The 72089-nt window shown below is 47.3% G+C and overlaps 1 protein-coding gene across 1 annotated transcript; it reads right to left on the bottom strand.

The window, feature by feature from the left end:
• Window positions 1-22878: 22878 nt before the first annotated feature.
• LOC138257206 (uncharacterized) lies at window positions 22879-69223 on the bottom strand. The gene is made up of 6 exons (XM_069205892.1): window positions 69184-69223; window positions 64191-64462; window positions 53726-53875; window positions 50368-50455; window positions 44533-44595; window positions 22879-24093 (listed from the first exon to the last, which is right to left on the bottom strand). Exons 1-6 carry the CDS (start codon window positions 69221-69223, stop codon window positions 22901-22903), a joined length of 1806 nt encoding a protein of 601 aa, XP_069061993.1. The 3' UTR covers window positions 22879-22900.
• Window positions 69224-72089: the final 2866 nt, after the last annotated feature.

The following is a 72089-nucleotide window of genomic DNA, read 5'->3' as shown; positions in this document are numbered from 1 at the left end:
CCTGGGTCCCCGACACTCTAACCTGCAGTGCACAACCTCCTGAGTTGTCCTCCGGCGTTGTGGGTCTCCCTTTTGTGTCTTGGGGTGAGCTCCAGTTCACTCCTCTTTGTAGTGCCTGTTCCGGCACTTCTGCGGGTGCTGCCTGCTCCTGTGAGGGCTCCCTGACTTGCTGGGTGCCCCCTCTGTCTCCTCATCCAAGTGGCAACATCCTGGTCCCTCCTGGGCCACAGCAGCATCCAAAAACCCGAACCGCGAACTTTGCAGCTAGCAAGGCTTGTTTGCGGTCTTTCTGCGTGGGAACACCTCTGCAAGCTTCTTCACGACGTGGGACATCCATCCTCCAAAGGGGAAGTTCCTAGTCCTCTTCGTTTTTGCAGAATCCACAGCTTCTACCATCCGGTGGCAGCTTCTTTGCACCCTCAGCTGGCATTTCCTGGGCATCTGCCCAATCTCGACTTTGTCGCGACTCTTGGACTTGGTCCCCTTGTTCCACAGGTACTCTCGTCCGGAAATCCACTTTGGTTGCATTGCTGGTGTTGGTCTTCCTTGCAGAATTCCCCTATCACGACTTCTGTGCTCTCTGAGGAATATAGGTGCCCTTTACACCAACTTTTCAGGGTCTTGGGGTGGGCTATTTTTCTAACCCTCACTGTTTTCTTACAGCCCCAGTGACCCTCTACAAGCTCACATAGGTTTGGGGTCCATTCGTTTTTCGCATTCCACTTTTGGAGTATATGGTTTGTGTTGCCCCTATACCTATGTGCTCCTATTGCAATCTACTGTAATTCTACATTGCTTGCATTACTTCCTTTTGCTATTACTGCATAGTTTTGGTATTGTGTACATATATCTTGTGTATATTTGGCATCCTCATACTGAGGGTACTCACTGAGATACTTTTGGCATATTGTCATAAAAATAAAGTACCTTTATTTTTAGTATATCTGTGTATTGTGTTTTCTTATGATATTGTGCACATGACACCAGTGGTATAGTAGGAGCTTTGCATGTCTCCTAGTTCAGCCTAAGCTGCTCTGCTATAGCTACCTTCTATCAGCCTAAGCTGCTAGAAACACCTCTTCTACACTAATAAGGGATAACTGGACCTGGTACAGAGTGTAAGTACCCCTTGGTACCCACTACAAGCCAGGCCAGCTTCCTACAATGGGGCTGATAAAGAAGCCATCACTGTCTTCATATTGGTCTACTAGTCCCTTGAAGGCAACTGCTAAATTTCCTACCATCATGAGTCGTAACCGGTATGAGCTTCTTCTTCGGATGTTGCATTTTATAGATAATGCTTTAGCCTTGCCACGAGAGCACCCTGATTTTGACCGTCTTTTTAAGATTAGACCTGTCCTTGATCATTTGGTAGATCGGTTTTTAGAGATCTATGTTACAGGCAAAGAAATATCTGTAGATGAGTCTTTGGTCCTGTTCAAGGGTTGTTTGGTTTTTAGGCAGTACATTCCTAGCAAGAGGGTATGGTATGGAATTAAGATGTATATGCTGTCTGAAAGTAGTACAGGATATGTTTATAATTTCCGGGTCTATATTGACCCCCCTGGTTGTCCACTCACTTTTGGAGTTAGTGAGAAAATTGTGTGGGAACTTGGTAGGCGACTGTTTAACAAAGGTCACCATTTATATGCAGATAACTTCTACACTGGAGTTCAGTTGTTCAAGGAGTTGTTAAGAGTGGACACTGTTGCTTGTGGCACAATCCGCTCTAATCGGAAAGGCTATCCAAGAGAGCTTGACTGTCAAAAACTTGAGAAGGGACAGTGCAGTGCCTTGCGGAATGATGAGCTGCTAGCTCTGAAATTTGTAGACAGGAGGGATGTGTACATGCTAACTACCATCCGTGATGGGAGTACTTTACCTGTGGCTGTTTGGGGTCAAGTTGCTGAAGTGCGCAAACCTGTGTGCATTTTATTCTATAGTAAGCACATGGGTGGTGTTGATAGAGTAGATCAGAGGTTGGAACCTTACACTGCTGCTCGTAAGTCTTATGTTTGGTATAAGAAATTAGCGGTTCACCTGTTCCACTTGGCAACTTTTAATGCTTTTGTTGTGTTCAAGGATAGTTCACCAGAGTCAAGGATGACATTTGTGAAATTTCAGGAGTCTATCATAGCGAGCCTTGTTGTGCTGGAACAGGCAAGAGTTCCTAGAGAAGCAGTGGAGGAGGATGTGGCTAAATTGAAACTTTGCTGAGCACATTCCTCCCACGGCCAAAAAAAACTTTCCTGCTAAGAGATGTAGAGTCTGTGCTCGAAGAGGTATCAGGAAGGAGACTCGTATGTACTGCCCCGATTGTCCTTCAAAGCCTGGGGTGTGTGTGGGTGGCTATTTCAGGAGCTACCACACACAGAAGAATTATTGGGAAAGTCCGTCAGCGTAAACTGCTGTTTTATATTTTTATATGTTCAGTTTCACAGTTGGCATTACTGTCATGTTTTCAGTTAGAGCTTTTGTGTTTGTAGTTTTGTACTTATTTATAGTTAGTGGTTTCTTTGTTGTTTAAAAACAAAAGTGATGTCGGTGTGCGTGGGGTTGTGCTTGGCTGGCGGTGTGAGTGGGGTGGTGCTTGGCTGGCGGTGTGCGTGGGGTGGCGCTTGGCTGGCGGTGTGAGTGGGGTGGCGTTTGGCTGGCGGTGTGAGTGGGGTGGCACTTGGCTGGCAGTGTGCGTGGGGTGGCGCTTGGCTGGCGGTGTGAGTGGGGTGGCGCTTGGCTGGCGGTGTGCGTGGGGTGGCGCTTGGCTGGTGGTGCCAGCCAAATGCCAGTCCACACACTCATCAGCTGGTGTGATTGCTGTATCAGGCATGTGGGCGTATGAAAGTGATGAGCCTTTGAAGGGCGCTGTTGATGCAAGTGTTGTAATGTGCTGGGCCCGTGGCTGGCGGCGTGAATGGACTTGTGCATGTCATGTATGGAAGGTGTGTGAATGGACTGTAAAGCGGTTGGTGCCTTGTCGTGGCTTTACAGCTCACGAGCTGTGAGTCATTGGTTCAGTTTTTTGGCCTTTCAGTTATTAACAGTGCATTTCATTTTTGTGAAATCTCTTGTTAATAAAATTTGATCCAATGAACCATCACTCACCCTCATGCCAAATCCAACCAGTATGTGTGGTAAAAATGACAAAACCTGCTCTGCTGTAATCAGGCATCGCAGCACACCTGTGACACGCTAGGGGGGTCATTCTGAGTCTGGCGGGCAGCGGAGGCCGCCCGCCAGACTTCCCCCCTCCAAAATACCGCTCCGCGGTCGAAAGACCGCTGAGGGTATTTTGGGTTTTGCACTGGGCTGGCGGGCGACCGCCAAAAGGCCGCCCGCCAGCCCAGTGCAAAAAACCCTTCTCACGAGGACGCCGGCTCAGAATTGAGCCGGCGGAGTGGGAAGGTGAGACGGGTGCAGTTGCACCCGTCGCGAATTTCAGTGTCTGCAAAGCAGACACTGAAATTCTTTTTGGGGCCCTCTTATGGGGGCCCCTGCAGTGCCCATGCCATTGGCATGGGCACTGCAGGGGCCACCAGGGGCCCCGCAACACCCCATACCGCCATCCTGTTCCTGCCGGGAGACCCGCCATCCTGTTCCTGGCGGGAGAACCGCCAGGAACAGGATGGCGGTATGGGGTGTCAGAATCCCCATGGCGGCGCAGCAAGCTGCGCCGCCATGGAGGATTCAATAGGGCAGCGGAAAACCGGCGGGAGACCGCCGGTTTTCCCTTTCTGACCGCGGCCAAACCGCCGCGGTCAGAATGCCCTGCGGGGCACCGCCAGCCTGTTGGCGGTGCTCCCGCCGACCCTGGCCCCGGCGGTCCGTGACCGCCGGGGTCAGAATCACCCCCTAGGTGTCTTGGGTGGGACCCCGATGATGAAGCATGCCACCAACTTGGTTGGTGGGTGAAGGGTCCTTTTAACATAACCAAAGTGCGTTTCTTTTCACAATTTTAGTGTTTGGAACAACACATAAGTATGTGGACACATCAAATTGATCTATTGCAAAACTACCTGTGTTTGGGGGGGCACCTATGTTTTTGGTCCTGGATGCGGCCTTCATCTAGGGAAACCTACCAAACCCAGACATGTTATAAAAATAGACACCCCAAGGAGTCCAAGGAGGTGTGGCTTGCCTGGATCCCCCAACACTTTTTTACCCTGACTCATCTGCAAACCTCAACATTTGCTTAAAAAAGCATATTTTCCTCACTTTTCTTTGTAGGATCACCGCTGCGGCACAAATTTCCTACCACCCAGTTTTCTCTCAGTCTCCCAAGTAAAATGATAGCTCACTTGTATGGGTCCCCAAAGCAGAGTCAGCCTAAAAGATGTATAAAAGAAAAATATGTGCTTATTTACTTGCTGTGCTTGTTACGACTCTGTCGTCCCATTTCCAGGGGGCGCTGTAATGGGACTGTCAGAAGCCTGGGAATCACCTTGAACACCTATCTAGAGTCCCTTGCTGACTCCTGTTTGTTTCACTTTTCACCATGGTACACTTGTATAGTACTACATTTGCTTCTTGGGACTGCAAATCCCATAATGCACAGCTTGGTAGTCAGGAAAACCCGGATTCTGTTTCCCATTGTTTTCAATGGGAGAAGTCCAGTTGCTCCTTTTCACTGGATCCTCTCCTCCAGGACTTGCAAGTGTCTGAAATTACACACACCTGTGACCACTCCTGTGCAGCCCAGCTTGGAACTGCTTATAAGCAGCCATTTCCTCAAGCTCCCCGTCGTGCATTGGACGTCAATTCCTTTGTGTTACAGACCCCTTGTCGGATGGTGTTCCTGTTCTGTTCCAGCCTGATCCTGTTTCCTGGTTCTCTGCTCTGTTCCTGATTGTTCCAGCCAGAGTCTGCTCCCTACTTCTTAGCCTTGTACCTGTTTGTTTCTTCCAGAGCCTGCTCCCTGTTTCTCTGCCCTGCTCCTGCCTTGTTTCAGCCTGAACCTGCTCTCTGTTTCCCAGTCCTGTTTACTACTCATTCCAGTCCTGTCCTTGCCTGTTCCAGCCAGAGCCTGCTCTCAGTTTCCCAGTCATGTCTCTGTTTGTCCCAGCCAGAAGTTTGCGCCCTGTTTTCAAGTCCTAGACCCGCCTTTGCTTCAGCCCGAGCCTGTTCCTAGTTCTTGCCTCTGCCTCTTAGTTTGTTCCCTTCTGTTTCTGTTTCTTCTTGGTTCTTTGTGTCTGGTAAGTGTTCTATCAGTCTTCACCAGTGTATACGTGTCCTCCTTTGTACTGGGGTTGGCTCCTGGTTTCCAGGAGGCAATTCCAGCCCCCATCCTTGTCCAGTGTTATACGTTGTCTTTCGTGCCTAACAGTGACAGTGTGCTATTGCTGTTTTCTCAGGAATCGCCACTGTGTTTCGAGCTGGACCCACAAGAGCGTGTCCTGTGTATGTAAGTACTATCCTTGTTTGTGCTCTAGGGTCCAGAGACAGAATCACTTCTGCTGCCTCCTTTCTATGGGGCTGGCAGGGTGACTGTCTGTAAGAGCAAACTGCACAGAGGCATTGGGATTCCCTGTCACTGTGGGGGGTTCTGCGCCTTACTCTGTGTACAACCCCAGCGTGTTTGTCCACTAGTAATCAGTTTCCATTTGTTCACACAAGGGTTGCTCTGCTTTTACTTTCCTGTTTCCTGTGCCTGTTCATAGCTGTCCTTTCTGTGTATGCCTTTAGCTGCTCTTCTGCCCCAGTACACCACCTCTTTAGGATATTCGGTGACCTCAAGGGGTGTCCCAAGCAAAGTCCTGATCAGACCCGCCCGAAACCGTGACAGTGCTATCCCCTGAATCTCTAAAGGTTATTGTCATTTTTCTGTTGCAGGAACCTGGGCCACCCACACGAGTGAGGTACCATTTTTTTTGGGAGACTTGGGGGAACGCTGGGTGAAAGGAAATTTGTGGCTCCTTTCAGATTCCAGAACTTTCTGTTACCAAATTGAGAGGAACAGGTGTTTTTTGGCCCAATTTTGAGGTTTGCAAAGGATTCTGGGTAACAGAACCTGGTGAGAGCCCCACAAGTCACCCCATCTTGGATTCCCCTAGGTGTCTAGTTTTCAAAAATGTGCAGGTTTGTTAGGTTTCCCCGGGTGCTGGCTGCGCTAGAGGCAAAATCCACAGCTACGGACTTTCAAAAAAACATGTCAGATTTCAATGTAAAAATGTGATGCGCCCATTTTGTGTTTCCTGTCGTGAGCATTAGGCCTAACCACGCAAGTGAGGTACCATTTTTATTGGAAGACTTGGGGGAACACAGAATAGCAAAACAAGTGTTATTGCCCCTTGTCTTTCTCTACATTATTTCCTTCCAGATGTAAGGCAGTGTGTAAAAAAGACGTCTATTTGAGAAATGCCCTGTAATTCACATGCTAGCATGGGCACCCCGGAATTCAGAGATGTGCAAATAACCACTGCTTCTCAACACCTTATCTTGTGCCCATTTTGGAAATACAAAGGTTTTCTTGATACCTATTTTTCACTTTTTATATTTCAGCAAATTAATTGCTGTATACCTGGTATAGAATGAAAACCCATTGCAAGGTGCAGCTCATTTATTGGCTGTGAGTACCTAGGGTTCTTGATGAACCTACAAGCCCTATTTATCCCTGCAACCAAAAGAGTCCAGCAGACGTAACAGTAGATTGCTTTCAAAATTCTGACATCGCAGGAAAAAGTTATAGAGTAAAACGTGGAGAAAAATGGCTGTTTTTTTCACCTCAATTTCAATATTCTTTTATTTCAGCTGCTATTTCTGTAGGAAACACTTGTAGGATCTACACGAATGACCCCTTGCTGAATTCAGAATGTTGTCTACTTTTCAGAAATGTTTAGCTTTCTGGGACCCAGCATTGGTTTCTCACCCATTTCTGTCACTAACTGGAAGGAGGCTGAAAGCACAAAAAATAGTAAAAATGGGGTATGACCCAGTAAAATGACAAAATTGTGTTGAAAAATGGGTTTTTCTAATTAAACTCTGCCTGTTCCTGAAAGCTGGGAAGATGGTGATTCTATCACTGCAAACCCTTTGTTGATGCCACTTTCAGGGGAAAAAACACAAGCCTTCTTCTGCAGCCCTTTTCCCCCATTTAAAAAAAAAAAAAAAGAAATTCGCTGTATTTTGGCTAATTTCTTGGTCTCCTTCAGGGCAACCCACAAAGTCTGAGTACCTCAAGAATCCCTAGAATGTTGGAAAAAAAGGACGCAAATTTGGCATGGGTAGCTTATGTGGAGAAAAAGGTATGAGGGCCTAAGCGCGAACTGCCCCAAATAGTCAAAAAAAGGCCTGGCACAGGAGGGGGAAAAGGCCTGGCAGCGAAGGGGTTAAATGATTCCAATTTGTAACTTTGCTAATCTGTTTAGCAACTTTTATGGTTTGCAAATCTACAGATGTCTGTCATTCCTGTGGGGCTTAATGTGCTTGACCCATCATTAAGGGATTGTTGATTTGTTGATGTCTGGCCTCAGCCCAGGGTTAAGGGTCCATCGGCCCTAGCGCAGCTTGTACTTGACTTTACACCAACGACCTGCACTGCGCAACTCCCATCCAGCTGCAACATCAGCGAAATATGAGCAAACAGCCACAGGATTGGCAGGAGGCCTGGTCTCTGTAGAGGTAAGTAGAGGTTGTGTGTACTGCTGTACAGAAGCACACACTGAGGTGCACCGCTACATTGGTATTCACAGGCTTCCTTCCAGACATCCACAGGCTTCCTTCCAGACATCCACAGGCTTCCTTCCAGACATCCACAGGCTTCTTTCCAGACATCCACAGGCTTCTTTCCAGACATTCACAGGCTTCCTTCCAGACATTCAAAGGCTTCTTTCCAGACACAGGATTCCTTCCAGACATTCACAGGCTTCTTTCCAGACATTCACAGGCTTCTTTCCAGATATACACAGGTTTCTTTTCAGACATTCACAGGCTTCCTTCCAGACATTCACAGGCTTCCTTCCAGACATTCACAGGCTTCTTACCAGACATTCACAGGCTTCTTTTCAGACATTCAAAAGCTTCTTTCCAGACATACACAGGCTTCTTTACAGACATTCACGGGCTTCTTTCCAGACATTCACGGGCTTCTTTACAGACATTCACGGGCTTCTTTCCAGACATTCATAGGCTTCTTTCCAGACATTCACAGGCTTCCTTCCAAACATTCACAGGCTTCCTTCCAGACATTCACAGGCTTCCTTCCAGACATTCACAGGCTTCTTTGCAGACACAGTCTTCTTTCCAGACACAGGCTTCCTTCCAGACATTCACAGGCTTCTTTCCAGACATACACAAACTAGGTTCCAGACATTCACAGGCTTCTTTCCAAATACAGGCTTCTTTCCAGACACATGCTTCCTTCCACACATTTACAGGCTGCTTTCCAGACATTCACAAGCTAGGTTCCAGACATTCACAGGCTTCTTTCCAGACACAGGCTTCTTTCCAGACACAGGCTTCTTTCCAGACACAGGCTTCTTCCCAGACATTCACAGGCTTCCTTCCAGACATTCACAGGCTTCTTTCCAAACACAGGCTTCTTCCCAGACATCCACAGGCTTCCTTCCAGACATTCACAGGCTGCTTTCCAGACATTCACAAACTAGGTTCCAGACATTCACAGGCTTCTTTCCAAACACAGGCTTCTTTCCAAACACAGGCTTCTTTCCAGACATCCACAGGCTTCCTTCCAGACATCCACAGGCTTCCTTCCAGACATCCACAGGCTTCCTTCCAGACATTCACAGGCTTCTTTCCAAACACAGGCTTCTTCCCAGACATCCACAGGCTTCCTTCCAGACATTCACAGGCTGCTTTCCAGACATTCACAAACTAGGTTCCAGACATTCACAGGCTTCTTTCCAAACACAGGCTTCTTTCCAAACACAGGCTTCTTCCCAGACATCCACAGGCTTCCTTCCAGACATTCACAGGCTTCCTTCCAGACATTCACAGGCTTCCTTCCAGACATTCACAGGCTTCTTTCCAAACACAGGCTTCTTCCCAGACATCCACAGGCTTCCTTCCAGACATTCACAGGCTGCTTTCCAAACACAGGCTTCTTTCCAGACATTCACAGGCTTCTTTCCAGACATTCACAGGCTTCTTTCCAGACATTCACAGGCTTCCTTCCAGACATCCACAGGCTTCCTTCCAGACATCCACAGGCTTCCTTCCAGACATCCACAGGCTTCCTTCCAGACATCCACAGGCTTCCTTCCAGACATCCACAGGCTGCTTTCCAGACATTCACAGGCTGCTTTCCAGACATTCACAAGCTAGGTTCCAGACATTCACAGGCTTCTTTCCAAACACAGGCTTCTTTCCAGACACAGGCTTTCTCCCATACATTCACAGGCTTCTTTCCAGACATTCACAAGCTTCCTTCCAGACATTCACAGGCTTCCTTCCAGACATTCACAGGCTTCTTTACAGACATTCATAGGCTTCTTTTCAGACACAGGCTTCTTTTCAGACAGTAACAGGCTTCCTTACAGACATTCACAGAGTTTTTTTCAGACACAGGCTTCTTTCCAGACATTCACAGGCTTCTTTCCAGACTTTCACCCGCTTTCCTCCAGACATTCACAGGTTTCCCTCCAGACATTCACAGGCTTCCTTCCGGACATCCACAGGCTTCTTTTCAGACATGAACAGGCCTCCTTCCAGGTCATGAGCACCCTGTCAGTGCCCACAGGGAAGAACCCCCACACCTCCCCCTCGAAGAAGGACTGTGTCCTGCAATTCCAACAGTGGGCAGTGTTAGTAGGAGAAGGATCACTGACAATGATTGAGCAGGGGGGTGCAAGTGGTGGAAGTTGGTGGCAGCTTCTGAAGAGAAATCTTGGGCACCAGAACATATTTTTTTATAAATTAAGCACAGCGATGGTTGGTAAAATTGCAATCTCTGGTGACAGTGTTATGTGCAACAGTGTTAGGCGTCGCGTTGCGTTATGCTGAGTGCTATGTTAAGCACAACACAGTGTTATGTGCAGCACAGTATTATGCATGGTCCTGTGCAACACAGTGTTATACACAGTGATTTTTTCTGAGCAATATTTTTATATGCGGTGTTGTAGTACGCACAATACAGTGTTATGAGCTGCGTTGTTTTGTGTGTGGCACAGTGTTATGTGTATATGCATCATGCTATGGTATGTGCAGTGCTGTTATGCAGTCTTATGTACAGCACAGTGTTATGATGACACAGTGTTATAAACAGTAGAGTGGTATATGCAGTGCAGTGTTGTGCTTAGTCCTGTGATATGTGCAATGTTCTGTGCTATGCGTAGCTCAGTGTTATGTGTGACAGTGTTAAGTGTGACACAAGTAGTGTGCAGCACAGTGTTATATAAGGTTCTGTTATGCACAGCACTGTGTTATGCACTGTTCTGTATCATGCACAGCACAGTGTTATGAGCTGCGTTGTTTTATGTGTGGTGCAGTGTTATGTGCATATGCATCATGCAATGGTATTTGCACTGCTATTCTGCAGTCTTATGTACATCACATTCTTATGAAGACACAGGGGGTCATTCCTACCCTGGCGGTCTGAGACCGCCAGGGTAGGGGACGGAGGAAGCACCGCCAACAGGCTGGCGGTGCTTCTGGGCTATTCTGACCGCGGCGGTAAAGCCGCGGTCAGAAAAGGGAAGCCGGCGGTTTCCCGCCGGCTTCCCGCTGCCCCTGTAAATCCTCCACGGCGGCGCTGCAAGCAGCGCCACCATGGGGATTCCGACCCCCTTCCCGCCAGCCTGGTTCTGGCGGTTTTCACCGCCAGCCAACCGCCAGAACCTGGTTGGCGGGAACGGGTGTCGTGGGGCCCCTGGGGGCCATTGCAGTGCCCATGCCACTGGCATGGGCACTGCAGGGGCCCCCTAACAGGGCCCCACATTGATTTTCAGTGTCTGCTTGGCAGACACTGAAAATCGCGACGGGTGCAACTGCACCCGTCGCACACCAGCAACTCCGCCGGCTCCATTCGGAGCCGGCTTCCTCGTTGCTGGTGCTTTCCCGCTGGGCAGGCGGGCGGCCTTTTGGCGGTCGCCCGCCAGCCCAGCGGGAAAGACAGAATGACCGCCGCGCTCTTTTGACCGCGGTACGGTCTTCTGGCGGTTCCCGCCAGGCGGGCGGCGACTGCCGCCCGCCAAGGTAGGAATGACCGCCACAGTCTTATAAGCAGCACAGTGTCATATGCATTTCAAAGTTATGTATGGTCCTGTGTTATGTGCAGTGTGCTGTGGTATGTGTAGCTGAGTGTTATGTGTGACAGTGTTATGTGTGACTCACAGCTATGGGTAGCACACTGTTATATGTGGTGTTGTTATGCATTGCACTGTGCTATACCATGTATGACACAGTGCTAAGTGCGGCCAGCGTTATACATGGCGCTGTTTTATGAGCGGTAATTTGCTATGTGTGGTGCTGTAATATGCACAGCACAGTGTTATGCACTGCACTGTGTTATGTGTGGTGCAGTGTTATACGTATCACAGTGTTATACGGAGTGTTTTGTTATGCACAGCACTGTGTTTCTGTGTGGTGCATTAATAAGTGTAGTGCTGTAACATGCATGGCACAGTGTTCTGCATGCACTGTCTTATGTGTGGTGCAGTGTTATGTGTAGCACAGTGTTCTATGTAGTAGTTTGTTATGCACAGCAGTGTGTATGTTGTACAGTATTACGTGTGGTGCTGTAATATGCACAGCACAGTGTTATGCACAGCACACTGTTATGCCCCGCAGTGTGTTATGTGTGGTGCAGTCTTCTGTGTAGAAGTGTTATACGTAGTGCTTTGTTATGCACAGCACTGTTTTTGTGTGTGATGCTTTGTTGTGTGTGGTGCTGTAATATGCATGGCACACTGTTATGCACCACACAGTGTTATGCGCTGCACTGTGTTATGTGTGGTGCAGTGGTATGTGTAGCACAGTGTTATACTAAGTGCTTTGTTATGCAGCACTTTATGCACAGCACTGTGTTTGTGTGCAGTGCTGTGTTATGTGTGGTGGTGTAATATGCATGTCAGAGTGTTATGTACTGCACTGTGTTATGTGTGTGCAGTGTTATCTGTAGCACAGTGTTATACATAATGCTTTGTTATGCACAGCACTGTGTTTGTCTGCGGTGCAGTGGTATGTGTGGTGCTGTATTTTCCCTGGCACAGTGCTATGCACTGCACTGTGGTATGTGTGTGCAGTGTTATCTGTAGCACAGTGTTATATGTAGTGTGTGGTTATACACAGCACTGTCTTTGTGTGTGATGCAGTGTTATGTGTGGTGCTGTAATATGCAAGGCACATTGGTATGCATGGAACAGTGTTATGCGGTGCACTGTGTTATGTGTTGTGCAGTGTTATGTGTAACACAGAATTATACTTAGTGCTTTGTTATGCAGCACTTTATGCACAGCACTGTGATTGTGTGTGGTGCAATGTTATGTGTGGTGTTGTAATATGCACAGCACAGTGTTATGCATGTAACAATGTTATGCGCTGCACTGTGTTATGTGTGGTACAGTGTTATGTGTAGCACAGTGTCATAGGTAGTGCTTTGTTATGCACAGCACTGTGTATGAGGTGCAGTGTCATGTTTAGTGCTGTAATATGCATGGCAGAGTGTTATGCATGGCACAGTGTTATGCGCTGCACTGTGTTACGAGTGGTGCAGTGTTCTGTGTAGCATAGTGTTATACGTAGCGCATTGTTATGCACAGCCCTGTGTTTGTGTGTGGTGCAGTGTTACATGTGGTGCTGTAATATGCACAGCACACGGAACAATGTTATGTGCTGCCCTGTGTTATGTGTAGAGCAGTGTTATACGTAATGCTTTGTCCTGCACTGTGTTTGTGTGTCGTGAAGTGTTACGTGTGGTGCTGTAATATACACAACACATAGCACAGTGGTATGCGCTGCACTGCGTTATTTGTGGTGCAGTGTTACGTGTAGGTTAGTGTTATACGTAGTGCTTTGTTATGCACAGCACTGTGTTTGTGTGTGGTGCCATGTTATGTGTGGTGCTGTAATATGCACAACACACAGCACAGTGGTATGTGCTGCACTGCCTTATGTGTGGTGCTGTGTTATGTGTAGCATAGTGATATGTGTAGTGCTTTGTTATGCACAGAACTGTGTTTTTGTGGGGTGCCGTGTTACATGTGGTGCTGTAATATGCATGGCACATGGCACATTATTATGTGCTGCACTGTGTTATGTGTGGAGCAGTTTTATGCGTAGCACAGTGTTATATGTAGTGCTTTGTTATTCACAGCACTGTGTTTGTGTGTGGTACTGTGTTACGTGTGGTGCTGACATATGCATGGCACACGGCACAGTGTTATGCACTGCACTGTGTTATGAGTGGTGCAGTGTTATTTTTAGCACAGTTTTATACGTAATGCTTTGTTATGCACAGCACTGTGTATTTGTGTGGTGCAGTGTTGCATGTGGCACTGTACTATGCACGGCACACGGCACAGTATTATGCGCTGCACTGTTATGAGTGGTGCAGTGTTATGTGTAACACATTGTTATGCAGGACTTTATGCACAGCACTTTGTTTCTGTGCGGTGCAGTGTTATGTGGGGTGCTGTAATATGCATGGCACAGTGTTATGCGCTGCACTGTGTTACGTGTGTGCGGTGTTATCTATAGCACAGTGTTATATGTAGTGCTTTGTTATGCACAGCACTGTTCGTCTGCGGTGCAGTGTTATGTGTGGTGCTGTAACATGCACAGCACAGTGTTATGCGCTGCACTATGTTATGTGTGTGCGGTGTTATCTGTAGCACAATGTTATATGTAGTGCTTTGTTTTGCACAACACTTTGTGTGTGGTGCCATGTTACATGTGGTGCTGTAATATGCATGGCACACGGCACAGTGTTCTGCGCTGCACTGTGATATGAGTGGTGCAGTGTTATGTGTAACACAGTATTATATTTAATGCATTGTTTTGCAGCATTTTATGCATAGCACTGTGTTTGTGTGCAGTGCAGTGTTATGTGTGGTGTTGTAATGTGCACGGCACAGTGTTATGCGCTGCACTGTGTTATGTGGGTGCAGTGTTAGCTGTAGCACAGTGTTATACATAGTGCTCTGTTATGGACACCACTGTGTTTGTGTGTGGTGTAGTGTTATGTGTGGTGCTGTAATATGCACGGCACACAGCACAGTGGTATGCACAGGACTGTGTTATGAGTGGTGCAGTGTTATGTTTAGCACAGTGTTATACATAATGCTTTGTTATGCATAGCACTGTGTTTGTGTGTGTTGCAGTGTTACGTGTGGTGCTGTAATATGCACTGCACACAGCGATATGCGCTGCACTGCGTTATGTGTGGTGCAGTGTTATGTGTAGCACAGTGTTATACAAAATGCTTTGTTATGCACAGCACTGTGTTTGGGTGTGGTGCAGTGTTACGTGTGGTGCTGTAATATGCATGGCACACAGCACAGTGGTATGTGCTGCAATGTGTTATGAGTGGTGCAGTGTTATTTGTATCACAGTGTTATATGTAATGCTTTGTTATGCACAGCACTGTGTTTGGGTGTGGTGCAGTGTTACGTGTGGTGCTGTAATATGCATGGCACACGGCACAGCATTATGCGCTGCACTGTGTTATAAGTGTTGCAGTGTTATTTGTAGCACAGTGTTATACGTAATGCTTTGTTAAGCACAGCTCTGTGTTTGGGTGTGGTGCAGTGTTACATGTGGTGCTGCAATATGCACGGCACAGTATTATGTGCTGCACTGTGTTATGAGTGGTGCAGGGTTATGTGTAGCACAGTGTTACATTTAGTGCATTGTTATGCAGCACTTTATGCACAGCATTTTGTTTCTGTGCGGTGCAGTGTTATGTGTGGTGCTGTAATATGCACGGTACAGTGCTTTGCACTGCACTGTGTTATGTGTGTGCAGTGTTATCTTTAGCACAGTGTTATATGTAGTGCTTTGTTATTGACAGCACTGTGTTTGAGTGTGGTGCCGTGTTACATGTGGTGCTGTAATATGCATGACTCACAGCACAGTAGTATGCGCTGCACTGTGGTGCAGTGGTATGCATAGCACAGTGCTATATTTAGTGCATTGTTATGAAGCACTTTATGCACAGCACTGTGTTTGTGTGCAGTCCAGTGTTATGTGTGGTTTTGTAATATGCACAGCATGGTGTTAACACTGCACACACATAACACAGTGCAGCGCATATCTGTAGCACAGTGTTTTGCATAGTGCTGTGTTATGCACAGCACTGTTTGTCTGCGGTGCAGTGTTATGTGTGGTGCTGTCACATGCACAGCACAGTGTTATGTGTGTGCAGTGTTATCGGTAGCACAGTGTTATATGTAGTGCTTTGTTATGCACAGCACTGTGTTTGTGTGTGGTGCTGTGTTACATGTGATGTTGTAATATGCACGACTCACAGCACAGTGGTATGCGCTGCCCTGCATTATGTGTGGTGCAATGTCATATGTAGCATAGTGTTATACGTAGTGCTTTGTTTTGCACAGCACTGTGTTTGTGTGTGGTGCTGTGTTACATGTGGTGCTGTAATATGCATGACACAACGCACAGTGTTCTGCTCTGTGTTATGTGTGGAGCAGTGTTATGTGTAACTAAGTGTTATACGTAGTGCTTTGTTATGCACAGCACTGTGTTTATGTGTGGTGCTGTGCTACGTGTGGTGCTGTATTATGCACACACACTGCACAGTGTTATGCGCTGCACTGTATTATGAGTGGTGCAGTGGTATGCATAGTACAGTGCTATATTTAGTGCATTGTTATGCAGCACTTTATGCACAGCACTGCGTTTGTGTGCGGTGCAGTGTTGTGTGTGGTTTTGTAACATGCACGGCACAGTGTTTGACACTGCACTGTGTTATGTGTGTGCAGTGTTATCTGTAGCACAGTGTTATACATAGCGCTCTGTTATGCACAGCACTGTGTTTGTGTGTGGTGCAGTGTTACGTGTGGTGCTGTAAAATGCACATCACAAAGCACAGTGTTATGCGCTGCACTGCGTTATGTGTGGTGCAGTGTTGTTCGTAGCACAGTGTTATACGTAATGCTTTGTTGTGAACAGCATTGTGTTTGTGTGTTGTGCATGTTACGTGTGGTGCTGTAATATGCACGACACACGGCACAGTGTTATGCGCTGCACTGCATTATGTGTGGTGCAGTGTTATGTGTAGCATAGTGTTATACGTAGTGCTTTGTTATGCACAACACTGTGTTTGTGCGTGGTGCCGTGTTACGTGTGGTGTTGTAATATGCACAGCACACAGCACAGTGGTATGCGCTGCACTGCGTTATGTGTGCTGCAGTGTTATATGTAGCATACTGTTATACGTAGTGCTTTGTTATCCACAGCCCTGTGTTTGTGTGTGGTGCATGTTGCGTGTGGTGCTGTAATATGCACAGCACAATGTTATACACAGCACAGTGTTATGCACGGCACAGTGTTATGCACTGTACTGTGTTTGTGTGTGGTGCCCTGTTACGTATGGTGCTGTAATATGCACAGCACACGGCACAGTGTTATGCGCTGCATTGTGTTATGTATGGTGCAGTGTTATGTGCGGTGCTCTAATATGCACAGCACAGTGTTATGCACTGCACAATGTTATGAAGTGCACTGTGTTATGTGTGCTGCAGTGTTATGTGTGGTGCTGTAATCTGTACAGCACAGTGTTATGCACCGCACAGTGTTAAGCGGTGCACTGCGTTATGTGTGGTGCAGTGTTGTGTAGCATAGCGTTCTCCGTAGTGCTTTGTTATGCACAGCTCTGTGTTTGTGTGTGGTGCCCTGTTACGTGTGGTGCTGTAATATGCACGGCACATAGAACAGTGTTGTGCGCTGCATTGTGTTATGTGTGGTGCAGTGTTATGTGTGGTGCTGTAATATGCACGGTACAGTGCTTTGCACTGCACTGTGTTATGTGTGTGCAGTGTTATCTTTAGCACAGTGTTATATGTAGTGCTTTGTTATTCACAGCACTGTGTTTGAGTGTGGTGCCGTGTTACATGTGGTGCTGTAATATGCATGACTCACAGCACAGTAGTATGCGCTGCACTGTGTTATGAGTGGTGCAGTGGTATTCATAGCACAGTGCTATATTTAGTGCATTGTTATGAAGCACTTTATGCACAGCGCTGTGTTTGTGTGCAGTGCAGTGTTATGTGTGGTTTTGTAATATGCATGGCACGGTATTACGTGCTGCACTGTGTTATGTGTGTGCAGTGTTATCTGTAGCACAGTGTTTTGCATAGTGCTGTGTTATGCACAGCACTGTTTTTCTGCAGTGCAGTGTTATGTGTGGTGCTGTCACATGCACAGCACAGTGTTAGGTGTGTGCAGTGTTATCGGTAGCACAGTATGATATGTAGTGCTTTGTTATGCACAGCACTGTGTTTGTGTGTGGTGCCGTGTTACATGTGGTGTTGTAATATGCACGACTCACAGCACAGTGGTATGCGCTGCCCTGCGTTATGTGTGGTGCAATGTTATATGTAGCATAGTGTTATACGTAGTGCTTTGTTTTGCACAGCACTGTGTTTGTGTGTGGTGCTGTGTTGCATGTGGTGCTGTAATATTCATGGCACAACGCACAGTGTTCTGCTCTGTGTTATGTGTGGAGCAGTGTTATGTGTAACTAAGTGTTATACGTAGTGCTTTGTTATGCACAGCACTGTGTTTATGTGTGGTGCTGTGCTACGTGTGGTGCTGTATTATGCACACACACACTGCACAGTGTTATGCGCTGCACTGTATTATGAGTGGTGCAGTGGTATGCATAGTACAGTGCTATATTTAGTGCATTGTTATGCAGCACTTTATGCACAGCACTGTGTTTGTGTGCGATGCAGTGTTGTGTGTGGTTTTGTAACATGCACAGCACAGTGTTTGACACTGCACTGTGTTATGTGTGTGCAGTGTTATCTGTAGCACAGTGTTATACATAGTGCTCTGTTATGCACAGCACTGTGTTTGTGGGTGGTGCAGTGTTACGTGTGGTGCTGTAATATGCACGGCACACAGCACAGTTGTATGCGCTGCACTGCGTTATGTGAGGTGCAGTGTTATGCGTAGCACAGTGTTATACGTAATGTTTTGTTATGCACCTCACTGTGTTTGTGTGTGGTGCAGTGTTACGTGTGGTGCTGTAAAATGCACATCACAAAGCACAGTGGTGTGCGCTGCACTGCGTTATGTGTGGTGCTGTGTTGTGCGTAGCACAGTGTTATACGTAATGCTTTGTTGTGAACAGCATTGTGTTTGTGTGTGGTGCACGTTATGTGTGGTGCTGTAATATGCACGACACACGGCACAGTGTTATGCGCTGCACTGCATTATGTGTGGTGCAGTGTTATGTGTAGCATAGTGTTATACGTAGTGCTTTGTTATGCACAACACTGTGTTTGTGTGTGGTGCATGTTGCGTGTGGTGTTGTAATATGCACAGCACAATGTTATACACAGCACAGTGTTATGCACTGTACTGCGTTTGTGTGTGGTGCCCTGTTACGTGTGGTGCTGTAATATGCACAGCACATGGCACAGTGTTATGCGCTGCATTGTGTTATGTATGGTGCATTGTTATGTGCGGTGCTGTAATATGCACAGCACTGTGTTATGCACTGCACAATGTTATGAAGTGCACTGTGTTATGTGTGCTGCAGTGTTATGTGTGGTGCTGTAATCTGTACAGCACAGTGTTATGCACCGCACAGTGTTAAGCGGTGCACTGCGTTATGTGTGGTGCAGTGTTATGTGTAGCATAGCGTTCTCCGTAGTGATTTGTTATGCACAGCACTGTGTTTGTGTGTGGTGCCCTGTTACGTGTGGTGCTGTAATATGCACGGCACATAGAACAGTGTTGTGCGCTGCATTGTGTTATGTATGGTGCAGTGTTATGTGCGGTGCTGTAATATGCACAGCACAGTGTTATGCACCACACAGTGTTATGTGGTGTGCTGTGTTATGTGTAGTGGAGTGTTATGTGTGGTGCTGTAATATGCACAGCACAGTGTTATGCATGGCACAGTGTTATGTACTGCACTGTGTTTGTCTGTGGTGCCGTGTTACATGTGGTGCTGTAATATACGCGGCACACGACACAGTGTTATGCGCTGCACTGCGTTATGTGTGGTGCAGTGTTATGTGTGGTGCTGTAATATGCACAGCACAATGTTATGCACCACACAGTGTTATGTGGTGCACTGCGTTATGTGTGGTGCAGTGTTATCTGTGGTGCTGTAATATGCACAGCACAGTGCTATGCGCTGTACTGCTTTATGTGTGGTGCAGTGTTATGTGTGGTGCTGTAATATGCACGGCACACAGCACAGTGTTATGCGATGCACTGCGTTATGTGTGGTGCAGTGTTATGTGTGGTGCTGTAATATGCACCGCACAGTGTTATGCAACGCACAGTGTTGTGTGGTGCACTGTGTTATGTGTGGTGCAGTGTTATCTGTGGTGCTGTAATATGAACAGCACAGTGCTATGCGCTGTATTGCGTAATGTGTGGTGCAGTGTTATGTGTGGTGCTGTAATATACACAGCACAGTGTTATGCACCGCACAGTGTTGTGTGGTGCACTGCGTTATGTGTGGTGCAGAGTTATCGGTGGTGCTGTAATATGCACAGCACAGTATTTTGCGCTCCACTGCGTTATGTGTGGTGCAGTGTTATGTGTGGTGCAGTGTTATGTGTGGTGCAGTGTTATGTGTGGTGCAGTGTTATGTGTGGTGCAGTGTTATGTGTGGTGCAGTGTTACGTGTGGTGCTGTAATATGCATGGCACACGGCACAGTGTTATGCGCTGCACTGCGTTATGTGTGGTGCAGGGTTATGTGTAGCTCACCTCACTCGCAGATCTTGCTCTGGCTGCTTGTATGCAAAGTGTCAATGTGCATAGAAGGCCTTAATTACATATTAAGTTGCTATGAGCCCGTCAGGCATGAAGTCCAACACCCGCTCTCCTCATCAGTCCACATATTATAACTCTCAAGGGCAATAAGGGCAGAAGCTTTATGCAGAAGTGTTTATTGTGTTATAAACAAGTTACTGGTGAGAAGATCAAACAGTTTCAATTAAGGAAGTGCTCAACCAGTTCAAGATGGAAGAAGATGAAGACCGGTTTTCACTTTTGATTAGTGGTGGAAATCAATGATGGTGCTTTCACTTATCTGTGCTGACAAACGGGTGCAAAGCAGTCAGGCGAATGCACATGCCGCTTGCACTGGTCGGGCGGTGTAAGTGCCCGTGCAGTCTTCCATGCTTGCACTGGTCGGGCGGTGTAAGTGCCAGTGCATGCCGCTTGCACTGGTCGGGCGGTGTGAGTGCCAGTTCAGTCTTCCTTGCTTGCACTGGTCGGGCGGTGTAAGTGCCAGTGCATGCCGCTTGCACTGGTCGGGCGGTGTGAGTGCCAGTGCAGTCTTCCTTGCTTGCACTGGTCGGGCGGTGTAAGTGCCAGTGCATGCCGCTTGCACTGGTCGGGCGGTGTGAGTGCCAGTGCAGTCTTCCTTGCTTGCACTGGTCGGGCGGTGTAAGTGCCAGTGCATGCCGCTTGCACTGGTCGGGCGGTGTAAGTGCCAGTGCATGCCGGTTGCACTGGTCGGGCGGTGTAAGTGCCAGTTCAGTCTTCCTTGCTTGCACTGGTCGGGCGGTGTAAGTGCCAGTTCAGTCTTCCATGCTTGCACTGGTCGGGCGGTGTGAGTGCCAGTGCATGCCGCTTGCACTGGTCGGGCGGTGTAAGTGCCAGTTCAGTCTTCCATGCTTGCACTAGGCAAAGCTCAGGCCCCTACTGGAGGCATCAGCGCTTCAAGTATATCTTTTTGTCACAGATAGACGTGGTGCAGATTTACCAAGGCTTCATGCTGGTGCAAACTCGTGAAAAGTGGCACAAAGTCATGGTGCAAATAGCGCTTTGTGCAGCTTGGCACTATCTTGAACCAAAGGGATATTAAGGGGCTTTTTAAAAAGCCCCTGGCACCTCCTCGTGCTCCTCGTGTCCTCCTTGACGCTAATGTGGCCCAACAAGGCCAAAATCCTCAAGCCACATTTACAAAGTGGTGCAATGCAAGAACCCTCTTTCCAGACACAGGCTTCATTCCAGACATCCACAGGCTTCTTGCCAGACATCCACAGGCTTCTTGCCAGACATTCACAGGCTTCATTCCAGACATTCACAGGCTTCATTCCAGACATTCACAGGCTTCTTACCAGACATTCACAGGCTTCTTACCAGACATTCACAAGCTTCATTCCAGACATTCACAGGCTTCTTACCAGACATTCACTGGCTTCCTTCCAGACATTCACTGGCTTCCTTCCAGACATTCACAGGCTTCCTTCCAGACATTCACAGGCTTCTTCCCAGACATCCACAGGCTTCCCTCCAGACATTCACAGGCTTCTTCCCAGACACAGGCTTCCTTCCAGACATTCACAGGCTTCTTTCCAGACACAGGCTTCCTTCCAGACATTCACAGGCTTCTTTCCAGACATCCACAGGCTTCTTTCCAGACACAGGCTTCCTTCCGGACATTCACAGGCTTCTTTTCAGACACAGGCTTTCTTCCAGACATTCACAGGCTTCTTTTCAGACACAGGCTTTCTTCCAGACATTCACAGACATGTGGATGCCTCTACACAATGGTGTGTGTGGTGCTAGGCAGCCTATCTGTCTGCCAGCACAGCGGAAGAGAGCAAGAGCGGGTCATTATTAGATCTGATGTTAGCCAAGATCTTTTTATTGTACTAAAACTATTCACATAATACATTTCATTATGTTGGCATTCAGCGAACACTCTTCATCCATCAGTCCATCAGTACTTCTTCCCGCTATAGCCTACAGCATGGAGTAATGTGTCAGCCCACCTAAGCCATTGGCTAGCCACGCTGCGAGTGACAGCATTTTGCCCTTGCACAGGACCATATGCACATACAAATCACTTCCCTTTAGAGCCGGGACTACTATGGCAGTGTGTGCTTTGAGACCAAAAATTATTTTTATTTTTAGACATTTTTTTACATTGATGAGAACCCGACAGGTCCTCCAACAATAATGTTTTGCAAAAACCATGACAAAACAAAACAACCATTGACAAAGACAAAAAGCTGGCTGCCAGACCCAGACTTATTGGTTTTACCAATGTTTGTTAATAAATGTTGCTGTGCGCTGCTTTCTCCTCTTTGCAGAGTGCAGCGCCTTTGGTTGCTGTGCTGTGTTGCACTGAAAAATAAAAAGTTTACCCTTGATACATAAACCGCTGTGATCCATTTACATATCGCAGACAGGAGTCAAGGCCTCTCCGTTGAACCGTTCACTGGAGTGACTGGCAACCGGGTAATATTCCACTCTCAAAAGTAATCACAGTTTGTATATAAGGGCAACACAGATTTCTGGAGTAAAACAAAGAGAAATGTAGTTCTTCACAACGTAAAGTTCTTCCTGTGATCAACTCAAACAGTACAAGAAAATCCCTCAACAAGAGACCTGTAAGTAAATCCATATGGATTAAAAGTAACCCTTACCCAGAGAACTGAAACCAAATCCATATGGATTAAAAGTAACTCTTACCCAGAGAACTGTAACCAAATCCATATGGATTAAAAGTAACCCTTACCCAGAGAACTGAAACCAAATCCATATGGATTAAAAGTAACCCTTACCCAGAAAACTGAAACTAAATCCATATGGATTAAAAGTAACCCTTACCCAGAAAATTGTAAGCAAACCCATATGGATTGAAAGTAACCATCACCCAGAAAAGTTTAGGCAAATCCATATGGATCAAAAGTAACTCAAGAAAGGCAAGCAGAAGACTAGACTGAAATATTCCCATAGAGCATGGCCGGATCCTGCTGACCCTCGTCAGAGGGCCCACCTGGTCATGCATCTTATGAATCAGGTTTCCCTGGCATCGCCACTGTAGTGGCTGGAATGGTCTGTGCCACACCTGTGGACGTGTATGGGAAGGCTGCACCCAACTGGCAATTTATCCAATGAACTCTCGCCTGTACGTTGGACTCAAACATCTTTTTTTTAGCAGTTATTATCTTTTTGATTGCGTCCTGATCCTTCCTGATCCCTGTTTGTAACTTCTGGTGCTCCTCCTGGAAGGCAGGGTTTGAGGGGCTCATGCCGGTGAACCTTCCCAAAGCGCTCACATGGTCCATCAGGTAGCGCTGGGACACCTCGCAGTAGGTAGCCGTGATCATGTGAACCAGATTGGCAATGTCACTGACTTTGGCGGCTTGGTGGTACAACAAGTGCTTCACAGAGACGTTGGAAGTGTAGTTGTGACCGTGCTGCACAGTTTTAACCGTCTCCACTAAGTCATTGATGGACTGTCGGAGAAGATTGAGAGCGGTGGAGTTCCTCATGGAAGGTACTTGACCCATTGATTGCTTGAAGACAGTCACTAGTTTTTTTAAGGAGTGCTTTGGGTACACTGAAGACTTGTTTGAAGCCTCTGCTCTCACAGTTACATTCACCAAGGTATTGTTCAGGTTGCTTCTCGTCATCTTGCTCGCCTTCCTTGAGTTCCTGTAAGCTTCGATTACTTCCTGCGTTAGATGATTGGCTGATCTAAAACCTGCTCCCACTGACCGAGCCAATGATGTGCATTTTTGGGATACACCGAGCAGTCTTTTTAGTTGTCTTGGGAGTAAGGTGTTAACCATTGAAGATTTCAGGAACAAAACATGCACTATATTTACAGTGGCTTTTGGTATGGAAGCCGACCAAAGCCGTATTTGGTCCATGTTTTTGTTTGCCGTGTTGAACGCAGACCAGGTAGCGTTGCTGACCTGCATCAAGGAAGCAGAGAAGGACTCTGGGTATTTCATGTATTTGAAGCCACCTTTTGGTGGCTGCAGGTGGATTGCAGAGTCTTCGTGGGTGGATGAGAGCTGGGCCAGGTCTGCTAGGACGGCGATAGAGCGTGGGGCAGCCACTAGGAACTCCTCTAACTTGGCAACGGGTTTCATCATCACCACAGCATCCCGCCTCGCATCCTTGGCTGTGCGGACACCTTTGACAGTCACATTGAGGTTAGCCACTGCTGCTTTGCAATCCACACCCTTGCTTTCTAGAGAAAGAAGAGTTTAAAGAACACATTTGTTAATATTATCAAAAGAGATAAACATTATAAGAAAATGTGGTGAGGAGCAGCTAAAGAGTAGGTCAAAAATGTTCATGCAATGCACAAAGTTGAGGAATGGTACGAGCTGATACAAGATGGATGGAGACCCTGCCCTGAGAGGCATGTGACCAACACAAGGCAGTAGCGTAGGTGGCTCTCTTGAGTTACACTGACTGACAGAGGTCAAAGGGACGCAGCGCCTGCCCTACACGGCCTTCACACTATCACCTTCAGCTGTTACATGCCATAAGGTCCTTGGTCTACTGAAGGGAGCTGCGCTTTAGTGCCCACTAACCTACAAGGCTCCACTGAAGGCTGGCCTGCATGAGCCCACCCAAGTTACCACAAGGACCTCAACCACATCCTCCCCCCTTGAAGAGGAAGTGTCCCTCTCTCCCATAGCACATAGAAAGACTCACTGTGTCAGGCCATCTTAAGGCCGATCTATGGTTGCCAAGGATTAACACACACAACTCTTCACTGCCTGGCTGAGGATCGAGAGAGTGACCTATGAAAGACCTCCAACAAGAAGAATTCTGCCCCTGTGCTCTACAAAGACCCTTGTCTAAGTGTCAATGCACATGACTTGTCACTGCCTGAGGATGGAGAGAGTGACCTAGGAAAGACCCCAACGAGAAGAATGCTCTATCTGTGCCCCTGTGCTCTAGAAGTACCCCTGTATAAGGGTTAACACACACAACTCGTCACCGCCTGAGGATCAAGAGGGTGGCCCAGGAAAGACAACGTACAAGAAGCATTCTCCTCCTGTGCCCCCATGCTCTAGGAATACCCTTCACTAAGGGTAAACGCACATGACTCGTCACCGCCTGAGGATCGAGAGAGTGACCTAGGAAAGACCCCCCAAGAAGCATTCTTCATCTGTGATCTCATCCTCTAGAAAGACCCTTGTCTAAGTGTCAATGCGCATGACTCGTCACTGCCTGAGGATGGAGAGAGTGACCTAGGAAAGACCCCAACGAGAAGAATGCTCTATCTGTGCCCCTGTGCTCTAGAAGTACCCCTGTATAAGGGTTAACACACATAACTCGTCACTGCCTGCCGACCAAGAGGGTGACCCAGGAAAGACAATGTACAAGAAGCATTCTCCTCCTGTGCCCCCATGCTCTAGAAATACCCTCCACTAAGGGTAAACGCACATGACCCGTCACTGCCTGAGGATCAAGAGGGTGACCTAAGAAAGACCCCCAAGAAGCATTCTTCATTTGTGATCCCATCTTCTAGAAAGACCCTTGTCTAAGTGTCATTGCGCATGACTCGCCACTGCCTGAGGATCAAGAGGGTGACCCAGGAAAAACACCAACACGAAGAGTTCTCCATCTGTGCCCCGTCCTCCAGAAATATCCTACCCCATTTCTCGAACCCTTCTAGTACTTTTATTTCAGAAAATACACCAAGATTAACATATTCCTGTATAGCCCATCAACTCCAGGCTCCATAAACATTTTCAACAAGATACCCACTCCTACTGGCCACAGGAAATCAAACCAAAACCACTAGTGACACCACTTTCTGTACACCACTTCCTGTACAGCCCAACAACTTCAGGCTCCATAAACCCCAGGAAATCAGACTAAAACCACTACTGAGACAACTTCCTGTACACCACTTCCTGTACAGCCCATCAACTCCAGGCTCCATAAACCCCAGGAAATCAAACCAAAACCACTACTGGCACCAAGGTTTTATAAAAGACAGCTGAGAAGCCGCCTGGGCCTGGTGGTTTAAGCAACTTCAGCTTCGAGATGACATAGATCACCTCGTCAATTCTGATCAGGAGGTCTAACTTGGACGCTTGTGATGTTGTAAGTTTAGAGGTACGGGCTCCCTCTGAAAAGCTACCCAGAGCATCCTCTGGTAGGTGATGCCTAGCATAGAGGTCTGTATAGAAGTCTTGAAATGCTGAGGCAATCTGGCCATCTGTAGTGCATTCTCGACAATTCCTGGCTACAATTGTCTGGATATTTGCGGCCTGATGCTGGACCTGGAGCCTATTTGCTAATAGCCACACCTATTTCCAGCATTATAAAAGGAATGGTGGAGTCTAAGGGCAGCATATTCAGCTCTATCGAGGTCTATGCTTGCCAACTGTTTTCTCGTCGCCTCTAACTGGCGCCACACCCGGGGGGTCCGCTGCATTTATGGATGCGCTCAAATTGTGCGACCTAGAAGGACAGTTGGTCTCTCTTCTCCCTATGAATTCTATTGTCGGCCACAGATATCGTAATGAATTCACCTCTAACCACCACTTTCGAGGTCTCGCAGGGGGTTAAGATCGAAACCTCAGAAGTATCAATAATGGCCAAGAAATCTACAATTGTTTTATTAAATTGTGTGACAACTTCTGGGCGATAGAGGAGGGTTTCCCTTAACCGCCATGGCGGTGGGGAGAGTTGAAGCGGAGGAAGAGATAGAGGGAGGGATATAGCAGCGTGATCTGACAGGCAGCGAGGCTCAATCGTGTAGGATGTGACCCTCGATTGTATGTCTGAGGTGCCCAAGATGTGGTCAACTCAGGCATATGTTTTATGGGCATGGGAGAAAAATGTGTAGTCCCTAGCCTGAAGGCGTAAGGTGTGTTAAAAGAATATGTGACAGAACAACTAGGTCCTAAACAACTATAGCCTAAACCACTACTGCTAAACAACTAAAAAGTCTCTACAACTAAGTACTGAACAACTACTGTCTGAACAACTACTGTGTCTGAATAACAATTGCCTGAACAACTAATATATATATATATTCTAAACAACTAATAAACCATAAAAACCAAAAGGAAAACCTTACCTTAAAATTAGTTGTTCAGGCAATTGTTATTCAGACACAGTAGTTGTTCAGACAGTAGTTGTTCAGTACTTAGTTGTAGAGACTTTTTAGTTGTTTAGCAGTAGTGGTTCAGGCAAGTAGTGGTTTAGACCTAGTTGTTCAGGATGTTTCCCGTGTTAAAAGTCTCTCAATCCCATTTCCTCGAGCCAAGATTTCCCCTCTTGTGGTAGAGCCCCAGAGGATCCCTTCCATTGTGCAGATCTGTCCATCCCATTATCAGACTATGTTTAGGTCCCCTCCCCCCAAAATTACTGAATGATTCTGGGTTGCTGCAATCTCCCCCACTGCCCGCAAGAGATAAAGTTCCTGTCATTCATTGGGGGTATATATGATACTCAGTGTAAAGGTGTGGTCACCAATGGAGACCGAGTGACCGAGTAGCCTGCCTCTGATCTGGTTTAGGGCCAATCTTACCCCTGAATGAGCCAGATATCAAAAGGGCCACCCCTGCTCTCTTAGAGGAACTGGAAGAGAAGAATTGGTGCAAAAAGTCTCGGGAACGCATTGTAGTGTGGTCAGTTTTACGTATATTTTGCGCATTAGCTTCAGGCCTTCAGGCCTTAGGCCTCTGTGCACTTTGCCCTAAATATATTTTATTCATTTGCTAACAGCTTAGAGCCTCTGTGCACTTTGCTCTAAATGCTTTCTATTAGGCTTCGTACTGTTATTTTACAGAATAGCCAGTTCTACAGTGTTGTTTTTTATTCATATCACACTGTTTTGCCTACTTCAGCACTGGAGTTCTTCATAACATATTCACTCTGTGCTTTAGTCAAGGATACAGTCTGGTACATTGCCGATAGACGTGGTAGGAGTAGACTTGCCATTCCTGCGTAGGAACATTTTGTGATCACGATGACATGTTAGTTATAAAATCACTTCCTTGTCCCAATACATGCAAGAGGGAGATTCCGACCAGGGAACCACAACTAGACGCTGACTGCCTCGTTGCAGATGCTGAACCAGATCACAGGCCTTTGCTCAGGTATGAGTGTGTCCGTCTCCCTAGTGATACAGAAAGGCAAGCTGAAAGCTTAACATGCTGTGCTCTAAATAGAACAAGCAGAGGGAGAGTAGAAACGGTTAGGAATTATGATAGCTTTATTTCTATGTTTTACTCTCCTGGTTACTATATCAATCCTACTATGTTGTATTGTTCTGGTTATTGTGGCTCACGCCTTAATATCTAAAATACAGTCGTTTTATTAAAACATTATATAAAACTTATACTGTCTTTGTCATTTGTATATGAGACCATATAGTGAATGAGAGAGTTGGTTTGGATCTGAGTGACTACGACTTCCCTGAGAAGTTCCAAAGATGTCATGCGCTCGGCTGCCCAATCATTTCTTCCCCGTGGGAGAAATGAGGCACTGCTAGTTAGCCGGAGCAACAACCGGATTTAGGGTGACAGAGTTTCTTACACGTGGGTCAGACTCAGTCCCCCACACCGTTATCGATCCTGCTGCCTAGAAATCCAGTAGTCTCATTTAGGATAATGAGAGCCCACGCGACATGGCGCCGCCAACGTTTGGTCTGGCTCTAATGTTTGGGTCCGACTGACTCTCTCGGTCTCGTATATATTTTGACTCCTCGGTTCCGTATGCGGAGACGTCCGTGGGGCTGAGGGTTTCCGCCACCACAGGTTGGGTACATCCTATTACTTAGTGGTTGGTTGTTCAAGCTTGAACTTTGAAAGGAAATACCCCGATATTGGTGTGCCTTCTCTGTCCTAGAGCTATTATTGTTATACTAATGGCGAATCCAGTTGTAGTAGATATACCGCTTAATATGCGATTTCCGCTCACGGGTCATCTGATAGCACATGGACTGACGGTCCAGGGGGGTCCGGTCACTTTTGTGGTGGACGCCCATGCAGCCTATAGATCAGAACTTTTTTATTCTTGGGTCGTATTTCCAGCAGCTGATGGGGGTACAAATACTTTTCACGAATATACTGTTGCGAATGTCCCTGGACAATACAGGGCTTATGCATACTTAGAAATACCTTTATCTTATCAAGAACACCATAATTGGCTTGATGGCGCCCTCCCACATTCAGTAACACCAGTACGGTTAGGTCCGTTGAGTAATGATGGTCCGACCTGGCCTTTATTGGCTACATATACACCATATCCTGGAGTGGCAAATGTGGCAGTGGCTGAGGTGCGTTGTTTATATGTGGAATTAACTGCAACGTACAGACGATTAGTTCAGTTTGTGATGCAGACATTAAATACTAATGCAGCGCGTGCTGCTCCAGCTCATCCACATGCGGTGGTGCCGGGAATAAATCCAGCCACTGTACACTCTGTAATGGGCAAGGTACCGGCTAAACGTGAGGAGACTCCATTTTGGCTGGCGCAAAAAATTAATACGCTGGAAGCAGTATTTCCCCATACGGGACCTCAGGATAAGCATAGAATTTTGACAATGTGTTTGCCGTATGGGATGGTTCCTACGGTGGATCTTTGTAATACTTGGGGCACGGTGTTTGCCGCTCTCTATACTACAGCACACGGTACACCGACTTTGGCTAATTTGCCGGAGGTGCTTAAACAAATTCAGGATGAATATGGGGCTGCCCCTGCCTTGGATTTAGGCATGCAATTGATGGGTAATTTTGACGCAGTTTCTTCTATTATTTTGAGTAATCTCAAGGGGGAGGCTGTAGCACTAGCAGTGCGAATGCGTCTTCGGGACGTTCTGCAGATTAATCAGGAGCGGGAACTTCCGAGAATAATAGCTGAAACATATTCTAGTATTGGTCGTGATAGCCTAGGGGCTCGACCGCAGAAACCACAATTGCAGGGTAAAAATAATAAGGATAATTCTAAGCAACAGCAACCTGAGGGTGCGAAAAAGCGCAGGGATAAGAAACAGCAAACACCTAAGAAAGATGGTGGGCAGTCTCCGCAACCGGAGACCCCACAAAATAAGTATAATCTCAGGAATAGGGATACTTTGAAGACGCCTGATAGATATCAATATACTGATACGCGCCAATCTCGTTCCTTTCAGGACTCCTCGGAGAAAAGAAGTGAGAGAGGTGGGCGGTCAGAGCGGAGGACGGAGTACGTGAAACCGAGACAGGATTCACAACGCTCAGCGGAGGTTTCTATTAAACAAGAAGAGAAACCGCTGCAACAAAAACAGCAGTTTAAAAAGAAGAAAGTGGCAGCAGTCTCAGTTAGACATGCCGCTCAAGAAGAGAGTTCTCTTGACGAACAAGACATGGGCGTTAGCGCTGTTAGACAGCGCGGCAGAGGTCACAATAGTTCGCCGGAGTCTTCTAGAGCATCTGGAGGCGAAAGCAACTGATGACTTCATACAAGTCGAGACTGCGGATATGCGAGTCTCTGATCCTGATCAAGTATATCTTGTGACTCTACGATTAGAAGGGGACATTGACCGCGTTGTACACGCCATCTTTTGGGACCATATGGTGAAATCATATGATGTCCTGTTGGCCGAACAAGATTGGCCACCTGACTTTGTTCGCGACTGTCCAGTTGGGGAGGAGGTTATTGCGCCTTCCTTTTCACCACTTGTTCCGAGAGAACTAGCGGAGTCATATGGTAAATCATGGGCTCTAGCACAAGCCCCCGCCCTATATAGAAATAATGTGGGGTGGGATAAACAATCACCTTATCATGTAATTCCCATTAAAGGAGAACCTCAGCCACAGCCGCAATATCCTATTAAATTTGAAGCAAGGGCATCGGTTCGGAAAATTCTTACTCAATTGGAGTACCAAGGTGTGATTGAGCCTTGTGTCTCGCCGATGAATAATCCCTTATTTCCGGTTGCTAAACCGGACCATTCCTATAGGATAGTGGTGGATTACAGACATTTGAATAGTCATACACGCACATATGCTATACAGAATTCACATAGCGCTGCGCTTATGAATAATATAGTGCGTAAAAAATACAAAACAACCTTGGATATCTCAAATGGATTTTTCTGCCAGAATATAGCACCCGAAAGTCGGGACTATACCGGTTTCAGTGCGTTTGGCTCTCAGAAAAAGTTTTGTCGTTTACCTCAGGGGTATAAGAATAGCCCAGGACTGTTCTCGGCTCGTGTGACTGAACTTCTGCACGAGTTGGACCCTGAGGCGTTATCATATGTTGATGACATTTATTTGACGGACGATGAGATTCTACAACATCTCAGTCGCGTATCGCGCATTGTTGTGGGTTTTGCTGATATTGGTTATAAGTTTAATTTTAAGAAATCGAAGATTGCCTTCCTCAGTGTTATTTTCCTGGGATATGAGTTATCGAGTGAGGGCAAGAGCCTGGCGCCACATTTTTTGGAGAAATGTGCTTTACTGCAGCCTCCTAATACGGTTCGGAAGCTCCAGTCTTTGTTGGGGTTTCTGAATTTTGGCAGAACTTACATTCCTGATTATGCTACACGTATAAAACCCTTATATGAACTGATTCGCCCGAATTTTTCAAGTAGATTTTGGACGATTGAGCATACACACATACTGCGAGAGCTGCAGAATGATCTCTTAGCGGTTAAACATTTACACACGCGGGACAATAAAACTCATTTGGTCATCAGGGTGATTCCTGGGGCTCTTGGATTTACGTATGTCACCTTTAATGAAGGGGAGACAGTCCCGATAGCATACAAGTCCCACTTGTATTCTGCTGCAGAACAACGTTTTGCACAGACTGAGAAAATTCTCACTGCAGTACAGATGGCTGTGATCAAAGAAAGACCGCTAGCCCAGGGCCAACGCATTATTGTCGTTTCCCCAATTCCGGCCTTGGAGGCTGTTACAAAAGCGAGTGTTCCTAATTCGAAAGCTTTACACCCGCGGTGGATACAATGGGCTACGTCTTTGACGGCCACTGATGTGGATTACATATTTGACCCTAAGCTGCAGACTCAAGAATTTCTTCAATATGAAATAGAGTACCCGGTTCCTGCTGGCACATTACCTATTGACCAATATGAAGTGGTCATGTATACCGATGGCTCTGCGCAACCGGCGGTTGGGACTAAACATCAGTATTCTGCTGCTTGTGCGGTGGTGAGCGGGACTATGGAGGGGGGAGTTTTCTGCCCCCGACATACTTATACTAAAACCTTGGGAGATTGCACGGCGCAGCTGGCTGAGCTCAAAGCTCTTTTGTTAGCGTTGGAGCATGCAGAGCCGGCGATATTGACCTTGCTGGTCTGTGACTCCTACTACTGTGTGCAATCCTTCAATGAATATCTGCATTATTGGAAAATGAATGGGTTCAGAGATTCTAAAGGCAACACCATTAAACATAAATTGTTGTGGGGTAAGGTTGCGGGTCTGAAAGAGACGCTTCCTAAAGTCCATGTTGTACATACACTTGGACACCAGCGCGTTGGAATACACGTTGCTGGGAATACTTTGGCTGATGAGGCTGCAAAGGCGGCAGTGACTATCGCCACTGTAGCCGCGGTAACTCGTTCGAGTTCAAAACCAGACATAGAGATTTCGGCTGCCATAAAAGCTACGGCTGATGGCACGCCATTTCCTAAAGGATTCCCTTCTAAATATAGTTACTGCTTGAGTGGTGCACTAAATGCTGTTGTTAATATTCCAGGCGTTGGTGTACGTGAGTTACCGAATAAGATTGAGAGACCTCGATTAATTTCTGCAGCGCATGAAGGGGTGGCATCTGCGCATGCTGGTGTGGCTGCCATGATTTCGCTTTTACAGGCCCGTTATTGGTGGCCTGGTCTCTATAAGGAGACAAAGCAGTATGTCCTTTGTTGTGACGTCTGTCAACAAATTAAAGCATCGTCGGCTAGACGCCCGCAGCAGACTCCTCTTCTGATATCAAATAGACCATTACAGTGTGTGTACTTGGACCATTGTGGTCCACTGACACCAGATAGTGCATACAAATACATATTGGTTGCTGTAGATTCGTGCTCCAGATTTGTGTGGGTCTGGCCACAGCGCTCGGCTGACGCTCGGACTGTTATTAAAGATTTGCGTATCTTTGTCGATACATTTGCAGTTGCGGCTTTTCATTCGGACCAGGGCCCTGCTTTTGCCTCTAAGGCATTCAGGGACACCATGGCTTCGTTGGGGGTCCAACTCCAATTCTCGTCTCCATTTCATCCCGAGGGAAATTCTGTTGTGGAGCGTTTAAATCGTGATTTAAAGCAATCCTTAACAGCCAGGGTTATAGGTACGGGTCGTAGTTGTCTAGCCCACCTGTATGGAGTACAGAGAGCACTTAATAACTTGCCTAGAAGGTCACTGCGGGGTCGTACTTCATATGAGTGCCTGTTCGGAACACGAATGTATGTTCCTGATCTGGATGGTCCTGGTGTGGAGGCGGCAGATACGCCCTTTGACATAAATGATCGTGTCACTGTTTTGCAGGATTTACAACAATTCCGTGAAGATAACTCTTCTGCAAGTGCTGCCTCCTCTGGAATTAAGGATGAGCCAGTAACACCTACTGGTTGGATACCCAGGATTGGGGATCTAGTGCGTGAAAAGGTCGCAGTAAAGAAAGAATTTGGTCCTTCTTATCGAGCACCTGTCCCGGTGTTGGGGGTGAGCGGCACGAGAACTGTGATTTTGCCGCCGCTGCAAGGGGCCAAAGGAAATCGTTTTGTTTCCATTGATAATGTCAAGTTACAACATGTGGCCGATTCTGCACAGCAGACCAAGAGGGACACCCAGTAGTTCCGGCATCCCTCTCACTACTGGGGAAGAAGTCCCGCTGCAGGTGATTAGCACCGACCATGTTTCCTCTCCGAGCTTGGGGAGGGTGGAAGATGATCTTGCGATTGTTCCACAGTCGACGATTGATATCGATTCTTTTTCTCAAGTTGCTGTACGTTCTACTGATGTTTCTGAACATGTGATTTATAGCGTACCTAGGAGAGAACCTCCATCAGCTTCCTTGTTCACTGTTGCACCTTTTGCGAGAACTGCCTCTGGCTGCTTCAACGACGCGGATGCAGCTGTATCCAGCTCTTCGTCTTCGCTGTCTTCAATCCGAGGTCCACGTAAGCTACTAAGTTGGCTTAAACGTACATATTTTGTTGTTCCTTGGAACTATTTGTGGCTTTTTATGGCTGTACTGACTATTTTTTTATGGTTGGGATTTGTGGTTACCTTTTTTCTAGTAATACATGGTCATTTTCTTCCTGATCGATCAGACATTGAGCACGTGGAGACTGTGTTGAGACCACATTTTTCGTCTCATATGGTTCGAAGAGACTTATCCAATGTGAACATTTCTGCAATACCAATTCCGGATGGAATTGTGTGGGATAAAGTAATGTTTGATATATATGGTCCCACTGAATTGATTCAAATACCGTATGTTCTTAAGTTATCAATGAATGATATTGTTATTCCAGGCATTGTTTCTGATGATTGGGATGTGAAGACAGTAGATGCTATGCTAAAAGATTTGCAATATTATACTGTCTATGACGATGAAGATGCTTACCAATTTAAAGATAATCATGGTGATATGTTTTGCTACACCTATTATGGACACCACTTTATTCACAAAGCGAGTAGCCCTAAGTCCATCTTTAATTATGTACAATGGGAACATTGCTCGACTCCTCCACAAGGGAGTTCGAAAACGTATAATGATAAATTTGCATATTTTTCTGGGCATGATCAGCGAAACGCTAAGTCTTACTATTTTAAAGTGACACCGTATTCTAATAAGCAAATTTTGTTGACCGATACTAAATTACTGTATTCTAATTCGTTTGTATCTAAACTTTCGGTCGAAGGATATGAATACTGGTTGAAGACTGTTGACTTGAAAAGTGTTTGGGGTACGAAAAATTGGCAGATGCAAGGCAGAGATACATTATTTCGAGCATGCATTATCCCTGTGCAAATGATTTTCCTCAATGACACAGTACAACAGACTAGTTGTTTGGGCTTGGCGTCGATTAGAGAATTGACTTTGCCTAGAATACCTGTCCCTTCTAAATTAAATAACTGGCAGCACTATGTGAATGCTACTTTTAGTGAATTTACGCATTGGGTCCAGAATGGTACGCTTAACGCTTCATCGTTACATCCGGGCGGGTGGTTATTGTGGCCTGTAGACACTAATCAGTGTCATCAACGTTTTGTTACCTCTTCTGGGGGGTTCAGGACTAGTAGGGCAGACCCTCGTTACATTTCACCAGAACATGCAGATATAATAACTACATACAGTGTGGGGAAACTTTGTCAACAATGGTTGAAGTACTCCACGCTGGGTGCAGTTAAGTCACACCTCAAGTTACTGTCTAATGGTACTGATTTACAAGATTTCTTGTCAGGTCCCAAGGTGCCCCGGAGAAAAAGGTTCTTATACGAAGTGTATAATGAGTTTTGGAAACTTTCCCAGCAGGAGGCTGCAGCCCGGTTAAGACAGATTGATCAAGAAAATCTGCTGCAGACTTTGTCTGTTGTTGATAATGGCATGCATACCCTTTCTGACCGTGTTTACACGATTGACAGCATTGTCTCTTCTGCTATTGACATTATAAAATCAGACATGTCTTCTTTATATCATGGGCAGAGTCAGACACGATCTATCATGCAGCTGGGTTGGACTCTTCAGACCTTGAAGGCGGGTCGCGTTCCATGGCAGCACATTCGTGCCAGAGAGATCTTTATCTCCTTTAATTTAACTCGTCAACAACAATTGATGGCTAAGAAGGAAGCAACGTATGTTATGTTAAATATTGAAAAGTTGGAGAAACTGCCTTTTACGGTGGCTGAGATTCCGTCAGCTGAGTGGTTGATTCATGGGGTTATTAATTTGCCTATCTCCACTCTGCAATTTACTTCTTGTTTGAAGCACATTCCGGTGGGTAGATATGAACTATTGGGTGACAGTTACATACACGAGGTGTGGGAGCTTCCTTTTCAGTACAGATGTGTTAATGGTTTGCAGGAAGTTTTTCTTAGCGGTAGTGAATGCGAAGCTTCTGTTAGCCATTCCATGGTTTGTAAACAGCTGTCCTTGCACGGAGCGTGTAATGCTTCGATTGCTAACTTAGCTTGTTATCTGAAGGGAGTTCCAGTCCCGGTAATTAAAAACACTTTCCAGGTGCTTTCTAACGGCAGTTACATTGTTCTTAACAGCGAACGCTGCTGTGGCATGCGTGCCGGAATAGTTTACGTCGTTGTCGTCAACAAGGCCGTTACGTGCTGCGGGAATGTGTTGTTTCCCCCTACTGAATTTAGGGAGGTAGCGGACATCTGGCCTCATATTGCTACTTCCAAGGTTGATTTCCACAAGTTGAGTCGGCTGAAAGCTTTATTGTTTCAAAAGCATGTGGCCCTTACATCTGCTAGCGAGACCCACGCACTTCAAGTGGCAAGGTCATCGGCGGAGATACAGTCCCTTTTGAATACTAACTTTCCGAGTCACTTCGGTGAACTTGTGGGACGTATATTTAATGCATCCAGCACTGCTGGTATTGCTCATTTTTTCAAAGCCGTTGGTGTTGGTTTCGTTCACACCTTCTCTTCCATATTCGGTTTGATACCTTCGGCTATACACTCTATTTTCGGAAGCATTTTTGGGGGTTTCCCAATTACTTTGGCTTTATTGGCTGGAGTTTTGCTATTGTTGCTATTTTTTCGCAATGGCTGCCCCGCCGCAACGAGATCCTGTATTGCTGCTCCTGTCAGCGCAGCTGTGTCGTGAACGCATGATGCAGTGTTTTGGAGCAACACTCCTGGCTCATTTGGAGTGTGACTGGTCTTTGTCGTTCCGACCGGTTTTGGATTGTGTGCAACCCGTGTTTCGATGCCTTTGGTGCTCGTTTGAACATGCACTGGCTTTCTGTCTCTCACTGCAGCGCTCTCCAGTGGTTGATCTTGATCTGTTGATGTTCCCGATTAGGGCTCATTCCCAGACTTGTGCACTGCGGTTGCGTTTGCTTCGTGAAGCGGATTATGAGATTCCCTTCCTGGAGGAAGATGGTTTTGTCTCTTTCCGTGGCACTACACGGGGTGCCGCCCTGAATGGTTTTGGGGCTTTGGAACACACCTGCTCCATGGTACTTTGTGGCGTGGATCTTCCGATATTGACATATCTCGAAGTGGAGGAGCTTCTACGTTCTATTGCTTCTGTTTGACAATTGGATTTTTTTTTCTCTCTCTCCCGACTAAATTGACACTATATTGCAATTCGCTCTATCGTCACATGTTTCCTAAATTTATGACTTTGTTGTCTTCTCATCTTGTCGAAATGTTGGGTTTAAATTTAGGTCATGTTTTTTTTTTATGTTGTTGGAACCACTTGCTACCGACAAGGGGAGGGTGTAGTGTGGTCAGTTTTACGTATATTTTGCGCATTAGCTTCAGGCCTTAGGCCTCTGTGCACTTTGCCCTAAATATATTTTATTCATTTGCTAACAGCTTAGAGCCTCTGTGCACTTTGCTCTAAATGCTTTCTATTAGGCTTCGTACTGTTATTTTACAGAATAGCCAGTTCTACGGTGTTGTTTTTTATTCATATCACACTGTTTTGCCTACTTCAGCACTGGAGTTCTTCATAACATATTCACTCTGTGCTTTAGTCAAGGATACAGTCTGGTACATTGCCGATAGACGTGGTAGGAGTCTAGACTTGCCATTCCTGCGTAGGAACATTTTGTGATCACGATGACATGTTAGTTATAAAATCACTTCCTTGTCCCAATACATGCAAGAGGGAGATTCCGACCAGGGAACCACAACTAGACGCTGACTGCCTCGTTGCAGATGCTGAACCAGATCACAGGCCTTTGCTCAGGTATGAGTGTGTCCGTCTCCCTAGTGATACAGAAAGGCAAGCTGAAAGCTTAACATGCTGTGCTCTAAATAGAACAAGCAGAGGGAGAGTAGAAACGGTTAGGAATTATGATAGCTTTATTTCTATGTTTTACTCTCCTGGTTACTATATAAATCCTACTATGTTGTATTGTTCTGGTTATTGCGGCTCACGCCTTAATATCTAAAATACAGTCGTTTTATTAAAACATTATATAAAACTTATACTGTCTTTGTCATTTGTATATGAGACCATATAGTGAATGAGAGAGTTGGTTTGGATCTGAGTGACCACGACTTCCCTGAGAAGTTCCAAAGATGTCATGCGCTCGGCTGCCCAATCATTTCTTCCCCGTGGGAGAAATGAGGCACTGCTAGTTAGCCGGAGCAACAACCGGATTTAGGGTGACAGAGTTCCTTACACGTGGGTCAGACTCAGTCCCCCACACCGTTATCGATCCTGCTGCCTAGAAATCCAGTAGTCTCATTTAGGATAATGAGAGCCCACGCGACAGCATTCTATGTCAATCGTCTGCCAATAAGTGTGTCTCCTGGAGTGGGCTGATGTGTGCCCCAGAGTGTTTCAGATATGAGAGTATAGCCCGACGTTTGTCAGGATTATTGAGATCCTTCACATTTAGAGTCAAGGACCGCTAGTGGTTGCATTATAGGTGAAGAGTTGTATCTGTAAATCCCTTTGGGAGTCAGTGAGGACAGTACCCAGGGAGGTGTACCAATAGGGACGTGTGACCACCTGGTATATGTTCCCACCACATAAACAAAAACCCTGCAACAACAACAGTGCAAATAACAAAATAAACATTAAACATGTCATTGTCAAATCTTGCCCGCAGCTAAGCAAGGCATTGAACTGGATATTCTAGGAGGCTGGCCTTGGTTTGTAGTGGGTACCAAAGGTACTTACACCTTATACCAGGTCCAGTTATCCCTTATTAGTGAAATGTAGTCAGTATCTAGAAGCCAGGCTGTCTGGGGGTAGCTGTATCTGAGCAGCCAAGACTTATCTAGGAGACATGCAAAGCTCTTGCAATACCACTGTAGCCACACAGTACTCACACACATGAAAGAAAATACTCAGTGTTACCAAAAATAAAGTAAATTACACAATATATACACTAGTAACCAAAAACAGGTAAGTAAATAGTCAGAAGATAGTGCAAACAGTGAAAATCACAATAGGTTGCAATGGACCTGGGGGAACACAAACCATGTATTAAAATTGTGTAATGCGAAAGTTGTCTTCCCACCTAGGCAAGTGTAGTGTGTAGAGGGGCACTGGGAGTATAAAAAACACCAAAGATAAGTAAAATACCCCATCTCAGAGTCCAGGAAAGCAGGAGTAAAAGACAACAAGTTTCCTAAAACACACTAGGAGTCGTAGTAGAAGATAGTGCAAGAACCAGAAGAGTCTGCAAGACACCAACGATGCATTCCTGGACCTGAAGACCCGTGGAAGAATGGGAACAAGTCCAAGAAGCACTGAAGAGTCCAGGGAGAACAGGAGGCCCTGCTAACCCAGATGAAGGTGCAAAAGGAGAACCACCGGTGAGAAGACAAAGTCAATATTGCACCAAAGACAGATGCGGGTTCCTGGTTGGTGCAGAAGATGTCCCACTCCAGATGGATGAACACAGTCTAGTTTACGTCACTGGATTCTGCCAACAAGCTTTGGCTCAGGCAAAACACGCTTTTGGTGGAAAATGGCGCTGTCCAGGAAAAGGAGGGACCTGGTGGCCTCTACCCAAGATGGGGAGACAGAGGGTGCTCTCAGCAACTCAGAGAGCGCTCAGAAGACCAGGCAGGGTGCACAGGAGTCCCACAGCACAGGGACAAAGAAGGTGCAAATGGAGGCCCATGCAGCATGACCCAAAGGATTCCCAGCCCCCGGAGAACCACTCAGAGAAGCTGTGCGTCACAGGATGGAGTGCTGGGAGCCTAAACTGTGCTGTGCATGAAGAACTTCTTGGAAGGTCGCACACAAGCCTTGGCAACTGCAAGTCACATGGCGCACAAGGGTACTGTCTTGCGTAGGGAGGCAAGCTCTTACCTCCTCCAAATTTGGACAGCTGGACATTGGGACTATCTGAGTCACTTTAGTTTACCATCCATGTCGCTCGATCCACGCAACTCATCAGGAGAGGGGACCCACGCCACCAGTCATCACAGCAGAGAGGTGCCTGCTGAAGCAGGGAAGTTACTCTGTCCGAGATTTCTTCGGTTCTTCTGGTGCAGGCTGAAGACAGGAAGTCCTTCGAGGATGCACAACCTGGAAACTGTTGCAGTTGCTGAAGTTACAATGTTGCTGAAGCCGTCTTTGCTTCTTTGTTGCAGTTTTGTAGAGTTCCTGGAGCAGTCAACGGTTGATAGGTCGGTAGAAGATGAAGTAAAGGATTCCTGTTGGAGTCTTGCAATCTGAATCTGAAGAAACACCCAGTGGAGAGACCCTAAATAGCCCTGAGAGGGGGATTGGTCACTTAACCAGATAAGCACCTATCAGAAGGGGTCTCTGACGTCACCTGCTGGCACTGGCCACTCAGATGCTCCCAGAGTGCTGCACCACCTTGGAGTCCAAGATGGCAAAACCCAGGGACACTGTGGAGGAGCTCTGGGCAATCCCCCAGGGGTGATGATGGACAGGGGAGTGGTCACTTCCCTTTCCTTTGCCCAGTTTCGTGCCAGAGCAGGGACTAGGGGTCCCTGAACTGGTCTAGAATGGAGTATGCAATGAGGGCACCATCTGTGCCCTTCAAAGCATTTCCAGAGGTTCTGGGAGGATACCCCCGTGCTTGTAACACCTATTTCCAAAGGGAGAGGGTGTAACACCCCTCTCCTAAAGGAAATGCATTGTTCTGCCTTCCTGGGGTTGAGCTGCTCAAGTCCCAGGAGGGCACAGGCCTGTCTGTGAGGTGGCAGCAGCTGGGGCTGCAGTGGAAACCTCAGAAGGCTGGTATGGCAGTACTGAGGGTCCACTGTGGAGCCCCCAGAATTAATGGGATTGTACAACCAATAGTAGAATCAGTATTGGGGTACAATTCCCAGTTGTTAGACACCTTACATGGCCATATTCAGGGTTACCATTGTGAAGCTGTACATAGGTATTGGCCTATGTGCAGTGCACACTTAAAATGGTGTCCCAACACTCACAAAGTCCGGGAAAACTGGCCTGGACAGCGTGGGACCACCACTGCTAGTGCAGGGGTGCTGTCACACACAGATACTTTGCACCCAGCGTTCAGAGTCTGAAGGCCTGACATATAGGTGAATAATAAGTGACTGGTGCAGTGAAAATGGCTGTAAAATAGTGCATGCATTATTTCACAGAAGCCTTTGTATGGACTCCCTGTGGGTTGCAAAAGAAATGCTGCAGCCCATAGGGATCCCCTGGTACCCCAGTGCCATGGGTACATAGGTACCATATACTAGGGACTTATAATGTGTGGCCAGTATGCCAATTTGGAGTGAAATTCTGGGTTACTAGTATGTAAGGACAAATTTGGAACCAGAGAGAGCATAAGCACTGGGGTCCTGGTTAGCCGGATCCCAGTGACATAGTCAAGCATACTGACGAAAACAGTGAAACATACTGACAAATGGGCCACAAACCATAAGCACTGGGGTCCTGACTAGCAGGATCCCAGTGACACCTTCAAACCACACTGACAAACAGGCCAAAATGGGGGTAACCATGCTTGAAAGAGGCTACTTTCTCGCAGATGCAGATGGTAAGGGGCGTGGTGAAGGCTCAAGGCCCCCCGTCCCAGCCAACCCCCCACCCAAAGTGATGCGATTAGGGGTTCACAGCTTCCTTCAGTTTCTTTCGTGGCGAGGCATTGTCTGGTGAGTCCCCTGAGAGAGTCTCCATCGTTGCTTGCCTCTTTTAGCGATTGTTGCTGGATCTGGTCGAAGGCCAGTGGACCAGGACCCCTCCGTGCGCCGTCGTTGATGCTTGATGTTGGTTCCGGGGATGGATGATTAACTGCTCCAACTGTTCGATCACTTCATCCTGGGTGTTCTCAGAGTCTTCCCTGGAGGAAACCCTATCTCCCAGACTGTTCACCTCTCGGCAGAGTTCTTTGAGGTCATCGGAGAGGTCTTTCTTCAAGGTCTGAAGGTCCTATCTTAGAGAAGTGAACAGAGCTTCTAGAAAAGGCCGGGTAACCTGCTCATCTGTCTCCCCAGGAGCTGTTGCAACGTCCCTGCATGAGGGCTGCGTGGGCTCAGTAGTTTGTGATCCCGGGGGCCTGGTGAGCATCTCTTCAAGTGTCCGGTCCTTCTTGCCTCATCTGGTAGCATATCTCTCTGCTTTTCAAAGCACACCCTGTGAAAGGCGGGAAGCCTTACTCCCAGAGTGTGCAGAGGGTATGCCGGATACCCCAAGTCAGAAGTGGCCGACTGCACCGATAAGGTGGTGAGTGAGTCCCTGGAGTGCTTAACTGCTGAGGTGTGTCACTCCTGCATGCCTGGAAAGGTCTTTTATGCCCTAAGCATGATCCAGGAAACGGGCTTCTCAGTTCATGTGTTGTGTCGCCCTAGCGTCATTTAGGATGCATCATAACCCGCTTTGGAGCGTGTGGTCCTTCAGGGGCCAGGGTTGCCAGGATCAGTAGCACCGAGCCTGAGTGGGAGTTTCACTGCAAAGAAGATGTGTCAACCATCCAAGCCTAGAAGGTAAGTCCCAGTGATCCATTTACTTCGGATAGCCGGCGTCAGGGCCCAGCTTTGGCAATCCTCACCTAGGCCAGAGCGGCTGTTGCAAGCGTAGTGTCACCACTCAGGGACCCACAGTCTATTGTTGGCAGGTGAAGCAAGCGTGGTGCAAAGGGCTGTGATGTGTTTGGGTAGCCCAGTGGTAACGAGGTGGGGGGGCCCTATGGGCCCATAGCCTGGTAATCTTCCCCACCCAGCCCGGGGACGCTGACCCAGGGTCTTGCCATTCGTCAATTAGGAGTCCTGAGCCTCCTACTCGTTGGGCCCCCTCCTAACAGTGTCTGGCATGACCCCTTGCCCCCGGTCTTCAGCAGGCCATACGACCCGATTGGGGCCCACATTGCTGCATCAGTCCAAAGCCTGCGTGCGGCTCAGTCACCAATCCAATCCAATCAGGGGTGAGCAGAGAGGGGGAGATGCCAGAGTTCAACAGAGCCAGCCTCAACAAGCGAGGCATCAGGGCACTAAGCCCACCGCCTCCTTCCTTGAGGGATTTCTTCTTGGGGGTCAAGGACTCATCCGCAGCTGTCTTTTCGAGGGGTGTCATCCGGTAGCCTTGCGTTGCGCGGCTTCTGCTCTCCGATCCCCACCTTAGAGCTCTGCGCTGCTGTTACCTCCCTCCGGCTGCAGGTGCTGGCACAGCCTCCCGCGGCCTACTGCCTCAATCCAGGCCGTGGATTGACGGGTGCGTTCAGGCCTCGCCTGGCCAATCCCAGTTCGCAGCCCAGACCTCCGTGTGTGGATGGCACCGGACTGGGCCATTCCTTAACTCATTCAGAGCAGTCCAAAGGGACTCCAGCGGTTCAGGGCAGGGTAGGCTGGCATCGGAGGATGGCGAGACAGAAAAACGTGTCTTACCGCCATGTTAACCATGCCCTCTAAGGGCCCGATTTAGAGTTTGGCGGAGGGGGTTACTTTGTCACAAACCTGATGGATATCCCATTCGCTGTATTATGATCCCCTAGGACTTTACTGGTCACATTTCTATTCTCTAATCCTGCAGCAGAGAAAAAAAGGTAAAGTTACTGCTGAAGCGCTCAACAGCATTTGGTGCAAAGGTGAAAGGCACAGCCTAGTGAAGTGGTGCAAGTAACAGTTAAGGACTGATTCAAAGCGCTACAGGTAAAAGAGTGCTGTGCTTTGCACCGCTCTCATTACATGAACCCAGTGCCCCAGACTTGAAAGGCACAAAGCTGACAGTTTACACTCATGGGCACATGGAGAGTGAGCGCTGTTCTATGTTTACGACACTCAAAACTACACTTGAACAACAGGCAGGGCTCCTGGAACTATTCGACTCAGCGTCCGCTGCGTGTTTCCCACAGTTATGGAGTTGCTGCAATTGCCACATAATCCATCATCTGCTGTATAATCAGCAGACTTCACCCCAAAAACTTCTTTCTAGCTCAAATGGATCAAAAGTTACTAAAAAAAGTAAAGACGTGGTCGCCTGCCATAGAAAGGCCTTCGTAAAGGTTAATAGGTCATCTGTCAGTTGCATTATTTCTGTATTTGGTTGTTAAACTGGTACTAATGAGGTGACATCTTTGCCCAGATAGTATTACCATGTGTAAAAATTACAAAATGCAGAAGTAATACAATCAGAAAATGTGCTGCAGCATGCTGCATAATTAACTTTTTCTTGCCACATAATTTAGTCAACATTGCCACATAATTTGGCACTCCCCTGCTGTATAATTCCAGTGGCCAGTTTCAGGTTTGTTGCATATTACAAGATAAAAGAAACAATGTGTAGAACTGTTGGATTCAGAGATATTGGATTGGATATGGATTGTTGGGAGTCAACAGACCGTGGATCATCAACCTTCTGAGGCACATCAAGCACAGGAACTACAAGTCCCAGAAGTCCAGAGTTACCTGCGGCCATCATGGATTGGGTTTGTTCTAGGTAGACTGAGCCCCTCACCAGGGCGCTCTTCAACAGAGGTCTGCAGACAGATCAGCACCCTGCAGAGAGCTCAGAAGAAGGACCAGAACCCAGCAATACTCACCCTTGTGTTTTCGGGACACCTTTCCATCTAGGACTTCACTGGTCACATTTCTAGTCTCTAATCCTGCAGCGGAGAAAAAAAGGTAAAGTTACTGCTGAGCGCTCAACAGCATTTGGTGCAAAAGTGAAAGGCACAACCTAGTTCAGCGGTGCAAGCTGGAGTTAAAGACTGTTCTGGGGTGCTGCAGGTACAGCGGTGCTGCTGGAGTTAAAGACTGTTCTAGGGTGCTGCAGGTGCAGCAGTGCTGCTGGAGTTAAAGACTGTTCTAGGGTGCTGCAGGTGCAGCGGTGCTGCTGGAGTTAAAGACTGTTCTAAGGTGCTGCAGGTGCAGCGGTGCTGCTAGAGTTAAAGACTGTTCTAAGGTGCTGCAGGTACAGCGGTGCTGCTGGAGTTAAAGACTGTTCTAAGGTGCTGCAGGTGCAGCGGTGCTGCTGGAGTTAAAGACTGTTCTAGGGTGCTGCAGGTGCAGCGGTGCTGCTGGAGTTAAAGACTGTTCTAGGGTGCTGCAGGTGCAGCAGTGCTGCTGGAGTTAAAGACTGTTCTAGGGTGCTGCAGGTGCAGCAGTGCTGCTGGAGTTAAAGACTGTTCTAAGGTGCTGCAGGTGCAGCAGTGCTGCTGGAGTTAAAGACTGTTCTAAGGTGCTGCAGGTGCAGCAGTGCTGCTGGAGTTAAAGACTGTTCTAGGGTGCTGCAGGTGCAGCAGTGCTGCTGGAGTTAAAGACTGTTCTAGGGTGCTGCAGGTGCAGCAGTGCTGCTAGAGTTAAAGACTGTTCTAGAGTGCTGCAGGTACAGCAGTGCAGTGCTTGGACCGCTCTCCCAGTGCACCAGACTTGAAAAGCACAAAACTGACAAGTTGCACTCGGACGCGTAGGGAGAGTGTGCACTGTCCTATGTTTACTACACTCAAAACTAGACTCAACAATGGGCAGAGCATAAACAGTGTTTGGAACTGCATCAAAATGGATTTCTACTTGTGAAAGCCCAGTTTTTGTTCACTTGTGGACTTTTGTTTTGGATCTCTTTTTTGGCATAACCATGCGGTGCCTTAAGAATTCTCCTTTGAGAAAGCCGCCCCCCCACGTCTCTGTGATCAGTGGTCCCTCCCCTGGAGGTTCTGTCCAGCATTCCCTGCTGCTTCCCCTTGTCTGGGAAGTTGCAGGGGACCAAAGACACAACTGTCCAACGGGGTGGGACTGGCCTGTAGGGCAATCTCGCCCTGTTTTATTGCATGGTGGTTGCCTTGTTACTGCTGATTTTCTGATATTACCACAAACAGTGCCTGCAACAAGAACAAATGCATGCAGACTCCCACACCTTGCAAAACGTCTCTACAGCGTGTCTTTAGAAGTTGAAAACTGCCCAGATTTGCAAATGTGGGCTACCTTCTTTTAGCTATGAGATTTGCAAATGGTGGCCATTTTTATTTTGGTGCTTGGGACTATTTAGTGTCCCTGTCCGACCCTGTTGTCCTGACTGTCCAACCTTCCAAGTGATGATGGTTAGGACTTGTGGTGCGTAAGGAAAGTGAGTCAGAAGGTAGAACTGTGTGAGCACCTATGAACCGTGGTGCACAAGTGGCAACAGAAGAGAGCGGTGCTTTAGAAGTAGAAATCCAGACCATTGGTTCTCTTTATTATCTCTCTCGTTTGCTTGCTTTTTATTTGATGGCTTACTTTCCTCTTGCATCAGTCCCTCCCCAGGAGTACATCCTCCTTACAATCCTTTCGATTGCCTGACTTGTATCCTTCCACTACTCACTTTTAGGGAACTACTTTTTAGGTTTTGTATGCACGTTTTGAATCAGTCACATGGTGCAAGCAACTTCAGTACTTAACACAGGCCCTATTTGTTTTTTTGCGGTTTTCTATAGCGCGATCTCAACCCGGGTATTGGAGCGCTTTATATGAGCACCAGTTACATTACACAAGGACACATTCATTTTTGTAGGCACAGAGAGATTAAGGCCGATATTTATACTTTTTTAGCGCTGCATTTGCGCAGTATTTTGTAAGTTTGCGCCGATATTGCTTCAAAAATCGACGCAAATGCGGCACTAAAAAAGTATAAATATGGGCCTAAGTGACATGCCCAGAATCACAGGATGTTGAGCCGACGCCAAGACTCAAACCTGGTTCCTAAGCTCCAAGTTCGGCAACCCTGGCCATTACGCCATATCCTCTTCCCCTTTGAACATAAAAAACGTATGATCTTCCCCTGGAGCTCCCATGCAGCCCTTTTGTTTGCTTTTGATTTGCCCCTGTGCTCATGGATTTTGTCGCTCTCTTCTATTTGCTGAACGTTCAAAACAAGAGGTGAAATGTCAGGCCAAGTCTTCTGACAAGTGCCTTCCGAAAAATTCCCGCTTACTGACTGTGCACGGGGAATGGGGTTCACATTTCGTTTCCTGTCTGCAATGTGAGCAGTTTATGTAAAGTGAACTCTGTGACAATCTTGCATGAGTACAAGAAGTGTGAAAGGGAAGGCTGCGTGATGTTATATTTTTCTAATAAAAATTCAAAAAATATATATATACCTGCTCTCCTCACAGTGTGCAACATGGCTTAAAAAATACATTGAGAAAGCCAATATATTTCCATAGGCGAAACCTATTGGCTTTGCCAATGTTTGTTTCTTCTGAGTGCTGTACAGGCAGTCACAGCCTGCAGAAGATGGCTATATTTGTCCTTGGTACTAGTCTGGAGGGCCACAGTAATGCCCACCTCAGAGGGTCCTGAAAGTTTCAAATGGATGTAAAGATGGCTGGTGGCAGAGGGATCCCTTCTGTAAGGGCCAGAGCTGTTGTCATCGTGGGTGATCTACCGCTGATCAGTGCATGGACACTAGATCAGAGTTTCTTGATGCTAAAACTGACTTCACATACGTCATCACTCACCATGCTCCTGAAGACCATTGCATGGCCTGAACCTTGTGTTTTTGTTGTTTGGTGTTTGTCATTGTCACTGTCTGGACTGTGTTATCCTGAACAAGATATTGCTGCATAATTGTGAAAACATCCCTCTGTGCCACAACAAGTGTCCTGGGCAGTTTTTGAAGCTTGTGTTAAACTTATCGTTGAAAGTTATCATTTGTTAGAAAATGTGTTGGTGACATTATCGCTGGCTACCGCCTAGATGAAGGGGTCATAGACAGTGGTCTGAGGAGTGAGCATATAGTCTATGTATGTTTGTAGGTCTATTATATTATAGATACTATGCTTCACTACACGTACGTTCTTAAATCTGCAAAACTCTAATAAAAGTATGTGTTAAAAAATGTTAGAGCCGGCAGGCTGGTTTCCTGTCAGATGAAAAGTCACAGTTCACAAAAACTCAAGTTTTTGGGAAGTTAGTTACCCCCTCTGATGAATCGTTTCAGTAGGTGACGTGCAACCTACCTCCTTAGGAGGGGTTTTAAACAGTATTCCTAGTGAAATGTTTTATGTATTTGGTAGTTTGTGTGACAATTAACTTATGTGTCCATTGAAGTACATTTCCTTTTCCAGGTAAAAGCACTGGCTGTAGACATTGATTTATTGAATGCTGTTGTGTGTTGCTGAGTTATGAGTTTCTAGTCCACAGCACTTCCCTGAGCCAGCCTTGTGCTCCTCTGTCTAAGCTCCCCTTTTTCATGTGCTAAATGGGGTGTTTAGTCCCAGTTGGGGATCAGCATTACAGAGGCCTCAGGACTGCAGTGAGGAGGCCCCAGGACACCAGTACTGAGTCATCAGCACTGCAGTACAGAAGCCCCAGGACACCAGTACCAAGGCCCCAGGACACCAGTACAGAGGCCGCAGCACACCAGTACTGAGGCCTCAGGACTGCAGTACAGAAGCCCCATGACACCAGTACCAAGGCCCCAGGACACCAGTATGGAGGCCTCAGGACTGCAGTACAGGAGCCCCATGACACCAGTACCAAGGCCCCAGGACACTAGTGCTGAGGCCTCAGTGCTGCAGTACAGATGCCTCAGGACTGCAGTACAGAGGTCCCATGACACCAGTACCAAGGCCCCAGGACACCAGCACTGAGGCCTCAGCACTGCTATACAGATGCCTCAGGACTGCAGTACAGAAGTCCCATGACACCAGTACCAAGGCCCCAGGACACTAGTACTGAGGCCTCAGTGCTGCAGTACAGATGCCTCAGGACTGCAGTACAGAAGTCCCATGACACCAGTACCAAGGCCCCAGGACACCAGTATGGAATCTCTAGGACTCCCATATGGAGGCCTCAGAACTGCAGTACAGAGGCCCCAGGACTGCAGCGCAGAGGCCCCAGGATACCAGTACGGTGGTCCCTGGTCTCCAGTACAGAGACCTTAAGACTCCAGTATGCAGACTACAGGACACCAGAAGAAAAAGGCCCTGCAAATAGAATTGGGGCCCGGTAACTTCTGATTTCCCTTGGACGAAGATGCGTCTCACTGGACTGTCATGAGTACTCAAAGAAATACTCAAAGCGATCAGGAACCACTATTGTCAACGAGGAGAAGCTGAGTCTTGGCCATGCTTAGGGTAGCGTCTGTGCTATGGTGTAGGAGGATAAGGCAGGTTGAACCTGGCAGGAGGTAATGGGTATTGATGAATGGAATATATTGCTAGTATTCCCCTGGAATGACAGCTTCCCATTTGGGCCCTGTCCCTTGCTGGCCTGCAAACACCTGGGGAGGAGAACCCCAACAAAGGTATATTTAGGTGGGTTTGGCTATATTTTTATAAATCTAAAAAAAAGCTTTGCTATTTGTTTGGACCTGACTTTCAGCCAGTCCTCGAGCACATTAGATATTGTCCCACCCCCTGATCTAGTACCGTCCTTCATCTGTACTTCAGTCTGTTTCTCCAGCACAGCTGGTTGACAGCCGGGGGCAGGGGTTTATACTTAAGATATAGCCTAGCCAAGCCTATCATACTGTCACCATCCCTGTAAGGAGACGAAGCTCTTCTCCGATGGTCTGAAGAGGACCTGACCTCTGATTACGGGGACCAGGAGCAAGAAAAGTGTCTATGGGGAGAGTGCGTCAAGACGGTGTCCAGGACAACACTCAACCTTCAAGATGTGTATTTTTGAGTGGGTCTGGAATGTGTAGCGGTCGGAACTCAATCATCAAGAAGTGTATCTATGAGATGAGTGTGTCAAGACAGAGGGGGGACAAGACCCAACCTTCAAGATGCGTATCTATGAGATGAGTGCATCAAGATGGTGCTTGTGATTTTTCATCCTCAGCTTTCTTTTAATAACTGAATCCATTCTAAGAGTTTAATTTTAGGTTCATTTCACCTGAACCACCTGGAAGGGCAGCCCTGAAACAAAGATTTGTAGAAGGAAAACCCAGGCCTGGAACACAGTGCTGGTAATGACAGTCACCTTGCAGTAGGCTCATCCTGGCACGCCGGCACATCTCTTGGCCTGTACTCAAGTTCAGTGCTTAATTTGAGCCGGTGGTTTCTGGTCCCCGGCACTGCACATAATTGTCAGCACCTGCGCTGATGATAGTCCACCACATGGTGGCACTGTTTGTCTGATTTAGAAATGAGCACAACTACTGTATACATTCAATATACCTGCTAACATGATTAATACCTGCCACCCAAGTTATTCTACTAGCTTTGTGGGCCTTGAATAGTCTAATTGTCACAGTTGTAGCAGTGTGATGGTTAGTAGTTGTGTTCGTACTGTCATTGGCAGGGCAATGGGTGGTGCAAGTGGCCTCCTGACGAGGGTCCTGACACTTATTTTAAGTTAAGCACTCCTCAGGTGGCAACAGGAATGTACATACCATTTTCCCCTTACCCTCAGGCATGTGCCCGCCAACCCCCTCACACAAACACGTCCCTTACCATAGGACTCCGCCAGGACACAGTAGACGATGAGCAGCGACAGGAAGAGGGTTCGTGGAGACATGGTGCAGCTCTCCGCTTCCGCTTCCTGTGGGCAGAGTGGAAATCATTAATGTTCTGAGTCGCCCAGCAGGGCCACACCGTACCTGAGGGCGCCATGCCCTCTCCCTTTGCGTGCCTGCAAACCAGGCCATCTGTGAGCTGCCCTCAGTGAGTCCACCTTCCTCAACCGTGTCATGACCATTACAGAGACAGAAAACACCAGAGGTGCTGAAAAGGTACGCCCCGCCCACCCCAGCTGCTGCCACTCAAGGGCTGCCAGGCCCAGCATCCTCCAGTGCTGTTTCCTGTCTCTGTGGGGAGAGAAAGAGTTGAGATCTTTGCTGGACTGAGGTCTCTTCCCTGATTCTTAGAAGCATCTGCTGGGGCTGGAGGGGATCCAGACTCTAGTGTGGGAGCAGCAGGTGATGGGTTTAGCACAGCCATCCCTGGTCTAGTTACCTCCCTTAGTGTTTTCATTACGTGGCTTACTGAACCCGTGTTAGTACCATCCTCTTTGGGCTGCTGATGTTGGCATTCTATGACCAGTGACTGAGTTAATTGAGGTCGAATCCAGGGCATAAATCCACAAAGAAGTGCAGGGACCAACCAACTTAGGCAGTGTGCAAGTGCCACCACGGTGCATGACATCACACATGTGACATCACATGCGGCATCATAGGAAGTGGCATCACTATCCATGACTTTACAGGAAGTGACATCACAAGAAGAGACATCAAATCTTAAGACCTCACACATACGTTTAGAAGGACTATTGTGAGTACATATCAGTGCATTACACGTATACATGCGAACGCTCCTGATTTAGGCCGAAGACTCACACTTTCGTAAGCTACACATAAAACAATGTTGTCTTTTCTCAGCGTAAAGCTTCCTTTACTCAAGGACTGAAGAAACTAACGCCACTAGGTGTAATATTCCATATGCAGCGCCTTTCCATGTAGATGTGATTTCGTCAGCTGCCTGCGCTCTCCGGAGGCGGGTCCGCTCTCCTATGCAGAGTATGTTTACTCAGCCACGCCCACTACAACGTGTGTGTGGTGGGACCTCCATCTGTTGTAGGAGACTGGGGCTCATTTTTACCAACAGACCACGACCCAAAGGAAGAGAGAGAGACGGGAGAAGGGAGAAAGAGAGAAAGGAAGACAATGATGAAGCCAGAAAAGTGGGTGAAAAACAGAACCTGCAAGAACAAGCAAGTCTGGAGAACTAAAAAATCCTTGGCGTCCAGCAATGGCACCCTAAGAAAAAGTTTGGGGCTCTGCATTTATGTTTTTACAAATTACACACTGCCCCCAAAATGCCACCTCTACATTTAGCAGGAGACATCTCTCGTGTTCTTATTGCTGGCATAAGTATATCTAAACCAGCCTCACACTCACCAGTGCAACTGGGCAGCTCACCCTGCAATCAGTGCCACCACAATACCCACACAAAGAACGGAGCACAACTTTCAAAGTAAGAGGGATCCGCTCCACATCGAAATAAGTGTGACCCTCCCGGTACCCAAGGACGAGAAGGAAACGGAGGTGAATACAACTCCCAAGAACAAGGCACATGCAGGTCTAGCCCCAAGTAGCACCTTAAAAACATGTTGGCCACCAGGAGGAAATGTTGCTGCTTTGGGTAGAAAAACTACCCAAGTGAGGAGATGTGGGAACAGCGAGACACCACAAACTATGGCCAGTAATCAGAATGTACGCCGGACTGTGCTCGCTAAGAGGAACTTTGTACATTCTACACATGTCCCACTGCCAACCTGGTGCCCTGGAGATGGCCCACTGGCCGTGCCCTGCTTACAGCAGCAATGACTCCTCGGTGGCCTATTCACTGTAACTCACCCCGAAGGAGCCGTCCTACATAAGCACGCGTGATCTCTCATTCCATACATCACTCCGAGTTACATCAGTCTCCCAGACCTCAGAGGTTTGTAACAACAGACCCTGTGTTGTTGTGTTATGAGCAGTGCTTAATTTGTGCTTGTTGTTTCCGGTGCTGAGCACCGGCACTTATTTGTGAGGGCCGGGGTTTATTCTTCTGCCTCAAGCATTTGCTGCGAGCAAAAGACACATATGGAAATGACGGAAGAAGGAAAAACGAAAAAGCGTCACAAAGGGAGAAAGCAGAAAGCTGCAGGATGAGCTGAAGGGGCAGGGGTGGCCGTAAATGGATTGAAGAGGCCCGAGATGGCTTCAGGATTACGCTGCCTCAGTATTCAGTACTGGCAGATTTAATTACAGCAGCCTCGTGTTTAAGAGAAGGGCTTTGAGCACCGGCACCTCTTTATTTACAAATTAAGCACTGGTTATGATACGGTGCATCGCAAACTTTGGAGCGTTGCTGCAGCGGGCGGGCGTGAGAGGGGCAGAGAACGAGAGCACCCATTCCCAGGAGGGTAACAACCTGGCAACATGTAACGCAGACCTACAATAACAGTGTCTGCGGCTGTCCAGGTATTCAGGTCCTGTGTTGTGCAGGGCTTTGTAACCAGCAAGGCCCTGAGCTCAGACACCCTCAGGCACCCAGTTCACAGTCCCTAGTACACAAGAGAATACGCTGCATGGAAAGGAACTGCAGAAAAAGAAAACACTCTTGGGGTACTAAACCAAGTGAAGGATGTGCAATGTGAGCAGGGGTACCCCGCTGACACTCTCCAGGAATCCATCAATGTTTGTCCTGTCAGGTTTGGGGTACAGGGTCCACAGGGACCCGGTTCAACATGCTTTTCATTACTGCTGGGTCTGAGGCCCCGAGGGACCCGCCCCACTGAAAGCCCTGGTTCTCAGTCTCTTGTGTTGGCCCGCGTGACCCCTAAGCATGGGTAGTCAGGGAGTGCCTGGGGTGACCACGAAGAGCTTGGGATACGAGCTGCTGCCCCGGCACCCCTCCCTGACACCCATGTGTGTGTGTATGTCCCTTGCAACCCCCCGTGCAGCTCCTTCTGTCTGTCCCTCCAGGAGTGGCCCCCCTACAGCTCCTGCTGGCTGCCCCTCCAGGAGTGACACCCCCCTGCTGCTCCTGCTGGCTGCCCCTCTAGGAGTGACACCCCCTGTGCAGCTCCTGCTGAGTGCCCCTCCAAGAGTGACCCCCCTACAGCTCCTGCTGGCTGCCACTCCAGGAGTGACACGCCCCTGCAGCTCCTGCTTGCTGCCCCTCTAGGAGTGAAACCCCCTGTGCAGCTCCTGCTGAGTGCCCATCCAAGAGTGACACTCCCCCCCCCCCCCCCCCCAATAGGTGTAGCACTACCATCCCTTGTCCAAGGGTCTCTGTCCCCGTCTCAGACGTGGGCAGCGCTTACCTTCCAGTCGAGGACCAATGCCTGTCTCCTGCTCTCCTGGGCAGCTGTGCCAACCGGTGAGTGATGCTGAGGGGCCTCTGCAGATATAGCGCCACCGATGCAAATTACAAGGAAGCGCTGCGACACGTCACTCACCGCTGTGTTCCTGCCCTGAAACGTGAGACCGGTGGTAAAGAAGCGTGTCAACCCCTCGTGTGTGCAGGTACCAGGGCCCTGCTCTGGGTATCTAGCACACACCACCAGCCTGACCCCGGGTACAGCGGGCAGCGAAGGAAGGAGGTCAGGGCATCTGCACATGTGTGATCCTGCGCAAGCGTGGGACCTCAGACGGAAGAAATACTCTTACCCATCTCAAAAGCTTGAAACGTAGAGATCATCTCGTAAAAATATGAATCAGCGCACAGAAATCAGAGCACAGAAATCAGCGCACAGAAATTAGCGTACAGAAATCAGCGCACAGAAATCAGAGCACAGCAATCAGAGCACAGCAATCCGAAGTACGACACTGTCTTCGCCTCTCTGCAAGGGCGCTGCAAACGTATCCTGAAGGTTAATGAGCCTATCAATGAATGAGAGTATCAGAGTATTATAGAGTATGAGCCTATTGTACTGTATCAGAGTATGAGCCTCTCATAATGTGAACATCAGAGGATGGCCCTATCAGAGCATGACGTATCACACATGTGAGTATCATAGTATGATCCTATCATAATGTGCACATCAGAGGATGAACCTATCAGAGCATGACATATCACATATATGAGTATCATAGTATAAGCCTAATGTGAACATTAGAGGATGACCCTATCAGAGCACGTGAGTATCGGAGCGTGACGTATCACATATGTGAGTATTATAGCATGAACCTCTCATAACGTAAACATCAGAGGATGAACCAGAGCATGTGAGTATCAGAGCATGACGTATCACATATATGAGTATCATAGTATGGGCCTACCATAATGTGAACATCAGAGGATGAACCTATCAGAGCATGTGAGTATCAGAGTATGACGTATCATATATATGAGTATCATAGCATGAACCTCTCATAACGTAAACATCAGAGGATGAACCAGAGCATGTGAGTATCAGAGCATGACGTATCACATATATGAGTATCATAGTATGGGCCTACCATAATGTGAACATCAGAGGATGTACCTATCAGAGCATGTGAGTTTCAGAGTATGACGTATCACATATATAAGTATCATAGCATGAACCTATCATAACGTAAACATCAGAGGATGAACCAGAGCATGTGAGTATCAGAGCATGACGTAATAATGTGAACATCAGAGAATGAACATATCAGAACATGTGAGTATCAGAGCGTGTCGTATCACATATATGAGTATCATAGCATGAATCTATCATAACGTAAACATCACAGGATGAACCAGAGCATGTGAGTATCAGAGCATGACGTATCACATATGTGAGCATCATAGTATAAGCCTATAGTAATGTGAACATCAGAGGATGACCCTATCAGAGCACGATGCATCACATATATGAGTATTATAGTATGAACAAATCATAATGTGAACATCAGAGGATGAACCTATCAGAGCATGTGAGTATCAGAGTATGAGCCTATCACATATGTGAGCATCATAGTATAAGCCTATCATAATGTGAACATCAGAGGATGGCCCTATCAGAGCATGACGTATCACATATATGAGTATCATAGTATGAGCCTGTCATAATGTGCACATCGGAGAATGAACCTATCACAGTATGTATTATAGTATGAGCCTATCCAGTGTGAGTATCACACTATGACGATATCATTGTGTGAGTATAAGAGGATGAACCTATCAGAGCATGACGTATCACATATATGAGTATCATAGTATGAGCCTGTCATAATGTGCACATCGGAGAATGAACCTATCATAGTATGTATTATAGTATGAGCCTATCCTAGTGTGAGTATCACACTATGATGATATCATTGTGTGACTATAAGAGGATGAACCTATCAGAGCATGTGAGTATCAGCTTATGAGCCTATCACATATGTGAGCATCATAGTATGGGCCTATCATAATGTGAACATCAGAGGATGAACCTATCAGAGCATCAGAGTATAATTCTATCACAGTATGTGCGTATCAGAGTATGAGCCTATCATGTGAACACCAGAAGATGCCTCTATCAGAGCATGTGAGTATCTGAGTATAATTCTATCACAGTATGTTAGTATCAGAGTATGAGACTAGTGTACTGTATCAGAGTATGAACCTATCATGTGAACAGCAAACGATGACTCTATCACACATGTGAGTATCATAGTATGATACTATCATAATGTGCACATCAGAGGATGAACCTATCAGAGCATGACGTATCACATATATGAGTATCATAGTATAAACCTAATGTGAACATTAGAGGATGACCCTATCAGAGCATGTGAGTATCAGAGCGTGACTTATCACATATATGAGTATTAAAACATGAACCTCTCATAACCTAAAACATCAGAGGATGAACCAGAGCATGTGAGTATCAGAGCATGACGTATCACATATATGAGTATCATAGTATGGGCCTACCGTAATGTGAACATCAGAGGATGAACCTATCAGAGAATGTGAGTATCAGAGTATGACGTATCACATATATGAGTATCATAGCATGAACCTATCATAACGTAAACATCAGAGGATGAACCAGAGCATGTGAGTATCAGAGCATGGCGTGTCACATATGTGAGCATCATAGAATGAGCCTACCGTAATGTGAACATCAGAGAATGAACCTATCAGAACATGTGGATATCAGAGTATCAGAGCGTGTCATATCACATATATGAGTATCATAGCATGAACCTATCATAACGTAAACATCAGAGGATGAACCAGAGCATGTGAGTATCAGAGCATGACGTATCACATATGTGAGAATCATAGTATAAGCCTATCGTAATGTGAACATCAGAGGATGACAGTATCAGAGCACGATGTATCACATATATGAGTATTATAGTATGAGCCAATCATAATGTGAACATCAGAGGATGACCCTATCAGAGCATGATGTATCACATATATGAGTATCATAGTATGAGCCTGTCATAATGTGAACATCAGAAGATGAACCTTTCAGAGGATGATGTATCACATATATGAGTATCATAGTACAAGCCAATCATAATGTGGACATCAGAGGATGACCCTATCAGAGCATAACATATCACATATATGAGTATCACAGTATGAGCATACCATAACGTGAACATCAGAGGATGAACCTATCAGAGCATGTGAGTATCAGAGTATGAGCCTATCACATATGTGAGCATCATAGTATAAGCCTCTCATAATGTGAACATCAGAGGATGACCCTATCAGAGCATGTGAATATCACATATATGAGTATCATAGTGCGAGCCTATCATAATGTGAACATCAGAAGATGAACCTTTCAGAGGATGTCCCTATCAGAGCATGACGTATCACATATATGAGTATCATAGTACAAGCCAAACATAATGTGATCATCAGAGGATGCCCCTATCAGAGCATGATGTATCACATATATGAGTATCATAGTATGAGCCTATCATAATGTGAACATCAGAGGATGACCCTATCAGAGCATGTGAGTATCACATATATGAGTATCATAGTATGAGCCTATCATAATGTGAACATCAGAGGATGACCCTATCAGAGCATGATGTATCACATATATGAGTAGCATAGTACGACCCTTTCATAATGTGAACATGAGAGGATGAACCTATCAGAGCATGTGAGTATCAGAGCATGTGCCTATAAGAGTATGGGCCTATCAGAGTATGTGAGTGTCAGAGGATTCATCTATCAGAGTATGTGAGTATCAGAGCATGGGCATATCAGAGTATGATCCTCTCAGAGGCTGAGTATCAGAGCATGGGCCTATCAGAGGATGAGGTTATAAGAGGATGACGCTTTCAGAGTGTGGGCCTATGAGAGGATGAGCCTATCAGAACATGGGACTATTAGAGGATGAGCCTATCATAGTATGCGCCTATCAGAGGATAAGCCTATCAGAGTATGGGCCTATCAGGGGATGAGACTATCAGAGGATAAGCCTATCAGTGCATGGGCCTATCAGAGGATGAGACAATCAGAGGATAAGCCTATCAGAGGATGAGTCTATCAGAGGATGAGTCTATCAGAGGATGAGCCTATCATGGTATATGAGTATCAGAGGATGAACCTACGAGAGTATGTGAGTATCAGAGGATGGGCCTATCAGAGTATGATCCTCTCAGAGGTTGAGTATCAGAGGATGGGCCTATCAAAGGATAAGCCTATCAGAGTACGTGAGTATCAGAGTATGGGCCTATCAGAGGATGAGCCTATCAAAGGATGAGGCTATCAGAGGCTGAGTTTCAGAGCATGGGCCTATCAGAGGATGAGTATCATAGCATAGGCCTATCGGAGGGTGAGTCTATCAGAGTACGTGAGTATCAGAGTATGGGCCTGCCAGAGTATGTGAGTATCATGACATGGACCTATCCAGGGTGACATAGGGTGTCCACCTTCCAGTTACACCTGGCTGGGTGCAGGTTCTACAGCTGCACACACCTTCAGGGCCTCACTACGGTGGTCCATCATGGAGTCAGCCTTCCGCCTGCTACACGTCCCCTGTCACACCCAATGTATGAATGAATCTGTCTGTGTTTCCATAGAGCACATCTAGCGCACACGCTCTGTAGAAGAGGCCACCAGACTCCAGGAGGGCGGATCTCTCCCTTGGCGGCGTCTGACAAGCACGCACATGCACAGGCACACACGCAGGTGCACAGACACACACAACACACATGTGCACACGCACATCACCCCCCCCCCCCCCACAAACACACACACACACTTGCACACGCCACACACAGACACACACACACACACACACGTGCACATGCACATCACCCCCCCCCACACACACACACACGCGTGCACACGCCACACACAGAGACACACACACAGACAGGTGTTGGTCACATTTGTGTTAGAAACGGCCCCAGACATTTGTGCACCGCAGGAGACAGTCTCTAATCCTCATTTCTCATCCCTTTATCTCCTTGTCTGATCTGGCTGCCTGTATGCACGAAGTTATGTATGTATGCATGTGTGTATGTATGTATGCGTGTATGCACGTATGTATGTGCATGTACCTACGCAACGGGCTATACTACACCCTTAGCCGGGAGGCACCAGAGGGTCGCCAGTCGTCACGGGTGATCTTGGCTCTACTTGGCCCTTTAAAGATGGCCGCCGCCGGTGGGACACAGAAGCCCTTGATGTGATTCGGGGTGATTGGGAGACCCAGGGCAGTATCTGGGGTGTGGGCAGGGCCCGCTCACATTCAGCGCCCTATGAATGCTCCGACCAGATGTTTTGCGATCACATCTTCCACGTTTAATTTTTAGTGAGTTTCTGAACTCATGGACTGTGGAAGGGGAGTCCAGCCTGAGTCCAAAAGGGCCAGCTCCAGGCCAGATATTCAACATAAATAACGCTTGCGACCCCTGACGAGGCAGTAAAGCGCTTTTTCAGCGTGCTGTGCTACTCTGGAACCCAAGATTAACAGTGAGTAGGTTTGTACATCAGGTTGATGGGACTTGTGGCTGCTGGTGGGAGCCCTGCAGCGACATCTGTCGGTGTGGCACCACACCCCGCCTCAAGTAAAAGGAGTTATGTGTCCTAGAACTGCAAGGGACCGCTGCATCCCATGCCACTAAAACTGCTGTGGTGTGTGGGATTTACAGATTAGACCAATGGAATGAAATGCTATAGATTTATAAAGCGCACAGTTACCGTAGGGCTTCAAGGCACTACAGAGAGGAAGTCTCCAAAGGAAAAAGACAGAAAGAAAAACTCCTATAGAAGGAACAGTTACTAGCCATAAAGTAAAGAGTTCCAAGCCAGGCCTTCAACCGAAGTTCCGAAAACTATTGTGTTCCTGTGAATGACTATTGGCTCCTGCGGAGAATTCCACAATCCTGCTGCGGCCACGGAAAAAGTCCTGCCCCCCCCAACCTGGTCTTCCTAACTTTGGGAAGGACTAGAAGGTTGTAACTAGCAGACCACAGATGTCTAGAGGGGATATATTTCTGGACCATCTTTGTCAGTTCCCTGGGCCCATACTTTGCACCGCCCTATGGGCAATGCATAAAGCCTTAAAGATGACGCGTCTGCTCACCGGTAGCCAATGAGGTTGGAGATCCCGCCGAGGCGCATCGGTGTTTAGCAAGTATCAGCCTTGGCTGCATTCTGTACTATCTGTAGTTAGCAGTTACAGTTGTACTGACCCCCAGATAAAGTGCATTGCAATAGTCTAGTCTAGAGGAAATCAAGGCCAGACCACCTGCCTGCGTGATCCAGAGGGAAAAAGGGGGACACCTTCCCCAAAGTCCAATAATCCAAAACCAAGTGAATACTGTACGGCTGGCCTGAAGGTCAAACGATAACTTGGTCTCCACTGGTACTCCAAGATTTGTAACGGAGTCTGGGGGGTGGGCAGTACCCCTAGTATCTCTGGCCACCAGGAACTGTTCCAGATGGAGGGTTCATCCAGGGCACACCCAGCCTCTGCGTGCCCCAAGCTGCTGAGAAGTCTCAGGGAGACTCTGCCACACTCCAGCCTCCCCTTCTCCCCCTCCTTCTCGGGGAACACTCATAATTCCTGTCTCATCCCTATCACACACCTGGCCTCGGTAACACTTCCAGTCCACGTCACACTAGCAGTCCCTATCACCTGCCCTTCCTTATAAACCCAGATCCCTCACACACCCCCACCCTCACATAGTACCAACCCCTCACACTTCTCATCAGTGTCACTCTCCTACGGCCTCTCGCCCTGGGCATCTGTGCCACCCTCACCACCCTCACATAGTAACAATCCCCTCACACTTCTCAGCAGTGTCACTCTCCAAGGGCCTGTCGTCCTGGGCATCTGTGCCACCCTCGCCACCCTCACATAGTACCAACCCCTCACACTTCTCATCAGTGTCACTCTCCTACGGCCTCTCGCCCTGGGCATCTGTGCCACCCTCACCACCCTCACATAGTACCAATCCCCCTCACACTTCTCAGCAGTGTCACTCTCCTAGGGCCTCTCGCCCTGGGCATCTGTGCCACCCTCGCCACCCTCACATAGTACCAATCCCCTCACACTTCTCATCAGTGTCACTCTCCTACGGCCTCTCGCCCTGGGCATCTGTGCCACCTTCCCCACCCCTCTCATAGTACCAATCCCCCTCACACTTCTCAGCAGTGTCACTCTCCTAGGGCCTCTCGCCCTGGGCATCTGTGCCACCCTCGCCACCCTCGCCACCCTCACATAGTACCAATCCCCTCACACTTCTCATCAGTGTCACTCTCCAAGGGCCTCTCGTCCTGGGCATCTGTGCCACCCTCGCCACCCTCTCATAGTACCAATCCCCCTCACACACTTCTCATCATTGTCACTCTCCTACGGCCTGTCGCCCTAGGCATCTGTGCCACCCTCGCCACCCTCACATAGTACCAATCCCCCTCACACTTCTCATCAGTGTCACTCTCCTACTGCCTGTCGTCCTGGGCATCTGTGCCACCCTCGCCACCCTCACATAGTACTAATCCCCCTCACACTTCTCAGCAGTGTCACTCTCCTAGGGCCTATCGTCCTGGGCATCTGTGCCCCTCTCCATCCATGCCACACGTATACTGTCACTCTCCTAGGGCCCATCGTCCTGGGCATCTGTGCCACCCTCTCCATCCATGCCACGCTTCCAGTGACACACTCCTAGTGCCTGTCGCCCTGCTCATGTGTGCCCATCTCTCCATCCATGCCCACTTCCAGTGTCACACTCCTAGTGCCTAGTGTCCCCTTTTAGTTCTCCCTGTTTCTCTCAATATAATTCTGCATCAAACCTAAAACATTTTACCCACAATGCCCACAGAGGTTGGGTAGAGTAGAATCAATTATCAAAATATATCCCTGGGGTATGCCTATTATATATAAAACAGATCACTTTGAAAAACATGTATGTATATGCCATTTCTATGGCAGAAACGTAGCCACATACATCAAATTAATAAAAAATGTGAAATGTAAAAAGGCAAGAGAAATACACACAGCAGTGAGGATTTGCCGATCTCTACTTAAAACCAAGATGGCGGAACCTTTCTTCCCCTGTGCCGAGCTCCCATGCCCAATAGAGGTGTGGCCATGGAAAAAAGGAACCCCATCCCCTACTGGGATTACTCAAAACTGGTTCTGCAGGAAGCTCCTCTCCCACTGAGGATTGTTACCTGTGAGGGGGCACAAAAATACAAGTGAGCCTTTTATTTATATTAATCTAAATGCAGATAAATAGACACCATGAAAAATACAATATATAATGCTTCTATATTATACTACATCGATCAAAAATGAGAGAAGATCTATTAGTAATGGACATAATCAAGCATTTTCCACACAAAGGGGCACTATGGAGTAGGATTTCAGCCACTGGCCCTTACAGTGTGTAAGAGATGCCTCTTTTTGGCATAATCAGTCCCATTATTGTTTGAACTGATGCAGATGGTTTATTGACTCTACCCTGGGACACTGCACCCAGGCCCCAGTGCATGTGCTGTGTCCCCTTAGCATGTCAAAATTGACCGCACTCCTGACCGGCATATTTCACCTACCTATACGTCCCTAGTATATGGTACAAAAGTGTAAATTAAATGCCACTAGTGGGCTGCAGCACATATTGTGCCAGCACTAAAGTGACAATGCAAAACAAGTCTCCGGGACTGCTCCTGCAGCCTGGGTGTGCAGCTTTTGCCAAATGGGTCTGGCCAAATAAACTTCTTGCCAGGCCTAGACCTTTTTTTAATACATATAAGGAGGGCCACTGGAATTATGCGTCAGGAGAGGGCCAAGTTACGCGGCATAATGCAGCACATTTTGTAATAGTATCACTTCTTCATTTCATCATTTTTCAACTTTAAACACTCTCTGAGTATTGCTTGCACCTTATTAGAGCCCGTTTAGCATCAAAATATAGCAATAAGCAACAGAAAGGGGAATACTACAGCTTTGCAAAGGACTTTCCACTCAGTGGCAACACGTGAAGTCACATTGCTAGTAACCTGTGAACCGTTTGAGCTAGAAACAATTTTTAAAATAAATTCTGCAGATTGTTCGGCAGATGATGAATTATGTGGCAAATGTGGCAAATCTATATTCATGCAAAAATCACTGCGGCTGCAGAATTGCATAATTCCAGAGGCCCTGCTTATAAGTCAACCTCAAGCAGGGACACTTGTCATTTTAACAAATAGTAATAGCGTCTGGGCAAATGTTTCACCCCATTAGTGTCAGTTTTACAACTAAATACAGACATAAGCAAACCAAAGATGACCAGTTAACCTTTCCAAATTGCCTTCCGATGCTCACAAACACATCACAGAATTTTTAGTAACTTTTGACCCGTTTGAGCTAGAACAATTGTTCTGTTAAAACCTGCACATTATGGAGCAGACAATGGGTTATGTTATCAAATGTAGCAAATCCATAACTATGGGATAAAAAGCCGTGGCACAGACTCACATAATTCCAGTGGCCCTGTCGCTAAGGTAGGCTCTAAATGCACATAGGCTGTATAGCATTTAAAAAGTAGTGCATCTGTATTTTATATTTTATGTCTGGCAGTGAAAAACCTCCAAAGTTGTTCTTCATTGCGGCCAGGCTGGCTCTCCCACAAGGACATACCAGGCTACATTGCAACACCCTGTAATGCCTAACTTCAGTGTGGGAATATCTAGAAAAATAATTCAAGAACACATTTTAATAGTATTTTCAAATCCAATTTAATGGTCAAGTCAGATTTTATATACTTTTTTGAAAGTTACACTTTTAGAAATAGGCTCTGACTCAGTTTGTAAGGGTTTATAAGGCCGAAGCCAAGGTTTATTGATTCTGAATAAAGATGTTCAAAATAGAAGCTGGTTTTCTCCTTAGTCTTTTCCCTTTAGTCTTTTCGCCGGGGAGTCTCTGGTTTAGGGGCACAGTGGGTGGTGTAGGTCCTCAATATTTCCTTCTGTCCTTCTTATAGGTGGTGGTCTGCTGACGGCTTCTTCCTGGATGCCCGTGGACTCTCGGCAGAACAACAGGACAGGTCTTGGTAAGTGGAATGGTAAGTTACTATCTTTGTTATCTTATTAGTATAAGGGAGGGGTGTGAGGAAAGGAACGACAGGGGTTGGTGTTGTTACGGGGTTCGGGTCAGAAAAAGAGAGAGAACAAAACCTCGGCGATTACTGGGGCTGTGTCATGGTAGTGCAGGGTGTTTGACGTGCTCTGTGGCTCCCGAGCTCCCAGTTCCCCAACCCAAGCTGCCCTGTTCTCCTTCCACCCTCCCCAGTTCCTTTATCCTCCTTTCTCCTCCCTCCTACCCCTTTAGTGCGAGTGCCCCTGAACAAGCCCTGTACCTTGTTTAGCCATGACCCTCCTGGGTCGTGGCAGGATTCCTCGTCTTCTCGGGAGTTTTCTCCCACTCTGGCGTGAGTGCAGGGCTCCTGCTCCTTCCTCCTTGGTTCGTCCTGAGGCGGCTCCACACTCTGGAATTCTCCTGCTCGCTCGTCTTCTTCCCTTGTCTGCGGTCCCCTCTCTGGTCCGGCATCCTTCTTTATGGCGTCCTCCCCTTTTCCTGAGCTGGCAACCCGGAAGTCCGGTTGCGCGCCGCTGTACGGGCTCCACGCATCTCCATGACGAAGCGTAATGGAGAGTGAAGAGATACTTCGCCGGCGCCAGGGCTGTATCTCGGTAGGCGAGGTGCACGACACCCGCCTACAGTCATTTTCCTGCCTGAACAAATGTGCTATTCTGTCAGTGTTGCTTGTCACCCAGGAGGTGAATGAGAGAGGTGTTGACTTTCCCTGACAGGATGGCCAAATGACCTGTCTCCAGGAATTTAATTAACTTTAAAGAATACCTACCATGTCCCTGGCAGAAGTAGCTCACACCTGGACCTGACCCTCTATTGTCCCGATAGCCAGCCAGTGGGAGAGGAGCTGCCTGCAGAACCAGTTTTGAGTAAGCCCAGTGGTGGATGGGGTTCCTTATTTCCATGGCCACACCTCTATTGGGCATTGGAGCTCGGCACAGGGGAAGAAAGGTTCCGCCATCTTGGTTTTAAGTAGAGATGGACAATGTTCGATAGTTTACAGTAAAACAACAGAAAGTGCTGCAGAAATGGGTAATGGCCAGTCCTCTCTTCAGCACACAGCTGTAGCTGTGGAAGACCGAAAAAGGACTGTGCTGTTGAGATCTGTGAGGACAACCTCAAGGGCTGGACCTGCTCCCACTTCTACTCAGGGCTAGGATGTAGACACCAAGGGTCAGTTGGCTTACCTCCTGGAAATCTACAGGGACAGAAATTCTGCAAGAAGCCTAGTTACCTGAAAAGCCTAGCTGACCGATTTCAACTGGACCTGCTTTGGACCCTGCTGGAGGCTTCTGTCAAAGTGAGTCCTGACCCCCAAGTACTGTTCCTGGGGTCCTGGAACACCTGGCTGGTGCTAGAGTATATTCCTCCTGCCCAAACTGCAAAAGCTGCGACTTAGAAACTGTTTGCCTACTTTTTCTCAGAAGAACCAGCTGGACACAGGGACCGACGCCGAGCTGAAGCCGTTCACATTGAATAAGCGGTAAGATCCAAGTTACTGGCTTGTTCCACTGAAGGAGATTTGACTTCCAGAAATGATTTGAAGATAGAGGGCTTCACCGAGAACAACATCGAGCCAAAACCAGTCGATGGTTAATCCTTACTGGTCATGAACAATGGCCTTCACCTGCTCACAACTTTCTCTCCTTCGTCGATGACAATGCTGGGACCATGCACTTCAAAACCTTGCCATCATCAAACCAACACAGATCCAACTCGCAGTATGTCTCGCAAGTGACTCAACGATGGCCACCTTTTATTCAGAAAAACTTCTAAATTCAATGGTAACTCTTTGACCGGCACCTCCCTAGGCCTTGTATCCAACCCACGCTCCTTTGCGGTCAGCCTCAAACCTTATCCTTGTCCTGGTTGCATGGCCAGTTGCCTGTGGGAGGCACTTTATGGTTTTTAATGCTAAAATGTAATTAAAACTGTAAAAACTCAGATCTCCACTTACTCTTTTTGTCACTTTTTAGTATTCTGTGCATTAAAATATTCTCTCTTTTTATAAATAGTAGTGGGTGTTTTATGTTGTGCTGTTTTCTACTTTTAATTCTTTTCATATATCTCATTGTTTTACACATTTTCTTAAGTTACGTCCGTCTGCTTTGTGCCATAGCTACCAGTGATTGAGCTCAGGCTTAAAACTGAAAGCTTTGCTGGTCCTAACAAGAATAGTGAGATCATTACTTGTGGTGGACGACCACCCACCCCAACTCATAATCCAGTTTCTCGCACAGTGATCAGACAGTTGATGTTTCGGTCCTTCACTGTTTCAACAGGGCCATCATCAGGACTATTGGGCGTACCTCCTATTGTTCAGATGCCACAGCTTACAGACAACATACATATAACCTCTTCAAGGTACGCGGATGTGGAGACAAGGGCGCAGCGAAGCCCTTGTGTGCCAGCTGAAGCGGGGGTGCCTAAGGAAGATTAAATCATTGTATGGCGCTTCTTAACTTTCATCGCTGACTTGCAGGTTTTCGCAGGGCTGAAGAAAAGACCTATAGATCCGGAAGGATACATTACCGTGGTACGACTGAGGAGTGGGGAAGGGGTGGAAGAGCTCAAAGATGGTTAAAATGGAGACAGAATGGAAGAGAAATAATAAGTTAGAGGCAAATACAGTGAAATAGCTTGAAGGAAAGAAGAATGCAAATAAGAAATTAAAGAAGTAAAGTAAAGAGGAAGTAGAATGAAGTTAGGCAGAAGAGAAGAATGGAAAGAAGGACAGAAAGGGAAAAAGAATGAGAGAGAGATGAAAAGAATGAAACCTGGAAAAAGGGGTACAAAAAAACAAACAAAGAAATACAAATGTGAGGAGAGAAAGAAATGGAAAACAGAGTATATAATAGAATAATCGAACAAAGAAATTAGAGACGGGTTGAAGGCGGTGGAAGAAAATAAAATTAAGAATTAGCAAATGGAGGGAATTCAAGAAGAAGAGGGATGAGAGAAGGGGCAACAGATGGACAGGAGGATGGTTCGAAGAAAGGAAGGAACAATAATGTGAGAATGGGACAAAGGAAAGGAAATATGGAAAGCAGGAAGGGAAATGAATATAAAGAAGAACAGAAAGCTCAAATGACACCTGAAATAAGATTGGACAGAACAGAAGAAAGATGGAAAAAAGGAATGAGAGGAGAATGAAAAGGGAGGGAAAAAATACACAAAGTGTGAAAGAAAGATGGAGAGAAAAGGGAAAGAGTACATCAAAGAAAGTCACCAGTGGTGGTAAATGTGCAGTTTTGGGCCACATTCTTTCCAAATCCTGCTGTAAGATGCACAATGTGGAGGCTTTTCAGTCTGGTGAACAGTAATGGAAAGAGCTGGGATCGCTCCCTTTGCTGGGACACCTCCTCCATGTGGCTCAGCGTGGGGTGTTTCATGTTTCTGGCGACCCCCCTGTGTGGAGATAAGACCAGTAACCCTGTACTCACTTCTACATTCCTTCCTTCACAACACTTTTCCAGCTGGTGTTTTGGTAGAAGTTATTGGCAGAGAGGTATTTCTGTCCTTGATAATCTGACGTATAACAGTGTAACCAGTGTCCCTTCTAAGGTAAGTTTGTCTCACTTCAAATGCAGGACTTGGAGAGCTCAGTATAAGATCTGCTCTGGACTCAGGAGCTGTCACATGCTCACACAGCCACTCACACAACATGTTGGTGCATCACCTCTGGACCTTGGGCCAGGCCACTGCATCAAATCCTGAGTCTGACAGTCCAGTCCAAAGAATTGCAAACTGTGAGATTCCCTCAATATGGGGAAGTTAGTCTCAGGCGATGAGCACGCTGTCACATATCCACATAATGTGTAAGGGGCATCCCTTCTAGCCCCAAACATCTCCTAATCCTAAGTATGCATGCACACTGTAAGCCTACTAAACTCCCCAATATGACCCGACATGATAACAAATCCTGGAAGAAGAGCAAGAGTCCTGGATGAGGGAGGTGAAGTCAGTCTTAGGCCAGACCCAAACTTCCCGCCTCCAAAGAGATGGAACTTATTTGTGACACATTTCTCTTCTGGGTTCACTCTTGAAATAAGCTCTGCTTCGGGAACTGTGTCTGTGATGTACGGTAAATATGAATTTGCATGAATCGTGAAACAAAATACTTTCATGACCAAGGAAGTAGGTGTTCTTTACATCCTGAGTAATCTACATTCAAATATGTAAGGTTGTTGCCTCCCACCGCAGACAAAGTCATTCACCTGGTTCTCAAGTTAGGAATATGAACAGAGCCTGGGAAGAATTCTCCCCTCCATATTCCTGAGCATGGCAATCATCAGCTGAGAGGTGACTAGCCAACAATGACATCTACCTGGCATTGTTCTGCTGTGGGTAGCTCATTTTAGTGACTTCTGATCAGTTCTTCTCAAAACATATAGAGCAATCTGTGTGTTCCCTCAGCACAGCAGCCGGAGTTGCTGGTTTCACTGCAGGACAGTGGTATCTCTACAAAGCACTTGGTGATATTGTTCTCTTCTCGAGCACTAGGACACTTACCGGCTGCCTAGAGCCACCAAACCCTTCAACCAGAGTGCAGAGGTGTGTGTGAGACTCTGGCATAGGCTTTCTACTGGCTGGTGCCCTTCCGAGGCACATAATCTACTTAGACTCACTTTTAACCTTTCCCCACTTTGCATGTGTGCAGCACACACGCAAATCTAGAAAAGTTTGAAACAAAGAAACTTGTCTGCTAGTTTGCCTTCTTACAGGAGGTTGTGATTTGTGCAAAGCCCTGTCTATCAATGTTAGTGGATATAGTTTTGCCTGACACCCCACGGGTGGTTCCGTGGGAAAGTCCACGTAGCGCCCATGAGATGCCCCTTGATGAACAATAACGCAAAGGAGCACACACTGCTAGTCTGCATTAATTTTAGGCAACTTAACTGGAAGATAAAAAGCAATGCAACCCTCTGAGCTAGTATCGATCATGTTTGCTGACTTTGCACCAGTACACACTGATGGGAAAATTGGCCTTTAGTTTCTTGAAACCTACATAATTCAAATCTTTACCTAAACTCGAGAATAAATCACTTAATTTAAGTGACCCTGACAAGCTGTTATATTTTCAACAATTCCTTTTTTAAGTTTAAAGGAAAGATTTATTGAATAGTCACAATATTATAACAAAGCAGTTACATCATATAAAACATTGTGCTTAGTAAATACCATATATCAAGACACTGCTATAACCAAAGAAATTATGGGAAGAAAGAGAGGAAAAGAAACAGACATGTGGCCCTTACCTGGGAGAGTCGTAAGAACAACTACACACTTGAACTCCATTGTGTATAATGGTGAAAGTGAAAAGTGAAACACATGGTTGTATAACAACTCTTGGAAGCAACAGTATGTAAATATTAAAAGTGACATTATCAATAATACGAAATCAAGGGGGTTCGGATGCTTCTTCAAGTTGTAGTTTAGGGGATGTGTCTCTTACTGTCTTCAGCATTGTCACAACACAAATAGCACAACTCTGCCCACATGTGTAACAGTACTGTGCATGTTCACACTGCTGAGGGGCCTTTGAGTCATTGTATCATTGTGAGGAATACATCAGTGCTTTCTGTGTGCAGCACACTCTGGTGTGTGAGAGGATATAGACAGGGTCCCTCTCGGTGTGGAGCAGATTCTGATGTGTGAGAGGATGGAGACCAGGGTCCCTCTCGGTGTGCAGCAGACTCTGATGTGTGAGGGGATGGAGACAGGGGTCCCTCTCGGTGTGCAGCAGACTCTGATGTGTGAGGGGATGGAGACAGGGGTCCCTCTCGGTGTGCAGCAGACTCTGATGTATGAGGGGATGGAGATAGGGGTCCCTCTCGGTGTGGAGCAGACTCTGATGTGTGAGAGGATGGAGACCAGGGTCCCTCTCGGTGTGCAGCAGACTCTGATGTGTGAGGGGATGGAGACAGGGGTCCCTCTCGGTGTGGAGCAGACTCTGATGTGTGAGAGGATGGAGACATGGGTCCCTCTCGGTGTTCAGCAGACTATGATGTGTGAGGGGATGGAGACAGGGGTCCCTCTCGGTGTGGAGCAGACTCTGATGTGTGAGAGGATGGAGAGAGGGGTCCCTCTCGGTGTGGAGCAGACTCTGATGTGTGAGAGGATGGAGACAGGGGTCCCGCTTGGTGTGCAGCAGACTCTGATGTATGAGGGGATGGAGATAGGGGTCCCCTCTCGGTGTGCAGCAGACTCTGATGTGTGAGGGGATGGAGACAGGGGTCCCTCTCGGTGTGGAGTAGACTCTGATGTGTGAGGGGATGGAGACATGGGTCCCTCTCGGTGTTCAGCAGACTATGATGTGTGAGGGGATGGAGACAGGGGTCCCTCTCGGTGTGGAGCAGACTCTGATGTGTGAGAGGATGGAGACGGGGGTCCCTCTCGGTGTGGAGCAGACTCTGATGTGTGAGAGGATGGAGACAGGGGTCCCTCTCGGTGTGGAGCAGACTCTGACGTGTGAGAGGATGGAGACAGGGGTCCCTCTCGGTGTGCAACAGACTCTGATGTGTGAGAGGATGGAGACAGGGGTCCCTCTCGGTGTGGAGCAGATTCTGATGTGTGAGAGGATGGAGACAGGGGTCCCGCTTGGTGTGCAGCAGACTCTGATGTGTGAGAGGATGGAGACCAGGGTCCCTCTCGGTGTGCAGCAGACTCTGATGTGTGAGGGGATGGAGACAGGGGTCCCTCTCGGTGTGGAGCAGACTCTGATGTGTGAGAGGATGGAGAGAGGGGTCCCTCTCGGTGTGGAGCAGACTCTGATGTGTGAGAGGATGGAGACAGGGGTCCCGCTTGGTGTGCAGCAGACTCTGATGTATGAGGGGATGGAGATAGGGGTCCCCTCTCGGTGTGCAGCAGACTCTGATGTGTGAGGGGATGGAGACAGGGGTCCCTCTCGGTGTGGAGTAGACTCTGATGTGTGAGGGGATGGAGACATGGGTCCCTCTCGGTGTTCAGCAGACTATGATGTGTGAGGGGATGGAGACAGGGGTCCCTCTCGGTGTGGAGCAGACTCTGATGTGTGAGAGGATGGAGACGGGGGTCCCTCTCGGTGTGGAGCAGACTCTGATGTGTGAGAGGATGGAGACAGGGGTCCCTCTCGGTGTGGAGCAGACTCTGACGTGTGAGAGGATGGAGACAGGGGTCCCTCTCGGTGTGGAGCAGACTCTGACGTGTGAGAGGATGGAGACAGGGGTCCCTCTCGGTGTGGAGTAGACTCTTATGTGAGAGGATGGAGACAGGTGTAGGAAAGTACCATCTTGCCTGGCATGTTACCCCCATTTTTCACTGTATATATGTTGTTTTAGTTGTATGTGTCACTGGGACCCTGGTAACCCAGGGCCCCAGTGCTCATAAGTGTGCCTGAATGTGTTACCTGTGTAGTGACTAACTGTCTCACTGAGGCTCTGCTAATCAGAACCTCAGTGGTTATGCTCTCTCATTTCTTTCCAAATTGTCACTAACAGGCTACTGACCATTTTTACCAATTTACATTGGCTTACTGGAACACCCTTATAATTCCCTAGTATATGGTACTGAGGTACCCAGGGTATTGGGGTTCCAGGAGATCCCTATGGGCTGCAGCATTTCTTTTGCCACCCATAGGGAGCTCTGACAATTCTTACACAGGCCTGCCACTGCAGCCTGAGTGAAATAACGTCCACGTTATTTCACAGCCATTTTACACTGCACTTAAGTAACTTATAAGTCACCTATATGTCTAACCTTTACCTGGTAAAGGTTAGGTGCAAAGTTACTTAGTGTGAGGGCACCCTGGCACTAGCCAAGGTGCCCCCACATTGTTCAGAGCCAATTCCCTGAACTTTGTGAGTGCGGGGACACCATTACACGCGTGCACTACATATAGGTCACTACCTATATGTAGCTTCACAATGGTAACTCCGAATATGGCCATGTAACATGTCTATGATCATGGAATTGCCCCCTCTATGCCATCCTGGCATAGTTGGCACAATCCCATGATCCCAGTGGTCTGTAGCACAGACCCTGGTACTGCCAAACTGCCCTTCCTGGGGTTTCACTGCAGCTGCTGCTGCGAAACCCCTCAGACAGGCATCTGCCCTCCTGGGGTCCAGCCAGGCCTGGCCCAGGATGGCAGAACAAAGGACTTCCTCTGAGAGAGGGTGTTACA

This window comes from Pleurodeles waltl, chromosome 1_2 (genome assembly GCF_031143425.1).
Source record: "Pleurodeles waltl isolate 20211129_DDA chromosome 1_2, aPleWal1.hap1.20221129, whole genome shotgun sequence".
Taxonomy (NCBI): Eukaryota; Metazoa; Chordata; class Amphibia; order Caudata; family Salamandridae; genus Pleurodeles; species Pleurodeles waltl.
The sequence above is the reverse complement of the archived record's forward strand: the minus strand, read 5'-3'. Positions and strand labels throughout refer to the sequence as shown.

Excerpts from the sequence above, each read along its gene's own strand:
- LOC138257206 (XM_069205892.1), bottom strand. The coding sequence starts at position 69,223 with ATGGAGTTCAAGTGTGTAGTTGTTCTTACGACTCTCCCAG. Across the intron at positions 50,456-53,725 it reads CATTGGTCCTCGACTGGAAG|GAAGCGGAAGCGGAGAGCTG; the intron begins GTAAGCGCTGCC and ends CTCTGCCCACAG. Across the intron at positions 44,596-50,367 it reads TGTCCTGGCGGAGTCCTATG|GATTAGAGACTAGAAATGTG; the intron begins GTAAGGGACGTG and ends TCTCCGCTGCAG.